Genomic DNA, 72,089 nt, shown 5'->3' on the forward strand with positions numbered 1-72,089 from the left:
AAGGGAGAGTGAGTGGACTTTGGCCGGTGGTTTTGAGACAGACAACGTTGGCAGGCAAAGGGAAGGGACGAGCCGGAGAGAATGACTTCGGCAGAGTTGGAGGGATTAATCGGGTCCGCGCGCAAGTTGCTGGGGTCGATTGTTCTCGGACGCGATGTGTTTTTAGTAACATTGTAACATTATACAGATTTAGGAATAGGTTTTACCCTTTCAACTGGCACAAAAACTGACACCTTTATTCAAGGCATCATGTTTGCAATAACCACAACACAAGCAGTCAAAATGCAAACAAAAAAGCCAACTCTGATAATAATATGCACTGTCCTTGAATTTGATTGGTCCACACCCGAGACAGCTTTTTTTAGAGCCTAGTCTCCATTGGTGTTGGACCAGAAGACACCAAAAGGCGTACAACTCAAAAACAGCGCACTATCAGAGTATTGAGGGCTCGGGGTGAGCATTTACATTATGAGACCTCCTTTGCCAGAAACAAGATATAGGAATAGGTTTTACCCTTTTAACTGGCCCAAAAACTGACACCTTTATTCAAGGCATCATGTTTGCAATAACCACAACACAAGCAGTCAAAATGCAAACAAAAAAGCCAACTCTGATAATAAAATTATACAGATTTGTCCGCTGCAACTAAAACAAGTTCTTTGCATCGGCACGAACCGCCGGCGCCACTTACAACTTAATGCGTTCAGATTAGGACAACATTAGCACTAATTGCCTGTCGCAAAGGCGGCGTACAATTCCAGGTCATCGCAAGCACGTGGGCTGGAAAAGGGTTCTGTGAGTTGATGCATATCCCCGGTTGACACTAGTGCGGCTCGAGTCAGCATTCGTTTTGGACTTCATTATCTGCGAATTAACTCCGCGACATGCATCAGCTAAACCCCATAGAGCACTGTCAACTTTAATAAGACGACACGGGTCACGATGTGCAACCACTGGCGTACAGCGCTGCCGTGCTTGTATTTTGCATTCACGTTGAAATATTCGGGCGAGAGCGGTGAGCCGTAGGATTAACGTCACTGACCAGCGTGGTGAAGTATGGTTAAGCGGCCCCCATGACTGTCGTAGCTAGAGTAAGCCTTCAAGTCAAAATCAGAACCTTTATTTATCCTGGAGAAATCCGATGAGCTATGAAGCATCATTTCACAGATGGTCGGTGAACTCGATAGGTGAACAACATCGGCCTGATTCGTGAATTGAGAAAACATTTTCTGACATTCAATGAATGTCTGATAGGGGCGGTGAGCATCATAACGCCGAAACAGTGGTGCAGGTTTATTGAATCCCACCCCATCGCCCGCCTCTGCCCTAGAGTCAATCAGCGGGTCGCGCGTGGTGGGGTAAAGTGTAGATACTTCCCAAAATAACTTTTCAGAAGGGGCTCTCCAGAGCCACCCTCTTCGTTGACGTCCTTCCACCGGCAGTGGCGCGATCGCGCAGGGCTGCACCTTCAGCTGTCTACGGCGGTAAAGTGCTGACGGTCTCCCGTCACCAAAACCTTCAGCTGTCTACGGCGGTAAAGTGCTGACGGTCTCCCATCACCAAAACCTTCAGCTGTCTACGGCGGTAAAGTGCTGACGGTCTCCCATCACCAAAACCTTCAGCTGTCTACGGTGGTAAAGTGCTGACGGTCTCCCATCACCAAAACCAAATGGCGGGGCATTTTCCAAGGCCGTTTCAACGCATTCCGCGGTAAATTTGTCATTAAAATGCGAAAACATTTTGGAACGGCCGACAGCAAAGGGGGGGGGGGTGTCTTTTCGGAACGATCGCTGGGACAGCGGGCGCCTCGCTCGCAGGAAGGGCGTCTGCGTTGGGCATTGTGTTTTTTTATTTTCTTCAGCGCATGCCGCGGGGTGTTGAGGAGGGGGGGGGCAAATGGCTTCGTTCAATAAGAGAAAAATTCCTAAGAGCGGCCGGTCTCCGAGGGCTATATGAGGGCCCGAAGGCTAATAGGAGGGAACGGCCTAAATATGTACCTCATTTTAACACGTAGGCTTTCGCGACCAATATTATTCATAATAAAGGTTTTTGGGTTAGATCGCGTTTATTTATAAATGTGTCGTAACCCTCCACCACCCGACACGGCCAATCAGCAAAGAAAAGTGTCACGTTGACAAAAGACAAATAATTCACTACTTCAGCCCACCGGTGTGTTGAAGAGTTAATCCACATTTACAGTTTGAGTACGACGTTTCGCTGGTAAATACTTCCAGCATCATCGGGCAATTCGCCAGAATGGTAAAGCCCTCGCTTGCTCCCGGTTTTATATAGAGCAGAAGAGTGACGTCATCACTTAACTCATCAGGTGCAGTGATTAGAGGCGGAGGGGGGGGTAATGTAATTATATAATCGATTAGTAATCAGTCATTGGTTATGATTAGTAATGAGTTGTAGATTAGTAATTCTTTAAATCAAAATGTAACGTGTATTATTTAATAATACGCTTCCAGGCCGCACTGAGCCGGTAGCTGTCAGAGCGATTGAAGTTATTCTTGTTCCTCTCAATTTCAATGGATTCTCTAATTAGTCTTTGCCAGTAATAATTAGTTTTACACACCACTGCAACATTGTCAAAATCAATTGAGTGTCCTTGTTGACAAGCATGTTCTGCCACTGCCGACAGTTGTGTTTGAGATAATTTAATATTTCTCTGATGTTCTTTTAGTCTTACGCTGATGTTACGTCCCGTCTGCCCAATGTAGCAGCTGCCACATGAACAATTAATCCGATATACACCTTCTGTTGATAGTTTAGGTAATGCGTCTTTAGTGCAAGATACTAGTTTTTGAATTTTGTGTACTGTACCAAATCTTACTGTAATGTTTTGCTTTTGCAAAACGCGGGCTAATTTGTCAGTTACTCCTGAGATATATGGAATTTTTATTGTTTTAACAATCTGGTCGCTTTCAGTAGTATTGCTTTGCGATCGTGATTTGGCATTCAGTGCTCTGTTAATTTGAGCATTATTGTAGCCATTCTGTCGTAGTGCGTCTTTAACGTGTTTAATCTCTCTCACTAGACTCTCACCATCTGACACTGTTTTCGCCCGATGCACGAGCGTCTTAATAAGAGAGGATTTTTGAGCTGGATGATGATGTGATTCTGCATTCAGATAGGCATCAGTGTGCGTTTGCTTTCTGTAAACGCTGTGTGTTATTTTACCGTTTAGGCCATGTCCAAGCAAAATATCTAGGAATGGGAGTGTATTATTCACCTCCATTTCCATGGTGAACTGGATGGCCGGGTTTTGTGCATTGAGATGATTTAGAAAATCATTAAGTGTATCTTTACCATGTGGCCAGACAACCAAAGTGTCATCCACATACCTAAACCAAAAGGATGGTTTTAATGTGCTCGAGGCAAGTGCTCTTATTTCAAAGTTTTCCATGTACAAATTTGCTATAGCAGGGGATAAAGGAGAACCCATTGCTGCTCCTTCCTTTTGTTTAAAGAAATCCCCTCTCCATAAGAAGTAAGTGTTATTTAAGCAATGGCCAGCAAGTTTCGGAATATCTTTTTGTAAACCGGTATTCTTTACTAGTGTATCAAGTAATTTAAGCGATTCGTCCACTGGAACCTTAGTGAATAGAGACATCACATCAAAGCTTACCAGAATATTATCAGGAGTAAGTTTAATATCTTTAATCACATTCACAAGATGTTCTGAATTTTTTATGAATGAAGATGTCTTACCGATGTAGGGCTGTATTTGTTTGGTTATATATTTTGCTAATTGATATGTGGCAGAGCCAATTGTACTGACTATGGGTCGTAATGGGATGCCGATTTTATGAATCTTTGGTAGCCCATAGAGTCTAGGTGGTTTTGAGGCCCTTGGCTTAATTAGGTATTGCTCATTTTTAGGGATTAATGAATTTGCAATTATTGCAGTGGTCTTACGTTCTAAAGTATTAGTTGGATCTCGTTTAATTTTAATGTAGGTACTTTCTACACAAAGCTAGCGAATTATTATTAATAGAGAGAATACAGCACAATAGGAGTGAATTATCTTACATTTCGGAATCGCTAAAGCAGTTACACTTAGATATAAGCAATAGTGTATCTATGCATTATTGGAATATAATCGATAACATAACACAACAATCGGCTGATAATGTGTTTAAACTAACAAAAACTAACCAAATTAATAAATTTTCTAGACTACATAATAAACAAATCCCTACTGAAAACCAAAAATGTAAAAACAAAACTGTACTGAACTTGACCAACACTGTATTAACCGGTGACATGGTCTCTATCCTTTCTAAAGGCCTTAACTTTGCCGTTACCCCACGCACAATTCCAGTGGATGAGATAATTGCTGAGGTAGAATCAGCAGTTAGACTCCTTCCACATAATGAGGCAGAGATGACTAGACATGAGGTTGCTAAAATAATTGAGAATAGCAAAGTTCCAAAAGTAAATATTAGCTCTAACGAGGCAAAAGCCTTAAGAGAGCTGCGTGTAAATAAGGATATCCAAATCCTAGCAGCTGATAAAGGCCGCACTACTGTACTGATGTCACGAGCCGATTATGATAATAAAATTAGAAATTTACTAGAGGAAAGTACCTACATTAAAATTAAACGAGATCCAACTAATACTTTAGAACGTAAGACCACTGCAATAATTGCAAATTCATTAATCCCTAAAAATGAGCAATACCTAATTAAGCCAAGGGCCTCAAAACCACCTAGACTCTATGGGCTACCAAAGATTCATAAAATCGGCATCCCATTACGACCCATAGTCAGTACAATTGGCTCTGCCACATATCAATTAGCAAAATATATAACCAAACAAATACAGCCCTACATCGGTAAGACATCTTCATTCATAAAAAATTCAGAACATCTTGTGAATGTGATTAAAGATATTAAACTTACTCCTGATGATATTCTGGTAAGCTTTGATGTGATGTCTCTATTCACTAAGGTTCCAGTGGACGAATCGCTTAAATTACTTGATACACTAGTAAAGAATACCGGTTTACAAAAAGATATTCCGAAACTTGCTGGCCATTGCTTAAATAACACTTACTTCTTATGGAGAGGGGATTTCTTTAAACAAAAGGAAGGAGCAGCAATGGGTTCTCCTTTATCCCCTGCTATAGCAAATTTGTACATGGAAAACTTTGAAATAAGAGCACTTGCCTCGAGCACATTAAAACCATCCTTTTGGTTTAGGTATGTGGATGACACTTTGGTTGTCTGGCCACATGGTAAAGATACACTTAATGATTTTCTAAATCATCTCAATGCACAAAACCCGGCCATCCAGTTCACCATGGAAATGGAGGTGAATAATACACTCCCATTCCTAGATATTTTGCTTGGACATGGCCTAAACGGTAAAATAACACACAGCGTTTACAGAAAGCAAACGCACACTGATGCCTATCTGAATGCAGAATCACATCATCATCCAGCTCAAAAATCCTCTCTTATTAAGACGCTCGTGCATCGGGCGAAAACAGTGTCAGATGGTGAGAGTCTAGTGAGAGAGATTAAACACGTTAAAGACGCACTACGACAGAATGGCTACAATAATGCTCAAATTAACAGAGCACTGAATGCCAAATCACGATCGCAAAGCAATACTACTGAAAGCGACCAGATTGTTAAAACAATAAAAATTCCATATATCTCAGGAGTAACTGACAAATTAGCCCGCGTTTTGCAAAAGCAAAACATTACAGTAAGATTTGGTACAGTACACAAAATTCAAAAACTAGTATCTTGCACTAAAGACGCATTACCTAAACTATCAACAGAAGGTGTATATCGGATTAATTGTTCATGTGGCAGCTGCTACATTGGGCAGACGGGACGTAACATCAGCGTAAGACTAAAAGAACATCAGAGAAATATTAAATTATCTCAAACACAACTGTCGGCAGTGGCAGAACATGCTTGTCAACAAGGACACTCAATTGATTTTGACAATGTTGCAGTGGTGTGTAAAACTAATTATTACTGGCAAAGACTAATTAGAGAATCCATTGAAATTGAGAGGAACAAGAATAACTTCAATCGCTCTGACAGCTACCGGCTCAGTGCGGCCTGGAAGCGTATTATTAAATAATACACGTTACATTTTGATTTAAAGAATTACTAATCTACAACTCATTACTAATCATAACCAATGACTGATTACTAATCGATTATATAATTACATTACCCCCCCCTCCGCCTCTAATCACTGCACCTGATGAGTTAAGTGATGACGTCACTCTTCTGCTCTATATAAAACCGGGAGCAAGCGAGGGCTTTACCATTCTGGCGAATTGCCCGATGATGCTGGAAGTATTTACCAGCGAAACGTCGTACTCAAACTGTAAATGTGGATTAACTCTTCAACACACCGGTGGGCTGAAGTAGTGAATTATTTGTCTTTTGTCAACGTGACACTTTTCTTTGCTGATTGGCCGTGTCGGGTGGTGGAGGGTTACGACACATTTATAAATAAACGCGATCTAACCCAAAAACCTTTATTATGAATGTACCTCATTGAAAAACAATAATTAAATGATGAAGGCATCAAACATATTTGTGCATTTACCTATGTAAATCTTGACTTAAAGCTTTCGTGACTGCAGGAATACATATTCTATGGGTCTTGTAGTAAAGCCACGTAGATATAATTTTTAAAAAAAATATATATAACGACGATTCGATTGCAACGTCGAGATATATTTAAAAAAAAAATTCTGTCCACGTGGCTTTACCGAAAGACCCATAAAATATACCTATGTAAATTTAACACATTTGTTCGATTCGAGGTAAATTTATCAAGTCACTCACTGCACTTATTTTTCTAGACTAAACCACATTTTCTCTCCTAGCTCTAAGCTGTGGCGAAGTCGTGAATGTTGTCATCGTCATTCAAAGACAAAAACACATCGATGGCCGCGCTACCATCGCCCAGCTGTTACTTCAACGTGGAACGGAGGGCCTCAAGGAGGAGGGCCCACAAAATATGAGGGCCTAGGGCCCTTATAGGCCTATATGGGTTAATCCGGCCATGAGTACATCCTGCAACTGTCTGCAGTTTCACTGCTGGATATTTTTTTCCGTCTGAGGACGACCGCTTGTGTTGCGATCGAAACGTCGTGATATATTATTTCTTATTTTATTTTTCTACCTTCGTGACTTTACCGAAAGAACCAAAGTGTATGGATTCCTGCAGTCACAAAGCTTCAAATCAAGATTAAAAACTTTTTTACTCTGAACAGGCTTTAAAAGTTGTTTCATCCGAGCCAACTTTCACGACAGCAAATGTACTTGATGTAATATGTATTCATGTTCGTGTACCGTTCTGAACTCCTTCTGTAATGTTGATGATATTTTTTTCTCTCTCATTTATATTCTGTCGTGTTCGCTCTGAATTATATTGGGTTCACGGTCGTACGTTGCTTTATTAGTTTTGCCTCTGTCACTTGGGTGACTCGCGTCATCGGTGCAGACGAGACTGCATCGTGCTCTCGCCTGGTTTAAACAAAATAAACGGCGAAAGATCGCGATCCCAACACGTGCATCGTTAAAACAATAATTTCGCGGACCACAATTAGCGCACCGATTGGACTTTGTTTGGAAGACTCACAAATGATGAATGGCAGTAATTCCAGCGCAAACAAAGACCGGACGTCACGATAGGTTCTAAGGTATGGCCCTGTCGGATGAGGATCACAGGATGATGGATGTGAAAGCCATTAGGTGAACGTTTATCAAAGTGGAAAAGATTGCTGAGAACCCGTGTGATTGGTTGGTGTCATCAGCGACTGTGGTCAATGGTTAACGAATCCCATCGTTTGGTTGGTTGCCAATTTGTACTTTCCTCCCCTCCCTCTCAATCGCGTCTATCAAGCGCGCCGCCACTTTGAGCTCAGCGTTTCATTCGCCGAGAAGCGGATTACTATCACTCGCCGCCCGTATCGAAAGGGCACTCTGTTGCTGTGGTTGATTTTCAGGAACTCCGCTAAATGTCGACCCAGAGGGGGTGATGCGCGCTGATGCCCCGGCGCACAATCTCACTCCTCCGTTTTGTCTCGCAGACATCAGCCTCGAAGGTCGTGGCGACAGCGACCAGCAGCTGATGATGAGCGCCGTCACCTTCCGGGGCCGGTGCCACTAACCACCGAGTAACTACCGAGTACCACCCAGTACCCCTCGGTTACCACCAGGTACCACAGAGTACCGCCGGGTAGCACCGGGTCACCACCAGGTATCCACCGAGTAACCCCAGGTAGCACCGGGTCACCACCGGGTCACCACCGGGGGTCCCACTGGGCCGGGGTCTCTGGAAGCTGCTGCACGGCGTGGAGCTGGACGGGGCCCCCACAGCCGTGGATAAGGAGAGCCGAGAGAGGTGGCCTGCTCACTGATGCTTTAGAGACGCCCAGCCTGCACCGTCGAGTTTCCTGGGTTCGAATCTGGGTAGTCGCCCACCTGTGAGTAAACTGGGTTCTCAGGATGGTTACTGATAACTGCAAAGACAAAGAGCCCCCGTATAGCCTTAACAGACTGTAGGGGCAAGTGCTGTTAGCGAGCAGCGCCTATGAAGGCCGGGACGGCACACGAGGGGGTGGGTGGCCAGGACCACGCCCGGCCGCCTTTGTCTCTCTAGTGGCGATGTTTACTTACACACCGCACCAGGTACTCATTTGAGGTTGAGTCGACCTAGGGATGGCCCAGGACCAGTTCACGTAATTTCCATTGGTGTTGGCTGTGAGAACATTGTCGCTCCCCACACTAATAACTGCACACACACACAAACCCGCTATCACATTAAATGTAGCTCTTCTGCTTGATTCGGGAAAAATCCAGCTCTGAGAGTGGATTAGTTTGGCGAGCCTACGTGAATAATGTTTATATTTAATAGGGCGCTTGGGAAAGGGCAGCACCTACTGATGTGGAGAGGTGTCCCCGGATGCTTGGAATTACACCGAGAGATAGAAAGAACACGCGGAGCAGAGAAACAAACGCGATTTAGAGACATCTAAAATATGTGACGTGGGTGTGGGCGTAACAGCGTCGCTTAAAATAAGTAATCCTTAAAAAAAAACACTTGTTATAAAACACGCTTTTATGACATGTACGAGTACTGGAAGAACTCCAGGACGTGGCCCCGAAGCTTGCCACAACGTAAGGGGACCGTGGCCAATTACAGCCAACGTCAGTTGAGCGTGGACAATTAGACCCAAGCCGAAACATAACATATAAAAAACGAATCTTTAAAAATATATGTTTGTATTTTTTATGATAGAATATAGTATTGTCATCAGTATGACATAAGTATACCAAGTTTGCAGTCGATACCACATTGGGAAGTGAGTTAAAATTGAGTTACAAGATTTGAGGATACATCAACGACAACAACAACGACAACAACAACAGACAGAGTGGGTTAAATGAAAGCGTGTAAAAAGACGATTGCCACATGGGCGAGACTGGTGACAGAATAGCAGCGAAAGGAGGGACGTGCCGAAGATAAAGGCTCGCCGTGGCGGTGGGGCGCTGTCATCAGCTCGCACGCAGGCGCTCGACGGAGTATGACACCGTGAGATGGCGAGGGATGGGAATGGTCTTCGTCCAGCAGTGGGCCCAGCACGGTTGCCTCTACGAATGACGATGCCAACGAAACCGTGTGTGGTTATCTAGTATTTCGAAAGGAATGCCTTCTTTCATGTATGTGTTGTTGTTCCCTGCCTTGTTAGCACTCAAAGGCATCATTCGGTCATTGCTCGGCTGTTCGTTTGTCCATTGTTTGGGCTGCCCGTGACAGACATGCCGTTTGCGCACTGCACAGACGTGGAGCGCTTGAGAGTGGTTACGTGTCAGTGCTATTGGGACAGTGCGTGGAGGATGGGGGGGGGCTGGGATGTGGTTCAGAAGGGGATGTGAAGGCTGGAAGATGAGAGCCGAGGATTCTTTCCCTCTTATATATTTATTTCTGACAAATGGGCCCCAGATGTTGTAAACAGGACTTCCATTTGCCTCTAATAAATGGTGGTTATATTCAGCCCAAAAGGTCGTATCGTGGCTAAGGACCCTCCGATATGCTTCGAGAACCCTTCTGCTCCAAGGACACTATCCATTTGCCTCGAGGACTCTTCTGGCCCACCAACCTCATCGCACCGCACTGTCAGAATGGCAGCGACAAGAAAAACATGAACTCAACACGTTGGTCAGTAACACTGTATGGTCTTAAACGGACGACGTTTCGGGCGATGGTCTTTCATAGCACATACACTGAGAAGCCAGAGAGAGAGATAGTTGGTGATTGCACTTTACACAAATGGGGCTTGATAATATAAACAAAAATACTGCCTGATGACAATTTTCTTAAGTGGCACGTGAACAGTTACCTATAAGTATCTGGAATAATAAATACACCCTTCACTCATAAAATATGTATTGCTACATAAGCTAATTTGCATTGACCTTTTAAAATGGTGTTTGCACATTGCAATAATCATTAGCATTATCTAATTAATGACTCGTTCATGGGTTGTCAGAATGGCTTTACGAATGGGTACATTATTATAATTTTAATTGCGTATATTTTTATTTTTATCAAAACAGCTTGAAAATGGGAAAAAAATTCATGGTTTGCCCGAAATTATGCTGAGAAAGGCAACTTGCCGCATTCGTCATTAACGCTGCCTTACAGTCAGCGCTTCACGTCTCAATGGACGTTTTTCCTTGTCACCTACAGACTGGTTGTTCTGAGATGTTTGTTACATGACGGGAGCATTGTCAGTTGTTGTTGTTATTGTTGTTGTTGTTATCGGAGTAGGCCTAGAGATGGAACCGTGTAAGGGTGGCACTCAGGCCTGCTGTATTTAGCGGTTTGACATTCCTCGAAGACACCGGTAGTAGAATCACGAACGGCATCAGAACGTCAACGGCCCGTTGCGCACACCTCCTTCATAGATGGAAAAGTAAAGACGCCAAGCCACAGTAGCGCGACTGCGGCCATCTAACGCAAACTATGGACCACATAGTAAGCATGTACGTTGAACTTCTTCCGCGCCGTACATAGCCAACCGTGCTCATCGAAGATGCAAGCGGTAGTAAGCTACAGCGGGAACAAAACCGCTGTAGTCTGTGCTTCCTCAACTTTCCCCCGATGAAGCCCACTTGCTTTGGCTGGCAGACCTCAACATGAGTTCCTGAACGTATTGCCGATTGCAGGAATAGAATACAGTCCACACTTATAAGAGGATGCCGAGAAGAGTGTCGATTTGGGCAATTTCATTTCCTCTAGAGCAGAGAGAGATAGAGGGGGGGGGGGGACAAAGAGATTGGAGATCACCGATTGTGCAGTGGTGCAATTGAGAAAACATTTTCAGAAAGTTGACAATAAACACTTGAATTCAGGTACCGCATCAGTAGTTCATGCGTCATATTTCAATGATAAAAAAAACTGTGCAGTGTAACTTTTCTTAAAACGTTGCAACATGTTCCGCTATTCTTAGGGTAAAGTGTCACCTCCCGACTACTGAGCCCTCTCTGCCCTGAAAAAGGTCATTGCCTAAAGCGTATCAGAGAATACATTTTCTGTTATAAGGCAGTGTTAATGATGAGTGTGGTACAATTTATACAGTCAATGAAATATGTGTGTGCGCTGTGCACACCACTGCCAATGCAGTCCCATTTTTTTTTTCAAAGTCAGAAAATAGGTAGGGCAGTCACCTAAATCAGGACCCGTGTGACCTTTGCGGAGGTCAAGACCTCAACTTTCATCGAGGGAGCTAGGGGGTGGGGGGGGGGGGGGCTGACAAGGACGCTGACGAGGTGCAGGTCAACCCATGGTTCTCGGCTCAGCGGGCTGTCGCTTTGGTGCGCTGTGGCTCGTGGTGGTGTAGAATTCTCTCTCCTCTTTCTGTCGTTCTCCCACTCATTCATTGTCACTTTTTTTTATTGGTTTCTGGGGTTAGAGGTGGGGGGGGAGGAATGCTCGGTGACCACCCCTGACCTCGTCACTCTGTTATCGCTGCTACCACGGTCGCTATTCCAATGAATTTCACACCGTGATTCCGTCGCCCACGTCAAGGACTCCGCTCGACCAGATCGACTGTTTCCTCTCAGCCCTGTTCAACTGCCCCATTGCGAGACGCGACATCATCTTACCCCTCGTCTCATTTCCCAAGTTGCTGTAAGCTCGCTCCTCAATTCAAGAAACCCTTTGGTTTCCATCTGCTCTGCTGTCATTGGTGCTCTCCGTCTCTGTAACTCCCTCCGATCGTCACTTATGCCGGGCTCCCATACCCTCGTTCAGCTCAACAAATGGAATAATCTGCTGCTTTAATGTTGGGCCTGTGCTCAGCAGCAGTGATTTTAAACAAGCATATAAAAAACCCATCATGCGTATGTATGGATTCTGTAACGTTTTTCAACGCGTTTTGATCATTGGAATAATTTCATCAGCATGAATATTTTAAGCTGCGTAATGGCATTGCATGGAATGACCCCATCGGGATCATTTCATGCAATGCCTATATGGGACACGTCAAGGTGAAAACCTTTAAGTTAATTTTTCGTGTGTCCTGGTTTTGGCCAAACCCTGTGATCAATTTGCCATTTTTTTCTAGGTTAAGTCCCTAATAACTAAACAATTATTAAAGAATTAAAGCTGTCTTGACTGCATAAATTACTCATTGTTTTTTTCGGTAAAGTCACGTATGTAGAAATACCACAAAATTATATTAAAACAAATCAATCACGACGTTTCGACCGCAACACAAGCGATCTTCATCAGGTGTAAAAAACAAATAGCGAGGGAGCATATATGGTGACATCAACGCAACACATAGAGAGCGTTAAACTGCAAGGAGGTAAATACAACAAGAAGATGAGAGACGAGAATTCAACAAACCTAAGAAAAAATTACGTGATGCAAAACCAGTCGGCCAACGACACAGACACTTGCCTGGCGGACCACGAATTTCAGAAGACTGCTAAATTTCGTGTTCATCCTCTGGGTTGAACATACTAGCATATACAGAGTGAACAAATACGCTGGTATGTTCAACCCAGAGGATGAACACGAAATTTAGCACTCTTCTGAAATTCGTGGTCCGCCAGGCAAGTGTCCAACTGTGTCGTTGGCCGACTGGTTTTGCATCACGTAATTTTTTCTTAGGTTTGTTGAATTCTCGTCTCTCATCTTCTTGTTGTATTTACCTCCGTGCAGTTTAACGCTCTCTATGTGTTGCGTTGATGTCACCCTATATGCTCCCTCGCTATTTGTTTTTTACACCTGATGAAGATCGCTTGTGTTGCGGTCGAAACGTCGTGATTGATTTGTTTTAATATAATTTTGTGGTATTTCTACATACGTGACTTTACCGAAAAAACAATGAGTAACTAAACTATTATATTTTTTTTACTAGGAAATGCCCACTGAGCTATACAGCTATTTTTCAAAGGCGACCTGGCTATCATAAATGATAGCTCAACGAAGTGGCTTATCATGTGGAAATTCATAGCAACTTAATACTCTAAACGCACGTTTCTAAATATGGAGGGGAAAAAACCGGAGGACCCGGAGAAAAATCCACGCGACCACGGGGAGAACATGCAAGCTCCAAATATACAGCAGGTGTCAGGGTCAGCATCGAACGCACAACCTCCTGCATACCAGGCGAGGTAGTTAACATCTCGCCACCGCGGCGGCCAATCGCAACACGAATCTACACGTGGCTTGGCGCTGGAACCGGGCTGGTCCCGCCGAGGAGCTCGTGTTCCCCCGTCTGACAGGTATCAGCGACGAGTGAAATTATTCCTTTGGAGAGCTGAAACATATATTTTTAGGGGAGGGGGGGGGGGGAGCTAAATTTGCGTCCAAAAATGAGAAAATGCTCAATTGCCCACTAGCTTGAGCGTGTGGTAGACTGACCACACGGGTTCACAGATTGAGTTATTCGACCACGTTCCTCTACCAGTGGTCGCCTTGGGCTCTCTCGCTCAATCTGGCTTCGAGAGGTTTCACTCTAATGGGTTGCCTCTGAATAATGCAAGGGGCTGAGCCCCGGTTGGCTACAGCCACCCACCGCCTATGCTCCCAGGCATCTTCCTGCTGCTGCACCTCCACGTCCCCTTGCTCTATTCTTAACACACACAGCAACACAACCAAATACAGTTACAGTTAACCAACCATAACCCATCTCGCTACGGTGCCGGGATATTAACTGCCTCTCCTGGCATACAGGTTGCACGTTCGATCCCGACCCTGAGTTTGTGTGTCTCTCTTCCCGTGGTCTCCGTGGATTTTTCACTCGGTACTCCGGTTTTTCCCTCCACATTTAGAATAAACATCACGCGTTTATAAATTCCCAAGTGATAAGTCACCCCGTTGAGCTATCATTTGTGGATATCATCGCTTCTGACAAAGAGCTTTATAGCTGAGTCGGCCTTACCTGGTAAAAAAAAAATAGTTGTAGTAAGTGGAATGCTCTGTGCGTCAGTAGGGATTGAGAAACTGAATGCTGAGGCTCGCTTCTAGGCTTGGCATGGCTGGGCCAGGCCTCTGTGAGGACCCATATCTCTTGGGCCAGCCGAGGTAGCAACAGTTCCTCAAAGGCCGTGCTGAAAAGAGACAAAGGAGGAGCTGTCATTTCATTTATCTTCCGCCCGCCCCCCCCCTCCCCCCCGTGTTATTCCAAACCATATTTGAACACTTTGTGATAAATGATGAGAGACTCATTATTCAGATGCTGTTCATCGTGTCGTGCCATGAATGAGGACACTAAACCTGCACAGTCCGTTTGTTGGAGAGCAGTCCATCAGTCCATCCCCTCCTATGGTACACAGCGGGCCTTTGGAAGGCGATATCACCTTGGCCTTTTTATCCACACGGTAAGGGGCTCACTCTCCCACGTGCGCTGCTCCAGAGGTGGTCGTTGCGTGGCATTCAAAGCCAACATTGTTTGATTTTCGCGACTGGAATTTTCCCGAAATTTAAGCACAAACATCAAATGTGTGTTCTTAAACAGAGTCATTGCTGACCGGGCAGATACCAACAACTCGCTGCATTTGAGAAGCCGCTTAAATCTCGGGTCATTTAAAAACTGAAATGCGATTCAGACTCTCAGTGTGTGCTGATTGGGGACCTGCTAACAAAACCCTCGTGTCTCCTGCATCAACGTGTGTGCTACCCCCTAGCCCCAGGAACACCGCGACAACCGCCCCCCTGATATTGCCGCGGGGTTAACCGAGGTGAACGCGCATCTCGGGATGTGGTGCCTGCTCCTTGCTGCGGTCACATTGGCTTTGCTATCCTTGCGCAAACCCCATCGTCAGCGCAGCGTGAGGAGGATGAGGATGATATTCGTCTGCCGTGCTGTTATTTTCCCCTCCAAATCCATCGAGGCGACACGCAGAGTTGTGGGAATTCCAAGAAGGTCATTTATCTAGCAGTGAGTAGGAAAGTGGAAAAGTGGGTTAGCGTCTTATATAGGATAGTTCACGCTGCGGGTCCTGCGTGACTGTGGATGTGAGGTACATTGCGCTCGGAAAGCACTGTTGCTTGCATTTGTTTGTCGGTAAATATCGAGCTGCCGGATGTTTGCCGCAAGTTTGGAGATGCCACTTTTATGCGTTTGGGGTTTAGCGCTCATCCACTTCACCCCGAGGAGGAAGCCGGCCCTAAGGCCTTACACAATCCGTGCGTTTTATTCCGTGCTCTTTTCTTTTTGTGGAATGTGTAGAACCTCCTCGTGACTGCAGGGCACATTTGTCACTGCATGAGGCCCTTGCAGTGACCGAAGTGGCTGAGAGTGCAAGCATTAGAATCACAGTGCTGTCAGGTCAAAACTATTCCCCTTAGTACTCGATTAACGCACCTATGATGCTTGAGAGGACAGATAAATGTATAATTTGCGGGCCGTTTTACAGTGTTAGTACTCATGTAGCCAGGGGCCACGTAAGGTGAAGTGGTTGGGACATAGCGCAGGGGTCAGCAAGGAAAATAACAAGAAGAGACGTTTTGTTTAATTCTGTGAAAAACTCAGTATTTCAATAGCCGCAATGCACGTCCTTGATAAATAAAGTCGTGAAACAGCCCATAACGAGCCACATGGTGCTCTGGGGCCGCAGGTTGCCGGCTCCTACCCATGGTAAACTGGACTTCCATGGTAAACTGGACTTCCATGGTGAACTGGATTTTCATTGTAAACTGGACTTCCATGGTGAACTGGACTCCCATGGTGAACTGGACTTTCATTGTAAACTGGACTCCCATGGTAAACTGGACTTCCATGGTGAACTGGACTCCCATGGTGAACTGGACTTTCATTGTAAACTGGACTCCCATGGTGAAACGGACTTCCATGGTGAACTGGACTCCCATGGTGAACTGAACTTTCATTGTAAACTGGACTCCCATGGTAAACTGGACTTCCATGGTGAACTGGACTCCCATGGTAAACTGGACTTTCATTGTAAACTGGACTCCCATGGTAAACTGGACTTTCATTGTAAACTGGACTCCCATGGTAAACTGGACTTCCATGGTGAACTGGACTCCCATGGTGAACTGAACTTTCATTGTAAACTGGAATCCCATGGTAAACTGGATTTCCATGGTGAACTGGACTCCCATGGTGAACTGAACTTTCGTTGTAAATTGGACTTTCATGCTAAACTGAACTTCCATGATAAACTGGACTTTCATGGTCAGCGGTCGGCAACCAAAATAACAAGAATGGACATTTTTTTAAATCGAATTCCGTGAGAAAAACCCTCAACATTTTAAGAGCCGCAAAGCAGTCACCTCAAAGAGCCACAGCGTTCGGCTCCAGAGCCGCAGGTTGCCGACCCGTGGCTTGGCTCGTCACGTGGGACGTGTTTGACTCAGTTGTATTTTAATATGGAGCAGTAAATTAGTAAACGTGGAAAGACGTGGCGTGGTGGTGGATAACCGCCTCTGCCATGGTAATCATTTTATTTGGTGTTCCTCCCAATGCCATTCGAGACCCCTTTGTGACCTCTCAGGGGGTTAATGATGAACATCTCTTTTGTCAGTCCTCCGCTGGATGAAGGCCTCCCCTTGCCTTGTAAGTCGTGGGGGTTGCTTAGCCATACTTCGCCGTGCTGGTCAGTACATGTTGGTGGGGAGTGTGCCCAGGACCAGTTCAGATATCACTCGCCGTTCAGGCTTATACCGCAGCGCGCTCACCACTGCAACCGCCACTCGATCCGCCACATCATCAACAATCAACCACAATCAATCCACTGCTGGATGAAGGCCTTCCGTCGGCAGCTGCCGTGCGGTGTCGTTATCCGCAGCGGCAGCTGCGTGCCAGCTGATTTGATCGCTCTGTCTCCCCCGCTTTGACGTCCTTTCGAAAGTGGTCGCGACAACATTTTTGACAGAGAGAGAAAGAGAAAAAAATCCGTTGCACGCTATTTATTAGAGGTGCGTAAAGTGTGAGATTATTTAACTACGCTAATGTAATGAAGCAACTGAGACAATTAAGGCTGGCTCAAGGTGGCCACGTGTGGTGCGTAGGTGCCTCAGTGATACATGGCCGAAACCTTGGTAATGGGTCTAGATGATGGCTTTTGAGTCCATCTGGGGTCACGCCGTGACCCCGAATAGAAATGCAGTGAAGCCAATACCTGCCCTCTGTCTTCGTGGTACAATAGCGAGTTGAGGAAGATGATGAACGGCTTGAGCTGAAATGTAATGAAATGCGGTCACGATGGATGTCGTGTCGTCAAATTACGAAATGTAAGTAAAAAAAAAACACACGTGCCAAATATCGAACATTGCGTCGTGGACAGCCAAAATAAGAAGGGGTTTTTCGTGTGAATGATTGGGTGGAGTGGTGGCTTAGTGGTAAGTGTACTGTATTTTGAGATCCATGTCCCGTTCATGGCTGACACCAGCCGTAAGTGATGTTTGAACCTTTTATTTTATTTTATTTATCTTGCTCTTCTGTTTAATGTGCACTGATGGTCACTGCATCGTGTGCTTCTGCGGCCGTCTGGAACGCTCTTCCTTCCGATATCAGGAAGCTATGCACTTTTAAATCTCAATTGAATGTGTTACGTTTGTTTTCCTTCCCCCGCATCTCCGATTAGCACGGTTGCCGACCTACGTACGTAGCGAAAGTTCAACAAACATTCATACAGCACACATACACTGATGCCTACTTTATTGAAGGCGATATTGGCAGATAAAATGAAGATTGATTGACTGATTGAACCCGGTCCAGCCCCCACCCTCTCTTGATGCAATGACCACTAATACTCCTTTGCAACGGCACTGACCGTACGAATCATATTCCCAAAAACTCCGTGTTCTGAGCAGGATATTGCCGGCCATCCTTCTTCACCCGACGGAATTGTAATTCGGCCTTTTTTTGTTTCGGAAGCGTCGTGAAGAGATTAGGCCCGCAGAGTGGCTCGCTTTGCCGAGTGCAATAATCCGGCCCACACTTAATTTCGCTCCGAGTAAGGTGGGTTGGGTTGGGGTTTTTCTAGAGCGGTTTTGCAATGTCTCGCACGCCACCTGAGTTCATTATCACTTACTTTCTCCAATACAATCAATTCGGTGCGGCGATTAACCGTCCGTCAAATCTGTCAAGTCCACCTATCTGTCAAATCTGTCAAGTCCACCTGTAAAATCTGGCAAGTCCACCTATCTGTCAAATCTGTCAAGTCCACCTGTCAAATCTGTCAAGTCCACCTGTCAAATCTGTCAAGTCCACCTATCTGTCAAATCTGTCAAGTCCACCTGTCAAATCTGTCAAGTCCACCTATTTGTCAAATATGTCCAGTCCACCTATCTATCAAATCTGTCAAGTCCACCTGTCTGTCAAATCTGTCAAGTCCACCTATCTGTCAAATCTGGCAAGTCCACCTATCTGTCAAATATGTCAAGTCCACCTATCTGTCAAATCTGGCAAGTCCACCTGGCAAATCTGTCAAGTCCACCTATCTGTCAAATCTGGAAAGTCCACCTATCTGTCAAATCTGTCTAGTCCACCTGTCAAATCTGGAAAGTTCACCTATCTGTCAAATCTGGAAAGTCCACCAATCTGTCAAATCTGTCAAGTCCACCTATCTGTCAAATCTGGCAAGTCCACCTATCTATCAAATCTGTCAAGTCCACCTGTCTGTCAAATCTGTCAAGTCCACCTATCTGTCAAATCTGGCAAGTCCACCTATCTGTCAAATATGTCAAGTCCACCTATCTGTCAAATCTGGCAAGTCCACCTGGCAAATCTGTCAAGTCCACCTATCTGTCAAATCTGGAAAGTCCACCTATCTGTCAAATCTGTCAAGTCCACCTGTCAAATCTGGAAAGTCCACCTATCTGTCAAATCTGTCAAGTCCACCTATCTGTCAAATCTGTCAAGTCCACCTATCTGTCAAATCTGTCAAGTCCACCTGTCAAATCTGGAAAGTCCACCTATCTGTCAAATCTGGCAAGTCCACCTATCTGTCAAATATGTCAAGTCCACCTATCTGTCAAATATGTCAAGTCCACCTATCTGTCAAATATGTCAAGTCCACCTATCTGTCAAATCTGTCAAGTACACCTATCTGTCAAATCTGTCAAGTCCACCTATCTGTCAAGTCCACCTATCTGTCAAATCTGTCAAGTCCACCTATCGACCACGGCCGTCAGTCATCGCGACCGGCGCCGGCGTCGCGTCTCTCTCGCACGCGGGCGCGCGCGCGAGAGAGACGGCGAGAGAGAAGGCGAGAGAGAAGGCGCGATCTGTCCGCAGGTGAAAAACAACTCCCGTCACCGTTCGTTCATTTGCCCCGTTAATTTAATCGGGATGATGGGTGAAGCTAAGGAGCTGCGGCGCAGCGGTTAGCGCACGGCTCACATCGGTGGCGAATGATATCAGAGCGCGCCTCTTGGGGCTTTCCCTCGGGTCGGTTCAGACTTAAATGGGTATCTTGGTGTGGTGCGTAAAAGCGTCCGCACCCGGGGGAGACAAAGGCGGCCAGGCATGGTGTTGGCATCGCTGCTCCATCGTGCACCATGCCAGCCTTACTAAGTTCTGGATAGCAGCACTTGCACCAACAGTCTATATGGCCACATGAGAGGTCTTTGTATGTACTATAGAGAATATGTGCATGTGTGTGTATGGAATGCCTTCATCAAGCAATGCATAGCTCATGGCTGATGATGTGTATGTGTATGCTGTATGTGTAGGACTAATAACAGCACAAATTTAAACCGTTCCTGCCTGGATCGACTTAGCCTTAAATGAGTGTTGTACCTAGTGGTGTGCGGGGGTTTGTAAGCATCAGCACTGGGGAGACAAAGGCGGCCGGCCGTGGTATCGGCCACCCACCCCCCTCGGGTGCCACCGTGCCGACGGCCTTCACATGTGTGCTCGCTAGCAGCGCATGCCCCAACAGTCTGTTTAAAGGCTGTGCCGGGGTGGGTGTTTGTACAGTGAGACAAAATCCCTCCTGAGATGTGTGCAAACCTGGTGGCCAACTACAAGAAACGTCTGACCTCTGTGATTGCCAACAAGGGTTTTGCCACCAAGTACTAAGTCATGTTTTGCAGAGGGGTCAAATACTTATTTCCCTCATTAAAATGCAAATCAATTTATAACATTTTTGACATGCGTTTTGCTGGATTTTTTTGCTGTTATTCTGTCTCTCACTGTTCAAATAAACCTACCATCATAATTATAGACTGATCATTTCTTTGTCAGTGGGCAAACGTACAAAATCAGCAGGGGATCAAATACTTTTTTTCCCTCACTTGTTGCAGCGAGGTTGTCATACGCGCACCGCGAGAGAGTGGAGCGAATGACGAGAAGACTCAGCAGCACCAGCAGCAGCCTAGGGAAGGCAATCGCGCGAGCTAAGTGCGATGGGAAGGGCGAAATGAACGGTTTGTTAACAAGACTGGAAGTGAACGCGAGGGAGAAGACGTGGGAACGGACCTTGGAGCAGCCGGGATAATGACGCGAGAGCGGAGGGGAAGCGCTCGTGATAGATGCCGCAAAGGGCTCAATGTCGACAAGCCCCACTGAGACGGGGGGGGGGGGGGTTAGGGGGAGGTGGTGTGGAGGAGGGATGAAGAAACGAATGAAGATAATCGCGTAAACAAACGTAAATACAGATATCCTTTTAGAGCAAGACACACACGTGAACGCAAGCGATCACCATAGCTGATATCGAACGGACGTCGCACTCGATTTGTGCGGGAGTAGTAGATGCGTTTAAAAAATAAAAAAGGGGCGCAACAAAGGGAAACCGCACGAGGCAGCTGCCTTCCGAGTAGCGCATACAGACCGCACGTGCTTTGCTGTACGCGTGTTGAACTTCTTTCGCTCCGTACGTAGCCAACCGTGCCTTATCGGAGTTACGGGGGAAGAACAACAAACGAAACGCAACAACAAGCAGTTCTCGAGAAATACGTTTGTCAATCTCGATGATGATGATGACGATTTAAAAGTGCTTCGCTCCAGAGGCTTCCTAATATCGGAAGGAAGAGCGCTCCAGACGGCCGCAGAAGCGCGTTTGAAAGCGCCCCACGCAGTCCAATGGCCAGCCAAAAGCCGCTGGTGGTGTGGGCACGGGTAAATGGTTGCGAGTATCGCACCAAGGTAACAATCGTGCGAGTTAGAATCCGTCGATCATTTGGGGACTTTATTTCACCGGGTGAGAACCTGCTAAGGCTCCGCGACTGTTCCGCATGGATTGTCTCGAGTCAACATGTGACGGGCAACACAACTCAGGACTCTATACAGGTGTACCGTGCAGAGCTTATCAACACGTAAGGAAAACTCAGTGGTACACGCGTTTCATCACCAACGTGAATGGACGAGTCAACATCCATATTTAAAAAAGCATATCGTGGCAGAAAATGCGAACAGAATGCACTCAAAAACATGCGTGGCTTTTGGTTCGTACACTGTTGGATGAGGGCGAGTTGTGGGAGTTGTTTGACCATACTTCGCCACGCCGTGATCAGTGCGGGTTGGTGAGGGCAGGCAGCGTGGAATTTGGAGCATAGTACCGTACAACACATGGTTTTGCTCTCTGCTCACAACGAATCCCTCTCATTGCTGTTGTAACTTGCTGACCCGCCCACACTGGACATCAGTGAAAAGGAGGTTCATAGCTCATCGGATTCCTCCAGTCAATCTAAAGATTCTGATTCTGAGCCTCAAGCACTTTGTGGTATTCACTGCAGTGGCCCATCCGTGAAATTATCTTGGCTCAAATCCCGCTTAGCTGCCAAGATCGGACACATTCTCGGCGATTTGATTCCGGTCGCGAGGGAAATTAAACGAGGTCGCAACTCCAAAGGGGGCATTTGCACTCAAAACACTTTCCGAGCAAAGTGTTCGCTGAAGGCCAACTGAGAGGGGCCCTGATTCCAAGGAACCCACCCCGGGCCCAATGAAGGCGTCAAAGTGGCATGGAAATTGGTCAATACGATCTCGGAATTTGCAATTCAATATTGTCACCGGCGTGTGAAAATGAGCCCCACCGGACGGCCGGTTATGTAAGGGGCCGTCCATAAATTACGTCACGCACCTAGGGGGGGAGGGGGGTCAGACATTTGTGACGATGTATGACGAGGGGGGGGGGTTTGAGAAATATGACGTCACATCAAAATGCGCAACTTTAAATAAATATAGACCACACGGTCTGCTTAATAAAATAGACTCTTTAATAAACAACATCAGAGTACGGCACCACATTAAATACGCACTACAATGACAATAGTTTAAAGAGATTTGAAGCATTTATATTGGGGGGGGGGGGGGTCTGACTTTTTTGTGACGCCGTGTGACGAGGGGGAGGGGGGGGGTCAAAAATCGTCCAAAATCGCATGACGTCATTTATGGACGGCCCCTAACGCGCGTGACGAGGACGTGGGAGGGGAGGGGTGCAAGTTGGTGGCGCAGCAGTGAAATGCAAAAGGAGGGCCCTGAACTCGATTCCCAAGGATGGCCCCAATATCGGTCGGCAGCGAGTGTAGTCGAATCACCCCCATGACAGACACACGGTGTGGTGGAGCCATTTGTCCAGCAGTGGATTAACAAAGCGCTACATATTCTTAGTTTTTTCGGTAAAGTCACGTTGAAGAGAAACAACAAAATAATAAAATATATATATAAAACAATAAAAAATTCTCACGACGTTTCGACCATAACTCAAACGGTCGTCTTCAGGTGTGTTGGTTCGCATAAATTTATTTTTAAACGGCGCATTTATTTATTTATAAAAAAACGTTAGCGCCACGCGCAACGATTTGGCAGTTTACCCAGGACTAGTCCATCTATATTCTGAATATTCTGAATATAGATGGACTAGTCCTGGGTAAACTACACGAGGGGGTGGGTGGCCAGCACCACGCCCGACCGCCTTTGTCTCCCTAGTCGCGATGTTTACACACCGCCACCAGGTACTCATTTTAGGTTGAGTCGACCTAGGGGAGGCCCAGGACCCGTTCAGATAATCGTCACTGGTGTTGACAGTGAGCGGGAATCGAACTCTGGTGGCCGGGTTCGCAGAGCGGCGCGCTAACCGCTACACCACCGCTCCCCCAGACACACACACACGTACACACACACACGTACACACAACAACAGCCGCCATTCGCCACTAAGTGGCGGTGACGTCACCACGACGCTTGTGCCAGGCCATGTGCACCTCGAGGCCACGTGAAGTGTCGAACGCACGCTGGCAGGAGGTCACGGGGCAGACCCAGGTGCCACAGGTCGACTGACTGAGATGACTTACTGATGCACCACCTGTGCCCCCTACTGTGCCAACTTGCTGTGCTTTAGCCACCCGGCGCTCCGCTTGTTGTGAGCGTCGCTCCTCCGCCCTCTGTTGTTGTTGGAGGGCGACTGCCACCAACTGCCCAGTAGCGTCCTTCACGAGCCTCCTCCACAGAGGCCGATCTTGACACCGCTGGTACCAGTCATCGGCAAGTCCACTCAGCTCCACGTCCTCCTGTACCACATCACTCCATCTCTTCTCTAGCCCGTGCCGCGCCCCTTTAGCCCCCTCTATCCGGCCGAACAAAAGCTGTTTAGGCATACGGTGGCTGGGCATGCGGGCTACATGACCCAGCCAACGCAGCCTTGCCTGCCGGAGGAGCTCACCGATGGGACATTGCCCCCACACACACAACACATTCACGCGTGTCGAAGCTACAGCGCGGATGTGCGAGTCATCGTGCTGAGCACATTTCATTTCGTTTCACTTGAAAGCTCTCTTACAAGTTGTACATCGCAGCCTTTTGTACAGCACCACATTCGAAACTCATTGACATTTTACGAGCTATGCCAGTGAGTTGAGTAATTTGTATACATTTTTTTAAGTTGTTTCCCCTCCCAACAATTCATGGTAATAATCATCATCACATCTCAGCTGAGGCTAAGACTCTGTTGAGGCAACATTCGGGGTGCCCGGGGAAATTTCGGTACCCAGAGAAAACCTTCGCATGCAAGGGTGGGGGGGGGGGGGGGGGGGGGGCATGGCATTGGGGGGGAGGGGGATACCACTCAAATATCTGCACAGATGGATTCAGGAATCCATTTCTGCACTGCTATGACTATGCCACCTCTTCGGCCAAAGACCTGGCAAAGCCCCCCGGTGGTCGTTCATCCCGCACCTCCCGATTATCGCGGTAGGCTACGTGCGGTGCGAAATAAGTTCAACGTGCGTACGTACCAGTGCAAAGCCAGGCTCAATCCGGCTTAGCTTCAAAGAGCCGACGAGAGGGTGCGCGTGACTGGTGAATTCGTCAGAGGCGAAAACGAAAACACGGCCTCGGCTGATAGAAAAAAGAAATGTGTACTTCTGCATCACGCCGATGATATGATGTATCAAGCTGGTGCACGCCCGCGATATTTTGAAGCGAGCGTTGCTGGAATCACGCCGAGATCAGCGAGACTCCCATGCCTGCTGGGCCGTGAGGTGGCCAGGATTCGGCGGTAGTACAGCAAGTGGGTGGATTCGGGGGGTGGATCTATGCGGGGCTGCACGAGCGTGTCTGCCACACGTGTTAATGCAGTCCCAAACGAGGCAGCTGCTGCACCGAGGCATTTAAATAGCTATTAAATCACGCCTCGGGTCACTTTGTACGTTTTCATTTAAATGCTATGCCGCTTTTTACGTTCATGCGTTTGCAGGCCTTCCCCTTGGATTTAGTAATTAAATTAATTTTAAAATGTGTTTGATAATTGTATTTTATTTGTCAATATCCTATGTGACATCATCTTCATAACGTCTCACTCACTGCCGGGTTCATGGGCAGGCCGCCCTTGAAAAAAAACCCAAAAATGATCGGTGGGGCCTTAAGGACCTGTCTTAATAATTGTTAGCCCCTCTCATGCGGAGTGGCGGTGGGGCCTGACCTATCTCAACAAGTGTTAGCCCCTCTTATGCGTAAGTGGGTTTTATCAATTCTAGATTTGAAGCTTTCGTGACTGCAAGGATCCATACTCTTTGGTTCTATTCGGTAAAGTCACCTTTACCGAATAGAACCAAAGAGTATGGGTTTTATCAGCTTCCTCCCGCACACAAAGCACACATCGCTGAAACTGGCCAGAAAATCTCAATTCGAAACTCCGAGCAATTAACCATGGGAAACTGGCGCATGGATCGAAAGGAATTCAATGGTCTCATGATTGGTAGTCGAAACGTGCCAGAGGGAGGAGTATCGTCTTGGGGACATCTTTCCTTACCCATAATCGCTTGGATATTAAGACATCTTAATGTAACAAGAACCTCTTGTAAAAAAAAAAAAGTCTTCAGACTCATTCAGATTTTCTTGAATAAATAAAGGATAAAAAAGGAAATCATTCTTCATAATAAAGGTTTTTGGGTTAGATCGCGTTATTTATAAATGTGTCGTAACCCTCCACCACCCGACACGGCTAAACAGTAAAAAATGTGTCACGTTTACAAAAGACAAATAATTCACTACTTTAGCCCATCGGTGTGTTGCAGAGTGAATCAACATCATTTAAAATTTTGAGTACGACGCCACACGTGCGGCACCTTTCTGGGATAAATCTGCCACTCAGAGCGCCATCATCACATACATACTCAAACATAAAAGTAGAAAATTCTATAAACTGAGAAAAAAATATAATCTATTGTTTAAAGTATAAAACATAAAAGCGAGTAGTGTCTGTGAGTTGGTTGGATGCAAGTGCAAAGAGATGTGTTGTTGTTGAGTTGTAACTCGCATGTAGTGATGTAGTCGAGTGTGCTGATTGCTTCGGGGAGGTTGGTCCAGAGGTGTGGTGCTGCAAACGAGAAAGATCTGTCCAACCACGTGGTTTGTGTGTTTGGTTGCTGCTGGTTAGAGGAGTGGTGTGGGTTGAGGAGCAAAGTGATCTGTTGTTTTGCTTTGATCTCTACGAGGTGTTTTATGTAAGGTGGAGCTTAGTTGTGTATTGCTTTGTATGTTAATAGGAGGATGATTTTGATGTCTATCCTGTATTTGATTGGTAACCGGTGTAAGTGCCTTTTGAATTTGTGGGATGATTTCTGGAGGTTGAAAATTATTGCAGCGGCTTTATTCTCGGATGATTTGAAGGCGTTGCAGCTGCGTTTGAGCTCTCAGATCTTTTTCGGAGGCGACCTGGCCACACATGATGACAGCTCATCGAAGTGGCTTCTAATATCATCATACGTGGGAATTTCTAGTCGCAGTCAAATAATCTAAAGGGATGTTGGTTATAAGTGTGGAAGCGGGCAAAACCGGAGAAGCCTGGAGAAAAATCCACGTGACCGACACGGGGAGAGAGAGAGAACACGAAAACACCAAATATACAACAGGCATCACCAGGGCCAGTATCGAACCGACGACCTGCTGTTTACCAGGCGAGGGAGACAGCATCTCACCACCTGAGTCATGTGCAACGATACATACATCGATCAATATCGAATCTAAAGGCTGACAATGCACGCATCCCAGTCAATGTTTTTGCGATGTACGCGTATTCAAACTCGACGCAAAGTGAATATATCTGACGTCACGTCTAGGTTCACACGGAGAGAACACAAACACTGCAAACGAGTCAGTAAAGGAGTCAAAACTAAATCGATCCTGCAATCGAATCGTGGTCCCTGCACTACGATAAATGTATCGACGAGTCGCAATGGCTCGCGAGGGAGGGGAGGTTGGGGTTTGCTCCGATAGACGCGTTCACGAATTAGGCGGAACGCACACCGACGGCAGCTCGGGGTCACCCCGAGGAGATGGAGCAATGGAATCAGCTCTCGTATTGCCACGCGCTAAGTGGGTTGTTACATCCCGGGGGGGGGGGGTGGGTTGGGATTCCCTTCATCATCCAGCGGTGGATTGATCAAGGCCGTTATCATTGGCCATTGGTTGGTGTCCAACACAGACTTAAAACCCCAATTATTGTTCGTTCTGCACCACCCCCTCTGCTCTCTCCCACGCCCGTCTTTCGCCCCCCCCCCCTTACCGCTCCCCCCTCCCCATCCTCCACTGCGACTTGGCCGAGTGACTCAAAAGCAAAATCTCAACTGCTCCCCCACCTCATTGCACATCCCAGACGCGAGCGCGTCTCTGCCTCTCCGCGCCGGGCTGACGTCCTTCATCATCATCGCCGCCGCCGTCGTCACCGGAGCGTGAAGCCGCGCAACGTCGCCTCGTGTCATTCAGCAGCGGCGGCAGTCACAGCGGGCGATGTTCCCGTTCGCGTCGGACTGATCCTCGCCGCTGTGATGCACGCGGGGGCAACGTGCGCGCCCGCGTAGCGCGACGCTCGTGTCGCTTGCAGGAATAGCGGGAAGGAGCAGCAGCAGCAGGAATATCGGGAGGACTAGCAGCAGCAGGCATAGCGGGAAGGAGCAGCAGCAGGAATAGCAACAGCAGCAACAGCAGCAGGAATAGCGGGAGGAGTAGCAGCAGCAACAGCAATAGCGGGAAGGATCAGTAACAGCAGGAATAGCGGGATAGAGCAGCAGAAGCAACAGGAATAGCAGCAGCAATAGCGGGAAGGAGCAGTAGCAACAGGAATAGCGGGATAGAGCAGCAGAAGCAACAGGAATAGCAGCAGCAGCAACAGCAGCAGCAGCAAACGAGGAAGGACGAGGAGGAGGAGACGCCGAGAACGACCATGCTGGTGTTCGAGAACACGGACGCGTCGTCCGCGGCGGGCGCCGGGCTGTTCGCCCTTCTGTGCGCGCTCGGCGTGGCGGGCAACACGGCCGTGGTGGCCGCCACGCTGTGCGGCACGGAGCGCAAGACCGTCACCGCCGTGCTCGTGTTCAACGTGGCCCTCATGGACGCCCTGGTGGCGCTCGCCGACCTGCCCAGGGCCGTGAGCATGGCCGCGGGCCAGTGGCCGTTCGGCAGCGTGCTGTGCAAGCTGCACGTGTCCGTGCGCTACCTGAACATGCTCGCGCGCGTCTACGTGCTGGTCATCATGAGCCTCGACCGCTACGTGGTGGCGCACCACCGCGCCTGCTCGCGAGCCGTGCGCAGCGGCGCGTTGGCGTGGGCACTGAGCGTCTTCGTGTGGTGAGTGTGTGTGTGGTGTGTGTGTGTCAGTGTGTGTGTGGTGAGTGTGTGTGTGGTGTGTGTGTGTGGTGTGTGTGTGGTGAGTGTGTGTGTCAGTGTGTGTGTGTGTGGTGTGTGTGTGTGGTGTGTGTGTGTCAGTGTGTGTGTGTCAGTGTGTGTGGGGTGTGTGAGTGGTATGTGTGTGGTGTGTGTGTGTGTCAGTGTGTGTGTGTGTGTGGTGTGTGTGTGTGGTGAGTGTGTGTGTGTGAGTGGTGTGTAAGTGGTGTGTGTGGTGTGTGTGTGTGTGGTGAGTGTGTGTGTGGTGTGTGTGTGTGTGTCAGTGTGTGTGGTGTGTGTGTGTTTGGTGAGTCTGTGTGGTGTGTGTGTGTGTTTGGTGAGTCTGTGTGGTGAGTGTGTGTGTGGTGTGTGTGTGTGTCAGTGTGTGTGTGGTGTGTTTGTGTGGTGTTTGTGTGAGTGTGTGTGTGGTGAGTGTGTGAGTGTGTACACTTGCACGGTGTGCATAGATGCTTGCTAACAGCACTTACCCCAACAGTCTGTTGAGGCTATACTGGGGGATCTTTGTCTTTGTGCACAAGGGGAGCGGTGGCGCAGCGGTTAGCGCTACGCTGCGCTACGAACCCGAAGACGACCCGAGTTCGATTCCCGCTCACGGCCAACACCAGTGATGATAATTATCTGAACCGGTTCTGGGCCTCCCCTAGGTCGTCTCAGCCTCAAATGAATACCTGGTGTTCTGCGTAAACATCGCCACTATGGAGACAAAGGCGGCCGGGCGTGGTGCTGGTCAACCACCCCCTCGTGTGCCGTGCCGGCCTTCATAGGTGCTCGCTAACACCACTTGGCCACACAGTCTGTTAAGGCTATACGGGGGATCTTTGTGTTTAAATATGCTTATACTGGGTTTCAACAGTATGTGGTACATGCGTATAAATGCGTGTTATACATATGCATTTGGACATATGTAGGACGGACCAGACTTCTGTATGTATTGTTAACCCTGTAGAGGCTTTCATCATCATCCATTGCGTTTGTGCTATCACCTCCGAACATCAATTATACACGCATCCAAACAAACCACACATAACGCTTGAGTAGCTTTTTAAATGAATTCACGTTGACAAAGGCTGCACCACATATGTTTAATATCGCTCGATACGTCCACAATTGCCCATAGACCTAATCGGTTGGAATGATCTCGTCAGACCTGGGACGCTAAGCCGGGGTGAGCCTGGCTAGTGCTTGGATAAGTGACTTGCCTGTCTCAAACGCGTTACTGGATGTCCGCGAGAGGGAGGGAAGATATCCGTCGCGGGCGAAATAGAGTGGGGGTTGGGCTTCATCCACAGTGGATTAACAAAGGGCTGTAAGGGCGTCGAATGCTGACATGCATTCTGCCATACAGCTCCATCAGTTAACAAGGAAACTTCGCGGCAAAGTGACACTCCTTGGCAAGGAGGAAGACAATTAGAATGTGATTGTGCTATCGGACAGCACGTACGTACGTTGAACTTCTTTCGCACCGCACGCAGCCAACGGTGCTAATCGGAGGTGCGGGGGAAAGGACAGCAAAATAAACACACAAAGCAGTTATACATAAATGAGTTTGTCAGTCTAAATGATTTAAAAGTGCATAGCTCCAGTGGCTTCCTAATATCGGAAGGGAGAGCGTTCCAGACGGCCGCAGAAGCGCTTCTCAAAAGCAGTGACCGCCTTATTTGTTTGATGGCCGAGCCAAACTCCGCTGATGCGATGATGAGCGGAGTTCGCGTGATGACGGTTCATGCTTCTCGACGAGACCAGCGATGTATCGTGGTTCATTTTGCGCCGAGCACTTTGTGTGTCACGAGTGCGACATTGCAATGTGCCCGTTCAGCAACCGGTAGGTAGCCGATGCAGCTCGGCGAGCTCTGGGCGGACACGGTCAGATCTTGCGGTGCCCGGCACGACCACGTGCCACTGAATGCTGCGCACGCTGCAACATGCGCACGTGGAATTGCCGCATTTCAGCTCAGGACCAGCAATGGACGTGGAGCACTGCCCAACAATTGATTAAAATTGTCGGGCTTTGACTTTCTGTTTTTTTTTGGTACCATGGGTGGCGTGACTGTCGTAAAGTGCATTAGAATGAATACATCGTAGCGCCGGCGGCAATCATGCTAACAACAACAACAAGTGATTTAGAGACAGCTCGGGACGCGGTGAAGTGTTGTAAACATGATGGTGATGCAGAGATTTGTGTCCCGGGTCGTGAGTCACCACAAAGCGGGCTACCTGTGCTCCGTGACCCCTTACAACCTCGCCGCCCACTCTGTTAAAAGCCTAAACAGATCAGCCGACGACGTTTCCTTTACTATTCACAGTATGACTATTGACTTCCCGTGCAAGAACAAACATTCTGTACGCAATCCATCGCGGCCTCTGGGAGTGAATACTTGAATTCACCAGCAATGATTGAAACGAGCCTGGCTCCGCTGATGAGACACCTGGGTGTCGAAATGGGTTCCTCTTTCAACGATGCCTGGATATGGGGGGGGGAGGGGGGTCGACCGACATAAACTAATTGCGAGTGTGTAGCGGCCACTAGTGGCTGCGGCAGTGACGCAACTCCAATACGCGCGCCCTAACGCGACTCGAAACCGACACAGAAACAAATAAACCACGACACTGTTCGTACGTGAGCGTTTAGCGATGCGTGATTGGCGAACTCAAAACATCGATTCCTAGTGGATGCATCCATTGATTTACGCCCGCGAGTGGGAGTCAGAACTGCTGCTGATGCAGGAGCCCAAACGGGGGCTGAGATTGGGAGACGGAGAGTTTATGCCCCGAATTAAAAAAAAACACCCCAACCACGAAACGTGTTTTCACTCGGGAATCGTCGACCGATGGAGGCCGGGTCTCGGAGAGTGGCGTGGGTTATCGGGTGTGCAGGCGGTGCAACTGCACACGTGGCTCATCGAGACCAGAGGGGCACCAGGCGCCGAGTTACGGCGTGGAGGTTGGATACCGGTACAGTCACGGCCCAATGTAATTGATACCCTGGTCACTGCTCCTCGCTCAAGAGACGCTGGGTTCACCCCCGTTCTTTGCGACTTCGGTTTGCGCGATTTCTCGCTATAACGTGCGGTTTGAACGCACCGTGTGTAGTGTGTGTATTGTGTGTGTAGTGTGTGTGTACTGTGTATAGTTTGTGTGTACTGTGTGTGTACTGTGTGTGTGTATTGTGTGTATATGTACTGTGTGTACCGTGTGTAGTGTGTATAGTGTGTGTACTGTGTATGTACTGTGTATATAGTGTGTGTTTACTGTGTATAGTGTGTGTGTACTGTGTGTGTAGTGTGTACTGTGTGTGTAGTGTGTGTATTGTGTGTATACTGTGTGTGTACTGTGTGTATAGTGTGTGTATTGTGTGTGTAGTGTGTACTGTGTGTGTACTGTGTGTATACTGTGTGTACTGTGTGTATAGTGTGTGTATTGTGTGTGTAGTGTGTACTGTATGTGTACTGTGTGTATACTGTGTGTACTGTTTATAGTTTGTGTGTACTGTGTGTGTACTGTGTGTGTGTACTGTGTGTATACTGTGTGTGTACTGTGTATAGTGTGTGTGTGTACTGTGTGTGTGCTGTGTATAGTTTGTGTGTACTGTGTGTGTGTACTGTGTGTATAGTGTCTTTACTGTGTATAGTGTGTGTGTACTGTGTGTAGTGTGTACTGTGTGTACTGTGTGTGTACTGTGTGTACTGTGTGTATACTGTGTGTGTACTGTGTGTACTGTGTGTATACTGTGTGTGTATAGTGTGTGTACTGTGTGTATACTGTGTGTACTGTGTATAGTGTGTGTACTGTGTGTATACTGTGTGTGTACTGTGTGTGTACGGTGTATAGTGTGTGTACTGTGTGTGTGCGTACTGTGTATAGTGTGTGTACTGTGTGTGTACTGTGTATGTGTACTGTGTACTGCGTGTGTACTGTGTGTGTGTACTGTGTGTGTGTGTGTACTATGCGTGTGTACTGTGTGTGTACTGTGTGTGTACTGTGTGTGTGTACTGTGTGTGTACTGTGTGTGTGTACTGTGTGTGTACTGTGTGTGTACTGTGTGTGTGTACTGTGTGTATAGTGTCTTTACTGTGTATAGTGTGTGTGTAGTGTGTACTGTGTGTACTGTGTGTGTACTGTGTATAGTGTGTGTACTGTGTGTGTACTGTGTATAGTGTGTGTACTGCGTGTATACTGTGTGTGTACTGTGTATAGTGTGTACTGTGTGTGTACTGTGTGTGTACTGTGTGTGTGTACTGTGTGTGTACTGTGTTTGTACTGTGTGTACTGTGTGTGTACTGTGTGTGTGTACTGTGTGTGTACTGTGTGTGTGTGTGTACTGTGTGTGTACTGTGTGTGTGTATACTGTGTGTGTACTGTGTGTGTACTGTGTGTGTGTACTGTGTGTGTACTGTGTGTGTGTACTGTGTGTGTACTGTGTGTGTACTGTGTGTGTGTACTGTGTGTGTGTGTACTGTGTGTGTGTACTGTGGGTGTACTGTGTGTGTGTACTGTGTGTGTACTGTGTGTTGTACTGTGTGTGTGTACTGTGTGTGTACTGTGTGTGTGTGTACTGTGTGTGTACTGTGTGTGTGTACTGTGTGTGTACTGTGTGTACTGTGTGTGTACTGTGTGTGTACTGTGTGTGTACTGTGTGTAGTGTGTGTGTACTGTGTGTGTACTGTGTGTGTGTGTACTGTGTGTGTACTGTGTGTACTGTGTGTACTGTGTGTGTACTGTGTGTGTGTACTGTGTGTGTACTGTGTGTGTGTGTACTGTGTGTGTACTGTGTGTGTACTGTAGCCGTCTCGTGCGGTTTCGCTCGGTTGTTCACCTTTTTTATACGACCACCGCATTAAGTGATGGAAACCTCCATTCTATCTTGACGGGTTATCCAGGTGAAATAATGAAACGAGCAAGAGATATATATTCTTGGTTCTTTCGGTAAAGCCACGTAGAAGGGAAACAATAAAATAATAAAAATATAAAATAATAAAAATAATAAATGAAATTTATTTTTTATTGTTTCCATTCTACGTGACTTTAAATCAAAAGAGTAAGATATAAACAAACAATTCCTAGCACCAGGGACTCATTCCGACCACGCCACGTCATCTTGCTGACAGTTTGACAGGACCGAAATATCTCGGGCGCCTGGTTCGACTGACAGCTCTTCGTAATGAGGCTTCCCAGACCACAAGCAGTTCGATGTTTGAGCTGCGAGTTCGCCAACGTTGTCATCATCGTCGCTGGTCAATCGTCATGAATCATCAACATCGTAGTTATCGTCATAATCGTTATTATCAATCATACACATCATGGTCGCTGGTCAATCGTCATGAATCATCAACATCGTAGTTATCTTGATTGAAAGCTTTCGTGACTGCGGGGATTCATATTGTTGGTTCTTTCGGTAAAGTCACGTAGATGGGAAACAATAAAATAATAAAAATATAAAACAATAAAATTCTCACGACGTTTCGACTGCAACACAAGCAATCATCATCAGGTGTGAAAACCTTCTACGTGACTTTACCGAAGGAACGAAGAATATCGTAATCATCGTCATAATCGTTATTATCAATCATACTCATCATCGTCGCTGGTCAATCGTCATGAATCATCAACATCGTAATTATCATCATAATCGTTATTATCAATCATACTCATCATCGTCGCTGGTCAATCGTCATGACTCATCAACATCGTAATTATCGTCATAATCGTTATTATCAATCATAATCATCATCGTCGTGAATGAACAGCGGCATACGTCGCCAAATAATTAAAATCACAATTATCATCAAATCATAATCAAAATTATCATTATCTGTATCAACAATCATTCATCATCATCATCATTATTATTATAAAGAAAAATTATTGTTATCACCATCTCCGATAACCCCCGCATCTCTGCCTCGTACGGTTGGCTACGTACGGTGCAAAAGAAATTCAACATAAACCACGAGGGATTAAATTCAACCAGAGCTGTCCAGGGCTGAGCTCTGGAAAATATCCCCCGAAACCCTTCTCCCTCCAAAAAAATATTAAATTAAAATCAAGTTCTGAACACCAAACTGCTAAAAGAAAAAAAGCCATTTTTTTTATTTCACCAGTTAAGGCCGACTGAGCTGCTATGTAGGAGCTCTTCTTCACAAGTGACGTGGAGCTATCACAAATGATAGCTCCACGAAGTGGCTGTGTGGAAATGTATAGCTGCCAAATACTCTAAAGGCGTGATGTTGTTGTTTCTAAACGTGGAGGGGGAAAACCCGGAGGGCCCGGAGAAAAATCCACGCGACCAAGGGAAGAGAGAGACACCGCAAACTCCAAATATACCGCAGCAGCCGTCAGGGTCTGGATCGAACCCACGACCTCCTGTCGAGGTAGTTAACATCTCGCATTGCACCGGCTTGTCCACTGGCGCTGACTAAATTGCGAGTGCAAGGATGTAGTCGACATGTAGAGATGACAACAACAACAACCGCCATTCGACACTAAGTGGCGGTGACGCCACCACGGCGCTTGTGCCAGGCTATCGAGATGACCGCGTATCCGTCTCCTCGTGCACAACTGGGCTCTCTCTGGCAAGGCAATTCCAAGAGGGGTGAGTGGGCGACAGCCTAAAGCGTGGGTACAACGTGTCTTTTCGTTGCCGTGCAATGCCCAGATATTGAAACCCGGACTCTCAAAGCTGGCTGCGACGATCGGGAGCACTCAACACACCGGGGTCTTAAGCGCGAGTGCATTTGAGCTCCTCATTTGACCTGTGATGCTATTGCTTATCGCTACGTGCGATGACCTGCAGGCGCATTGAGAGATGAATCGCTTTTAAATGGCTCAGCGAGGATTCCACCTGAGCAATTGGCCTCGCGAAAGAGACACGTCTGCGTGCGGAATGCCCAGACTTCATGGAAGCGCATGGTCCCAATATGAATCCCCCGTTGATGTTAAAACGCCGCGTTATGAATTCCACGTGCGATGAGCCACGTTCGCGAAAAAAAACCGCAGACGATAGAATCCGCGCCGAGATTTAGCGGCAGCGCGGACTTGACAATATTCAACAATATTCAACAACACACAGAGATGCTCATTCGCGGTGTTCACATGCAGACCACCGACTCACGCCGGTTGCGTCGCTCGCTCTCGAGAGGCCCCGTGCGACTGCTGAGTCGCCTGTCGCATGAACGGGCCAAGACGCGCCAGCGATACTGCACCCACTTCGGCTTCGCCACCCGGACCCCGACACGCCATCGGTTTGGAACTCCACGACACGGACGAGATCGCCGCGGTCGATCGATGGAGGGGAGGTTTCGAAGGGTGGCGTGGGATATCGGCCGTGCAGACGGTGCAGCTACACACGTGGCTCATCGGGACAGAGGGGCCCCCAGGCGCCGAGTTACGGGGTTTGAGGTTGGATACCGGAACAGGATGGGCCCGATTGGCACCCTGGTCACCCTCGGGGCCGTCGTCGCACGCGCGACTGTCCCCGTCGACTTCACATCGCTCCTTGTTGGACTCCACGCGCTTAGCCATCAACATTGCGAGTGAACCCCCCCCGCCCCCGATGAAGCTTGCAGAACTGGATTGATAGTTCAAAAGAACTCACGAACAAACGCCACCTTGCTTTGAAAGAGGCAGCGCAGAAGATCCCCCTGGGTTTTGATCTTCCACGAAGCTCATGGTCCACCCTGGACCGCACCCCCTGCACGAACCATGGCAGACGCGCAAATGGGAAATTGTAAAACTCTCCAGGAGCGTGCGACTGTGGCCACCCAGAACAAAGTTTCACGACGCAACGCCCCGATCCACAAATACGAAGGCGATATCACAGCGACACACTCCGCTACTCCTGAAAGCTGTGGTTGTCTGGCTCGAACGCCCGAGTGTGAGATTCCAGTTGTTGCTCTGCATGCATCTACATCAGCAGCCATAGGATAGGAGATGAAGTCTCCGTTAACTTCGCGATGCCGCGCCTCTGGTGGTGATGACGAAAAGCTCAAATTAACTGCACGTGCTGCCAGTTTGTCGAATCAGACCATCAACTCAAAGAGTTGATGGAATTCCGAGATTAACTCACACATAGCGTGCATCTATAAGAGAGTTTTTTTGGGTTAGATCGCGTAAATATATAAATGTGTCGATAAACCCGCCACCACCCGACACAGCCAACTAGTAAGGGTTGTCACGTAAACAGAAACGTGCCAATTCGTCACTAGTACAGCACACCGGTGTGTTGGAGAGCCAAGCCACAACATTTACAATCTGAGTACGACGTTTCGACAGTAATTACAACTAGCTTCATCAGGCGACAGCCAGATTTGTGGAGAAGTCCACCTGTTTCGTTCCTTAGATAGAGAGGCGTAGATTTGTGGAGAATAGCGTGCATGTATGTATAACTTCTTTCGCGACGTACGTAGCCAACCGTGCTTAATCGGAGGTTCATGCGTGTATGTATGTGTGAAATGGTTGACTTATTACACAAATACGCCACATTATAGACAAATTAGGAGAGTAAGTGTAATGACCTAAATTTACCCCAAGCCATATGAGCCTAAACGGCTATTTATAAACTAGCTTTTTTGCCCAAGGACGGGTGTATATTACAGCAAATCTGAAATATTCAACCCCCCTCCAATAATCATGAGATGAACATTTTTTCTATTGGATCTTGACTTAAAGCTTTCGTGACTGCATGAATACATTTTCTATGGGTCTTTCGGTAAAGCCACGTAGATAGAAAAATAAATATCTCGACGTTTCGATGGCAACACAAGCAATCGTCTCACCTGAAGACGATTGCTTGTGTTGCGATCGAAACATCGTTATATATTTTTTTATCTATATGTATTCCTGCAGTCACGAAAGCTTTAAGTCAAGATTCAATAGAAAAATTTTCATCTCATGATTATTGGGGGGGCGGGGGGGTGGGGTTGCCCCACGTGGAGTGACGTCACCCCCTCATGGTTATTGGGGAGGGGTACGGCATGTGGAATGACGTCACCCGCTCATGGTTATTATGGAGGGGTGCGGCATGTGGAGTGACGTCACCCCCTCATTGTTATTGTGGAGGGGTGCGGCATGTGGAGTGACGTCACCCGCTCATGATTATTAATGAGGGGAGGGGTGCGGCATGTGGAGTGCGCGACCTTCTTGTGCGTTAGTGTAAATTTCCACGCGGGCATGAATATTAATGAAGGGGGGGGGGGGGGGCTCTTTTTCAGTGACGTCACGCACGGATGTATCACTGCTGCGTTGATTTATTTTTTACCGTCACTTTCTGTAAAGAAACGTCATATTTGAAGCGACTTTGCGTAATCAATTATTTAATTCCTCTGCGTTCGTGTAAAAATCCACCCACTCATGAATATTAATGAGGGGGGTGGGCCTCATATGGAGGGACGTCACGCAGGGGGGGTGGGCCTCATGTGGAGTGACGTCACGCGCGGGACGGACAGACATTTCTGGGTGATTTCAGTCGGTAATAAACAACGGTCTCCGATTGGAGGAAAGAGGCCTCCACCGTGATTGGTCGGGAGGCAGACTTTTCAAGGGATTGTAGAATAAGGGGCTTGAACGGGAAAACAGAAAGGGTCCGTTAAAGGGATTAGGACGGGGATCGGCTTGAGGTAAAAACAAGGACGTGAATGTTCGAGAAAGGGGGCTGAGGGAGATATAAGGGAAGAGAGCACGAGGAGTGGAGAGTTTCGGAATAATTATGCCAGCTTGGGGTAGCTTGTTGTGTAATCATAGCAGGGTTCTTCATGGTGTACTAATAAAAGTGGATCTTCTCATATTCTTGTCGTCGGAGTCATGACATATATATGATGAACTTATTTCACACCCGCGCGCATCGGAGGTTGCGGGCATCGGGGGTTGCGACCGCAACAGGGGGTTTTGTCCTACCGGAAGGAAGCGATGGCGGGATGCAGTGGCACCGGCTGCCTCAATTAACCTTGACCACGTCGCGATCTTGACCTTGGATTCTCCTGCTTGACTCGTAACACCCCCCCCCCGACCCCGTCTAGAGACGAGCGCGTGTTCCCCCGGTGTCACGATTTGCGAGCGGCGCGCACCGTTATGTTCATCGGACACGGTTTAGGGGACGTTTTGCGGCCAATTATGCGGAGCATTCGTGGGGTCGTGTCGGCTCGCTCGGGGGTTTGCGTGCGCGCGGGGAAGAGGAGGAGGCTCTGTGCGCGGATAGGGACACGTTCGCTCGCAAGCCCACCCCTGCCTTCATCATATCATTATTCTGCATTAGATGTCTTCGCATTCAGACGGCGCGTGCGAGGACAGGGCTCTGGATATTACCTGGCGGTTGCTGATGGATGAGATGCGGTCGCATGCGTATCCATTGACGCCGTCTCGTCTGTCGAGTGCGTAGACGTTTCGCGTGCATGAATATTGAATTTCTTTCGCACCGTACTTAGCGAACCGTGCTAAATACGCAGACGCCGCCACCAAAGACAAAGATCCACCATATAGCCCGAATAGACTGTTGGGGCAAGTGCTGTTAGCAAGCACCTATTAAGGCCGATACGGCACACGAGGGGGTGGGTGACCAGCACCACGCCCGGCCGCCTTTGTCTCCCCAGTGGTGATGTTTTATACACCACAGCACGGTACTTATTTGAGGCCGAGTCGACCTAGGGGAGTTCCATGACTGATTCAGATGTATCGTAGCTGGTTGCTGGCCGCGCGCTGGAATCGAACTCGGGTTGTCAGGTTCGTAGCACGGCGCGCTAACCGCTGCACCACCGCTCGCCACCACCGGTGTGGCGGTGGCGATCCCATCTAGGGGACCCGTAAACGTCTCCTGTCCGTATTCGCTTCATCGAGGGGGGCCACACACAACAACAACAACAACATCCGCCAAAGCCGCGAGAGCATCGGCCGCACTTCGCTGTCAGGAGCGCGGTGCCGCGCATTTCGAGGGGGGCACAGCTCCCCCCCTCCCCCCCTCCCCCCCGCGCTTGGGCTCATTACGGGAGACGCGGCGTGCAAAGCGGAGGGATAAATGATGCCTGGGGAAAAGCCAGGGGCGCTTCGCTCCACACGCGACTGCGGGTCGGGGAAAAGAGAGCGAGAGGGGTGGTGAGAGGAGCGATTGTCACGGTAAGGGAGGGGGGGGGCATGGGGGGTCGGTGCAATTCCCTCATCAAATAAAACCCGCAAAAGCCTGCCGTGGATAAGGGAGCCTCAGTTGTGTTCGGGGATTCCTGGGCTTTATCCTGGAACCCCTTGGTCTCACGGACGTGTGCGTTGATCGCATTGCGGGTACAGCACAATGTTGGGTTTAAAAAAATAATAATCTTTAAAGATATATAAATAGACAGATCTGGCAGGGATGCGTTTCAGATTTCAAGTTTGCGCTATTGGCCACCCGCCGGCTTGGCCTGAACTCGCGTGTGCTACTTAGCTCATCGAGGTCCTTGCAGCTTGCTTCAAATGCTCAACGACGAACACGGCGAGGAGCTGTGGGTTTATTTGAGCACAGTCGGGGGGCACCGAATCTCGTTTAGATTGAAGAAACGAAGGTAGTCAGCTGGATCTGAGGTCAGAGGGCTCGGTTGGCACAGCACTGAGATACCCTCCTGGGTTTGAATCCAGGCAGCGGCCTGTGACTCAGTCGACATCTCTCTCAAGCAACGCGAGTTGATGGTTTTCAGCTCGGTCACACCATGACTGCACTACAAGAACCCCCACGACATTAAATGTGGTTCTAGATTTGAAGCTTTCGTGACTGCAAGGATCCGAAGAACCAAAGAGTATTAAATGTGGTTCTGCACTTCATGTGGCCAAACTTTTTTTGTGTTTTAACTGAGAATCAATATATCGATGTCACTGTGGTGCGACATTCATCGCAAGATGGAGCAGCGTTGCCCTCTTATCAGAGGTGGCTCTGTGATATCCGCTTCCGCGGGCCATGCTCAGCGCCGGACGCAGCTATAGTGCGGGACCTGTAGCATATCTTATAAAGGGCCCCTAAATAAAATGAAAAAAACACATACATATTAAAACACATACATTTATACCGTAAAGTTACTTTTCCATTTTCTATACAGCCAGATAATACGACAAATCGCTAACCTTAAACACTCAGTCGTTCAGAAGATTTGAAGGCGGTATAGTACTATAGTAACAGAGCAAGTGCAGAATCACTGAATCACTGGAAGGATGTTATTAACCAGGTAAAGCCTTAACTGGTTGTGGTTGTTTCCATCATTCCCGCCGGGTACTAGTCTATTTTTCCGAGTTACTTTCCCCTCGTGTCCCACAATCAGCTTCCCACTTCTAGCTACGCCTACTCCCCGCCCAGCTTAATTTCTTCTCTCCCTAGCGCTCACGCAGCCCCCCTTCCCCTGCCCCCCCTCTCCCCCCCCCCTTACCTATATAACCTCTTGCCACGGCAGCTCTAACGCCTACTTCAGCATTTTTCTTGCTGTGGTTGTTCCACCTGATGAAGGTTGCTTGTGTTGCGATCGAAACGTCGCGATTTGTTTTGATTTCATTTCTACCTGCGTGACTTTACCGAGAGAGCCAAAGAGTACGGGAATCGATAGCTTGACAGCATTTAGCGTGGGGCCTTTTTAAGTGCAGGGCCTCGTAGCAAGCGCAGCTACTTGTGCTAGGAGGATAATCCGGCACTCGCCATGCTCTTGACCCGATGCTTCTTCTCCGCCTTTGATCTGTTTTACCCTCCGCTGAGCACTTTCGAGCCCGCTCGCCACGAAATGCCCTCTACGCTCAAGCTGAGCAGTTCGTGCGGTGCGCAGTTCCGCTTGCAAGAAAGTAAAAGGGTAGAAATTAATTCCTTTTTAAATTACACCCCGTGCCTTGATTAACGCCCCGATTCGTAACGCGCGCGGAGGTGGGGGGGTGTGATATTTCTAATCCTGGTTGTTAATTGATAACTGAAACAACGCAACAAATTTAGCCTCGGCTCTTCTGCTCGGAAACACGCCGCACGTGTTGGCGACGCGCAAAGAGGTGCCACCAAATGCACGCGAGTCTCATTGTGAATCCCGTAATGAGTTCATCGCTCTCGACGGCATAATAGGAGTGGGATGATGGCGGCTGCGATTATTGGGATACTGCAGACGCGAGGGGTAATCGTGCGAGCGCCAGCGCATGTCTCCTATAATATTCCCGAAACGTTTTGACCACCCCCAGAGACGGCTCCACACAATTCGTCGTATCATCATCACCATCATCCTTAGCCGTGATCTATCCACTGCTGAATGAAAGTCCCCCCAATGTTGTTGCCGTCACGCGCGGCCAATTAACAACGTTGCCGCTTCATCGGCATCGCCGGTGCCGATCTGGCATCAAAGATGAGATGACGAAAACGTCACTGTGGATCGCAATATGATGTCGCCGTTGTTACTTTGTAAATCGTTAGGCGATGCGGTTGATAATTTCAGAGGACGCTGTGCATTTCGAGATTTGTACCTGTGGCACAATCCGCCAGCAGTCTCTGCGTGAACCATCGCATTTGCAACAGATTTGGACGAACAATTACAGGTTTATGAAGACGCTAGGGGTGTAACTGAAACATCGATCCTTCAATCAATAACAATTATTTTAACTCACAGTACACCATCGAACTGTGCGTGAGAGAATCAATGTTTTTGATTTATATATGTTGTATGTAATGGGTTCACGTGACCTCCGCCAGCCACTCGAAGCCAAATGCATTCACTTTGCAACCTTAAATAAGGCAAAAATATACGACACGTTCCTGCAATGGCAGAAGGGTCGGCAAACGTGGACAAAAATAATCACGTCAAGATGCCTGATCAGAGAACACACGCGCAAGTTAAAGACATGGCACGACTCTTAAGAAAAGTAATTGGGCAGAACACGCCCCTAGGAGGGCCGTTGTTTGATGATGATGGATACAATTTTTTTTTATTTCACCAGGTAAGGCCCACTGAGCTATACAACTTTTTTTTCAGAAGCGACCTGGCCACAAATGACAGCTCAGCGAAGTGGCTTATCACGTGTGGGAATTTATAACAACCAGATACTCTGAGCGCGTGATGCTGATTCTTAATGTGGAGAGAAAACCCCAGAGGACCCGGAGACAAATCCACGCGACCACGAGGAGAACAATGGCAGTGAAGGGAAGGAACGCGTCCGGAGAGAGACGGAGCGGCTCGTGCCCCAGGTGCTTCAGGTGCAGCAGCGTGACAGTTCGCAGCGGCTTGTGTAGGTCTCCATCCAGCAGTGGATTCAGCAGCTCTCAGGAAGCCTCAGCAGCTCTTAGGAAAATCCTGCCTCAGCAGCTCTCCCGCTATATTTTTTCACCTGATGACGATTGCTTGTGTAGCGATCGAAACGTCGTGATATATGTATTTATTTATTTCTATCTACGTGGCTTTACCGAAAGACCCAAAGAATATGACGATGATGACCAACTTGACATTTAGGAACTTTAAAAGTCCACGTGGCACTCGCGTCTAGTTGTACTTCCTAAGCTGTGATCACGTTCCTGTGAAAGATGTAGCATTGTCAGTTTGTGGGCTTCCCACTTCTGGCCACTGCTAACGTGGATATCCCTTACATTACCATGCCCCCGCCATAGCAATATGGAATTTCCATAACTGGTCCGGTGCTGTGAAATTGGAGACGACTCCCATGTTCATTATTGAACAGGACGTGACTTTGACTTGTATTTTGCTATCAGCAACCACTCGCTTGCACAAGCGTGTGCGTCCGTGCTTTCATGAGCACCTACTTTCTTACCACGTGTTTCACTCCTGGGTGTCCCTTTAAATAGTAAAAAAAAGTCTTGCACCGAGTTGGCACCGCCGAGACCTCTGGTTCAAACGTGGGCTCCAGGCACCGGTAATTAAGCCAGTGTACAAAATATATTGATGAAATAATAGGGTTGTTCCCCTTTTTTCTTGCAACAAAACTGAAACCTTTTAACAAGGATTCATGTCTGCATTAACCACAATACCTGCAGTCAAAATGCAAACAAAAAAACATACTATGATAATATATGCATTGTCCTTGAAACTGATTGGTCCACACCAAGGGACGGCTTTCTTTTGAGCCTCGACCCAATTGGTGCTCGACCATCTGTTTGCATTTTGACTGCAGGTATTGTGGTTAATGCAGACATGAATCCTTGTAAAAAGGTTTCAGTTTTGTTGCCAGAAAAAAAGGGGAAAAAACCCCTATTATTACATTTTGGTACTGGCAAAGGAGGTCTAATGATATATTGATGACTTGACGCGTTCGTCAATAACAAAACCGCTGTGTGCGGCCTTAAAAGGAAAAGTATTATAATAGGTGACATTTCAGGCATCGGCCCCATGTGCTCTGAAGAAGGCAATTGCCCAAAACATCACCGATTATAGCCTTTTCATTTTAAGGCCACAGTGGTTCTTTTTTACGAGTCTGCAGAGTTGTTCGTTATTTGTGCTCGTGCGCCACTGCTAACACAGCCGCAGCAAAACATTTATTTCAATAAACATTGGTTTCCCATTATTTTTTAAGTTACCTTTTAATAAAAACATGTTTTGCCAAGTAAGGCCCACTGAGCTCTATACAGTGAGGAAAAAAAAGTATTTGATCCCCTGCTGATTTTGTACGTTTGCCCACTGACAAAGAAATGATCAGTCTATAATTTTAATGGTAGGTTTATTTCAACAGTGAGAGACAGAATAACAATTTTTAAAAAGCCAGAAAAACGCATGTCAAAAATGTTATAATTGATTTGCATTTTAATGAGGGAAATAAGTATTTGACCCCCTCTCAATCAGAAAGATTTCTGGCTCCCAGGTGTCTTTTATACAGGTAACGAGCTGAGATTAGGAGTACTCTTAAAGGGAGTGCTCCTAATCTCAGCTTGTTATCTGTATAAAAGACACCTGTCCACAGAAGCAATCAATCAATCAGATTCCAAACTCTCTACCATGGCCAAGATCAAAGAGCTCTCCAAGGATGTCAGGGACAAAATTGTAGACCTACCCAAGGCTGGAATGGGCTACGAGACCATTGCCAAGCAGCTTGGTGAGAAGGTGACAACAGTTGGAGCGATTATTCGCTGAGATTATTCCTGAGATGTGTGCAAACCTGGTGGCCAACTACAAGAAACGTCTGACCTCTGTGATTGCCAACAAGGGTTTTGCCACCAAGTACTAAGTCATGTTTTGCAGAGGGGTCAAATACTCATTTCCCTCATTAAAATGCAAATCAATTCATGAAATTTTTGACATGCGTTTTTCTGGATTTTGTTGTTGTTATTCTGTCTCCCACTGTTCAAATAAACCTACCATTAACATTATAGACTGATCATTTCTTTGTCAGTGGGCAAACGTACAAAATCAGCAGGGCATCAAATACTCTTTTTTCCCTCACTGTAGCTATTTTTTTCAGAAGCGACCTGGCTATCACAAATGAAAAGCCCAGCGAAGTGGCTCATCATGTGGACATTTATAGCAGCCAAATACTTTAAACACGTGATGTTTATTCTAAATGCAGAGGGGAAAACCGGCGGACCCGGAGTAAAATCCACGCGACCACGCGAAGCGAGACACGCAAACTCCAAATATACAGGCACCATGGTCGGGATCGACCCCACGACCTGTATACCAGGCGAGGTAGTTAACATCTCGCCCTTGTAACAATGTAATTGTTCCTCCATTGAACCGCCAGAGAACACACATTCACTTCTCTTTCTGCTTCTTCCCAAGCAATGCTCCGCTTTGGAATTCCCATTACTGTTACAGTAAAAATATTGTTATTACTGTAACAGTAATAACAATAACAACCTCGCTCAATTCAAGACGCACATTACACTCTCATCGAGCATAGCTATAATCGTGCTGGTTGTTGCTGGCCGCTTGACGCCTTTGGGCCTCGTGCTGAGCAACTGTGTTCGTAAGAGAACTAGTCGGCCCCACCAGCGAACATCAGTACCCTCCTTGATTCTTCGTACCCAGACGGAATGAGAATGTCCTAGGGTTTAGGGGGTTTGCATGAAGGATATAAGCTGTTTTGTCTTGGGACACAACCAGAATGCAAGCAGACTGTACGAGAGGGTAAAAGCGATTCTGAAATAACGTGATCATCTGTTCCAAAGTTAAGCTTGGATTACGCTGTCCCATAACAAGAATTACAAGAACACACACTTATGCGCAACAAAAGAGATCACGTTGTTACGAAATATTAAGAGCACAAATATACGGAAGAGGGAACAAAAAAATCCCAGAATATTTTAATTGTGTAAAGAGCAAAGAATATATTTATACATTCCTGGGGGGACCGTATATACTCGTCTGACAATGGGTTTGGAAGCGTAGTGTGGTGATCAGGGCCGTCCATAGGGGAATAGAGGGGGGGCGGGGCGACTCACACGGTGTGGGCCCCCCCTGATGCCTTCAAATACATCGGAAGTATTACATCAGACATCGTGACGTCGAATCGCGCCCCCCCCCCCCCAAGCACGGGGCCCGGAGCGGTCGCCCCGATTCGCCGTGTACCCTCGCGACCGCTCTGCTGGTGAAGGTCACCAATGACATCACAAACCCCCTCGCCACGATAGCAGGGCGCCACGGTACCTGTCAGACGGGGAACACGAGCTCCTCGGCGGGAGCAGCCCGGTTCCAGCGCCAAGCCACGTGTAGATTCGTGTTGCGATTGGCCGCCACGGTGGCGAGATGTTAACTACCTCGCCTGGTATACAAGTAATCCATGGGTTCGATCCCGACCCTGACGCCTGTTTATATTTGGAGTTTGCACGTTCTCCCCGTGGTCGCGTCGATTTTTCTCCGGGTCCTCCGGGTTTTCCCTCCACATTTAGAATCGACACGCGTTTAGAGTATTTGGCTGCTATAAATTTGCACGTGATAAGCCACTTCGTTGGGCTATCATTTGTGATAGCCAGGTCGCTTCTGACGAAGAGCTCTATAGCTCAGCCGGACCTTGCCCTGGTAAAATACAATTAAAATATATCATGGGACCTCCTTTGCCAGTACCAAAATATGATAATAGGTTTTTCCCCTTTTTCTGGCAACAAAACAGCTGTGTTAAGATGTTAAAACACCAAACTGTCTGCATCAACCACAATGCTTTTGGTCAGAATGTACGCCTTTTGGCGTCCTCTGGTCTAATACCGTTTGAGACGAGGCTCAAAAGAAAGCTGTCTCTGGTGTGGCCCAATCAGTTTCAAACATAATGCATATATTATCAGAGTATGTTTTTTTGGCATTCTGATCACAAGCATTGTGGTTAATGCACACATGATTCCTTGTAAAAGGTTTCAGTTTTCTGTTTTAACATTTTAACACAGCTGTTTTGTTGCCAGAAAAAAGGGGAAAAACCCATTATCATAATTAAAATAGTTTAGCATAGTACATTCCATTCTTCACTTCCTCGGCAATATCCCCCGCACTTAAGGAGTAAAACGACATATAGGTTGTACCCTTTTAATTGGCACAAAAACTGTCACTATTAGTGATATCACTATTAGTGATAGTGCACTGTTTTTTAGTTGTATGCCTTTTGGCGTCTTCTGGTCCAACACCAGTGGAGACTAGGCTCTAAAGAAAGCCGTCTCGGGTGTGGACCAATCAAATTCAAGGACAGTGCATATTATTATCAGAGTTGTCTCTTTTGTTTGCATTTTGACTGCTTGTGTTGTGGTTATTGCAAACATGATGCCTTGAATAAAGGTGTCAGTTTTTGTGCCAGTTAAAAGGGTAAAACCTATTCCTATATCTTGTTACTGGCAAAGGAGGTCTCATAATGTAAATAAGAGTAAAACGGCGAGCGTCTTTGACAGCAGCAGGCTGTGCGGGTAAATTCGCTCCGGCGTCCGCAGCGCGGGTGAAAGAGAGGTCACCTCGAGCGCGCTCTCTCACCTCCACCACGTGGCGATCGTTTTGGAACGGACGCCGATTCGACGAGTGAAATAAAAATAAAAAAAATAACTCGGCACACTCGTCAATAACACTGTGGCTTTAAAAGAAAATAGAAAAAATTTGGCAACGTTTCGTGCAATGGCCCTTATTCATAGCACACGATAATATTTGTTTTAAATTAATGCTGCCAATGACCGTCCGGCATGGCGTGGGCTTGTTGCGGCCTCAGTGAGGCCACGGTATTCTTCTTGATGAGTGTGTTGAGTTTTGTTATTTGCGGCTTGTGCACCACTGCCAGTGCCACCAAATAATGTCCCAAAATTTAAATAAATTTTGCGAAAGGGCACAACGCACGCAGAAAGACTCGTCTCGATGACCCCTTGGCTCCCTTTGAATTGACAAAACCTCAATTGATTAACAACACATCTTGGCACGGGAACCTACAAGAAGAGCTGTTATGTGGTGATGCACTTTCTGCTTGGGCAGTGGTGCGCAAGCAGCGTGAATGAATATTAATAATAAAAACTCAACAACACTGTCGCCCTAAGATGAAAACATAAGAGATATATCACAGGTGACGTTTTAGGCGAAGGCCTTTCTGTTTCGTACATACAATTGAAAGGGGTTTTTATTCGCCATGAAAGTTCGCACAGACAAGGAATTTACTTTGGCAGGAAGGTGCAAACATTCAACCTATAGTAAACTTAAATCTAAAATAAGTGGTATACAAGTCTAAACTATACTAAAGGTACAAAGTCTAACTAACACTAAGGGGCTAAAGTATGTAAAATTTTGAATAAATATTGAATATAAAGTAGATATAAGATACAATCTAAAAATAAAAAATATACAAATAGGGTAACAGTGTAAATATGGCAAGTTGTAATTTGGTAGCTAAAATGTTAAAATGTAAGCCCTTGGCCTTGTTGAAGAGGCCAGCAGCGGAGGGGAAGAAACTGTTTTTGTGGCGTGAGGTTTTGGTCCTGATGGACCGCAGCCTTCTGCCGGAGGGGAGAAGCTGGAACAGAGAGTGTCCAGGGTGGGAGGAATCGGCCACAATCTTCCTCGCTCGCCTCATGGTCCTCGAGGTGTGCAGGTCCTCGAGGGTTGGTAGATTGCAGGCAATCACCTTCTCAGCAGTGTGGATGATACGCTGCAGTCTGCTCTTGTCCTTGGCATAACCAGACGGTTATGGAGGTGAGGATGGATTCAATGATTGCTGTATAGAAGTGCACCATCATTGTCTTTGGCAGGTTGAATTTCTTCAGCTGCCATAGGAAGTACATCCTCTGTTGAGCTCTCTTGGTGAGGGAGCTGATGTTCAGTTCCCACTTGAGGTCCCGGGAGAGAATAGTGGCCAGGAAGTGGAAGGACTCTACAGTTTTGACTGGGGAGTCGCACAGGGTGATGGGGGTGAGTGGGGCTGTATTCTTCCTGAAGTCCACAACCATCTCAACTGTCTTTAGAGCATTTAGCTCTAAGTTGTTCTGGCTACACCATGTCACCAGGTTGTCAGCTACCGACCGATAGTCAGACTCATCCCCACCAGAGATCAGCTCAATGAGGGTGGTGTCATCCACCAACTTCAAGAGTTTGACGGACAGTTGATTGGAGGTGCAGCTGTTGGTGTACAGGGAGAAGAGCAGTGGAGAAAGGACGCAGCCCTGAGGAGTTCCGGTGCTGATGGACCTGGAGTCAGAGACTTGTGTTCCCAGCTTAACACACTGCTTCCTGTCAGACAGGAAGTCTGTGATCCACCTGCAGGTGGAGTCGGGCAGGTTCAGCTGGAAGAACTTGTCCTGAAGCAGGGCAGGGATGATGGTGTTGAAGGCAGAGCTGAAGTCCACAAACAGGATCCTGGCGTAGGATGCTGGGGAGTCCAGATGCTGTAGGGTGAAGTGGAGGGCCATGTTAACTGCGTCGTCCACAGACCTGTTGGCTCTGTAGGCAAACTGAAGGGGGTCCAGGAGAGGGTCTGTGATGGCTTTGAGGTGTGCCAGAACCAGGCGCTCAAAAGACTTCATTACCACAGAGGTAAGGGCGACTGGTCTATAATCATTTAGTCCTGTTGGCCTTAGCTTTTTGGGCACAGGGATGATGGTGGAGGACTTGAGACAGGCTGGTACATGGCATGTCTCCAGGGAGGTGTTAAAGATGTTGGTGAACACCGGAGACAGCTGGTCAGCGCAGTGCCTGAGGGTGGCTGGAGAGTCCAGCCCATTTGATTTGCGTGGGTTCTGCCTCTTGAAAAGTCTATTAACTTCTCCCTCGTTAACAGAGAGAGTCATCTCTGCAGTATGGGCGGGGGATGGGGCCTCTTGGGTGGGAAGGGGTAGTTCAGGACAGTCCAATTGTCTTTCAAATCTGCAGTAGAACTCGTTCGGGTCGTTGGCCAGGCGGGAGTCGTTAGTGGTGTGGGGGGCTCTGGGCTTGTAGTTGGTGATCTGCCTGAGCCCTCTCCAGACAGAAGCAAAGTCGTTAGCAGAGAACTGGTGTTTTAGTCTCTCTGAGTACAGTCGTTTAGCCTCTCTCACCGCCTTGCTAAACCTGTTCTTCGACTCCTTGAATCTGTCTCTATGCCCATTCCTAAACGCTTCCTTCTCCTCCAACCTCAACCTTCTGAGCTTTGATGAGAACCTGGGCTTGTTGTTGTTGAAGTTCACCCTGATACGTGTTGGAATACAGCAGTCCTCACAGAAGCTGATGTACGACGTCACAGCCTTTGAGTTCATCCAGACTATTGGTAGCAGTCGTGAACATATCCCAGTCAGTACGGTCCAAGCACGCCCGCAAATCCTCCACAGCCTCACTGGTCAACTGTTTAGATGTCCTCACAGCAGGTTTACAGAGCTTTAGTTTCTGCCTGTATGCAGGAATCAGGTGGACCATGGCATGGTCAGAGTGTCCCAGTGCTGCTCGGGGGATGGCGTGGTAGACTCTACTGACTGTAGTGTAGCAGTGATCCAGAGTGTTCCCTTCTCTGGTAGGGCATTTAATGAATTGTATGTATTTGGGGAGTTCGTGGCTGAGATTACCTTTGTTAAAGTCGCCAAGTACGATAACCAGCGAATCTGGATTTGCTCGCTCCACACTCAGAATCTGGTCGGCGAGCATGCGTTGGGCCTCTTTAACCTGAGGACCCGGCGGCAAGTAAACATCAAACAAAATCAGCGACGCGAACTCGCGAGGCGAGTAGAAAGGTTTACAGTTTATAAGAAAATGATTCAAGGAGCGGAGAACAATGTTGGAGAATCACTGTGACATCTACACACCAGCCACTGTTAATGTTAAAACAAATACCACCGCCTTTCGTCTTGCCGGAGAGTGCTATGTCACGATCCGATCTTACAAGATGGAATCCTGCCAGTTGTAGCGCAGTGTCCGGAATCAAATCACACAGCCATGTCTCCGTGAAGCACAAAACAGAAGATGAAAGAAAGTCTCTGTTTTTCACCATCAGTAGCTGAAGTTCGTCCATTTTGTTAGACAGTGAACGTACGTTGGAGAGGGTAAAGCTCGGAAGCACTGTTCGGATCCCGCGTCTGCGTAGCCGTACTAGAGCCCCCGACCGTTTACCCCTTGGGCGGCGTTTCGCTGCTTGAGCAAAGCCTAGCGCGGCTTTGACTAGAATGCCCACTAATTCTGCCGCTGGAAGCAGAAAAGTGGGAAATAAATCCACAGAAGTTGTTTCCCTGATGTTTAAAAGTTCGTCTCTTGTTAGGGAACTCCGAAAATCTTGGCAAAACACTGCATTAACAGACAAAACCGGACAAAACAGGGTGCACCGACCGGCCGAGGCTGCCATCATCGGCGCCACCCAGCGGCGATGGACAATTAGACAGTGTGCAAAGTGTCGTGCCCAACATTAGTGATCCAGATTGTTTCTGTTTACCAGTTTTTAAAAAGGCATAGTGAATAATCGCTATTAATCAAACGAATTTACTGTGAAATACAATCGCTTATAGCAAAAAATTACAATAATTTAATGTTGCCGGCACATTGCATTGCAGATCCACCGAGCGGTGCGATTCCCCGGCCCAAAATCCACCTGGCAGACAATGCCCGTTGCGCTGAATTGAGATAAAATGATTCCGCGAAAGGCAATAATTAGTCACGACTGTGTCTGGTTAACGAGTGTCGTGTCGTCCATATGCCGATTGGCACGAGCAGCGTGCCGCATACGTGATGCATGCCCCGTTTACCCAGGGGGCCAATTGCGTGGGCTTAAAACATTTCCGAGGCGTGCACAATCTCTAAACGATTGACACAACTGCATACAAACACAAGGCGTGAGAGGCCCGATCATTTGCGCCGCTTGGCTGGTGAAAGCGTAGCTTGGGGGAGGTGGTGATAGTGGTGGCGGGGTCGTGATTGACCAATCTTCCCTTGTTTAACTGCTCTAAATTAAGCGATGTGATACCAGAAGGTGACTCAGCATGTGCTGAGCTGCTACTGCCCAAATCCACAGTTAAACATACGGATTTCAGCCGGCCGTGTTTAAATCGGCTTCACAAGTCTAGCGGGTTAAACAAAAACAAATCTTTATATATGTTTTTTTATCAGGTAAGGCCCACTGAGCTCCATAACTCTTTCTGTCTGAAGCGACCTGGCTATCACAAATGCAAGCTCAACGAAGTGGCTTATCACGTGGAAATAATATAGCAGCCAAATACCCCTTAAAGGCATGTTTGTAAATGTGGAGGGAAACACCGGAGGACCCGAAGAAAAATCCAGACCGCCACGGGGAGAGCATGCAGACCCCAAATATACACGAGGGTCATAATAAAGATCGTTGGGTAAGATCTCGAAAGTATAAATGTGTTGTAACCCTCCACCACCCGACACAGCCAATTAGTAAGGGATTTGTCACGTGAACAAAACGCCAGTTAGTTACTACTTCAGCCCATCGGTGTGTCGGAGAGTAATTCCACAACATTTACAATCTGAGTAGTACGACGTTTCGCTGGTAATTGCATCCAGCATCATCGGGCGATTTGCCAGAATAGTGAAGTCCTCCACCTGCTTCCAGTCTTAAATAGTGCAGCAGGACGACGTCATCACTGAACCCAATACTTACGCGATCCAACCCAAAAACCTTTATTATGAATAATATTGGTCGCGAAAGCCTACGTGTTAGACTATACGGCAGGTGTCGGGGTCGGGATCGGGATCGAACCCACGACCTCCTGCATACCGGGCGAGGCAGACAACAGCTCGCCGTGCCGAATACTTGGACATCTGTGAGAAAAATATCGCCGGAGCTCATCGGATTCCTCCTGCTGCTGCAGTCTAAATAAAGATTCTCATTCTGTAAGAGAGGCCATCTCCAACCAGGCCCAGAACACGAAACTGCATCTGCGGTGAAGAGCCGCTGCTGATGCTTCCTCGCTCATCGGCTCCAGCGTCGTCCGCCAGAGGAGACACGCACAGCTGATGATGCTGCTGCTGATGATGATTTAAGCACCGATCATAGGCGGAGTGTGACTTCTGTATTTGGCCGGAAGCGCATGGGGTTCACTGCGTGCCTCCAATCAGGAATCGCGGGTGCATATCATAATTTAATGAATGTGCTACATGGTAAGCTACTGAAAATAAATTAATAAAGGTGTCACGTTTTAGCGGGGCATTGCCCCCCCCCCCCGTGCAAACTCTGCCCATGGCACTGATACTGACTGTGCACGTGGGGGAGTAGGGGGGTGGGGGAGTAGTGGGGTGGGGGCGTAGTGGGGGAGTAGGGGGGGCACACGCGGCTGTTATCGAGCCGACTGAGCCGGCCGAAACAACGGAACAAAAAAAACCACAAACGAATGAGCGCTTTGAGAATCAACAAAACCAACAGCGGGTTCCGCTAAAAGCCCACAGCGGCGCGTGCGGCAAAGTGTGGCTCGCCCACGTGGTTCTTCTCCCCCCCCCCCGCAACCTCCGATGACGACGGTCGGATGGGTGGCCACGTATGGTGCGAAAGAAGCTCAACGCACGTGCTTACTGTGCACAGGAGAACAAACAACAACAACAGAAAGTGTTCAGTGCCGCGCGATATCTCTCACGCAAGCGGCGTTCCGACGGGGACAGAGGGGAGCCGCACTCGTTCCGCACGTCGGGACCCTCGTGGTCTCGCGAATCGGAGATTGGCGCCGTCGCAATAAGTTGGGGACAGAGGGGAGCCGATGCACAGCAGGCGTCCGATAAGGATGGCGAGCAGGTCCCCCTGGGCGTCCGAGAGGCATTTTCCCCAATTGTGGTTTAACCTCGCCACCGACGGCTCTGCCCGTGATAGAAATCCCGCGTGGATCGACAATGTGGGGGGGGGGGGGGTGCTGGGAGGGGGGTGCTGGGTGGGGAGCTGGGGGGGGATGCTGGGGGGGTGCTGTGGGGGGAGCTGGGGGGGGGGAAGCTGGGGTGGCGTCATCGTCTTGGCGAGGAGGTGCAGCAGCAGTAGCAGCAGTCCTCCAACGCGCCGTGACATTTTTGTTGTGAGGTTGGCAGAGCTGACGACGAGACACCGGTGTTGTGTTAAGCGGGTCCAGTCGAACACTCATTGTACACGTAGGTTCTCGAAATGGATACCAAAAAAACCACGTTACATAAACTATATATATAAAGTATCGGCCCAGATACATTCAAATGAAATAAGAATTAAGTGCTTTTAGAACGGGGTTGACATCTTATTCGATTGGTTGTTGCTGTGATGATATGACACCTATGTGTAACACGCCGGGGGGGGTGGGGGGGGTCAGGTGATTCCCACTTCCCGGATCTCGCCCTGAAGGTGCCTGACGCAGTGTCGACCTAAGTCGCTACATTCGGTGGTGAGAACCGCACTTCGACTTTGCGGTGAGCCGAAAGAATGACACATTTTGATTTAAAGCTTTCGTGACTGCAGGGATTCATATTCTTGGTTCATTCGGTAAAGTCACGTAGAAGGGAAACAATAAAATAATAAAAATCTAAAACAATAAAATAATACAAATATAAAACAATATTGTTTTATATTTTTATTATTTTATCGTTTCCCTTCTACGTGACTTTACCGAAAGAACCAAGAATATAATGACAAATTTGTACTTTTTCGGACGTCTTTGGGACCCGATGTTTTTTTTGCCGGTATCAGGATGATGAATAACTCAAGCCGAGCTATTAGATGCCTTCATATTTGCATTGCCCTTGTACTGTTTGCCTTCCGGCGTCGTTCCCTGGTCTAACACCGGCGTGGCGAGACAAGGCCCTCAAAGGAGGCTGTAGCTCTGGTGTAGGTCAATTAGTTTCAAGGACAATGCGTGCATTATTATCACAAGCACGTGTGGTCAATGCAGACGCGATGCTTTGCAATAGGCGTCTATTTGGTGAGTCAATTTTGAACACGGGGGCTTTCGCGACCAATGTTATCCATAATAGAGGGTTTTTTATTGTTGGGTTAGATCGCGTGACTATAACTGTGTCGTTAAACCTGCCACCACCCAACATAGCCAATTAGTAAGGGTTTCTCACGTAAACAACGCGTGCCAATTCGTTACTAGTTCATCACATTTATCCCTCTATTTAAGACCGAAACAGGAGGATTTCTCGACAACTCCGGCTGTCGCCTGACGATGTTGGTTGTCGTACTCGAATTGTAAATGTTGTGGGTTTACTCTCCAACACACCGGCGTGCTGACCTAGTAACCAAATTGCAAGTTCTGTTCACGTGACAAAAGCCTTATCAGTTGGCTGCGTCGGGTGGTGGTGAGTTTAACGACACATATTTACGCGATATAAACCAAAGAAAGCTCCCTCTGTCATGTCTATTTGGTGTTTGAACATCTAATCATTGGAAAGATGTTCTAAATAAAACCAAACATTAAATTAATTTTCAATGGTATAGTATATTTATTCAAGTAGTGGTATCCCAAACTTTCACAGTAGTACATCATTTTATGCTAATTCCTTTGTCAAGGCACCTTAATTACTCTCCCACACAGCTTAAAGGACGCGACCTGGGCTTGGCTGTCTTCACTCCAACGCTGTCCTCTGGACAATCCGGTCCCTTCACCTGATAAAGGCCACTTGTGTTGTGGCCGAAACGTCGTGATTTTTGTTGTTTTATTTTTTACCTACGTGACTTTACCGAATAGAACCAAAGAGTATAAACATCTCAACTGTTTGCGGATGGACGGCCAAGGGTCTCGCGACAGGAATCGGACCAGGTCGTCTTCGTGGCATTACCCAACAGTGGCCGACAGGCGCAGTCGACGAGAGAAACTGCTGTGTGCTTGGGTCGCCGTGAGACAAATATCCACACGGGAGTGAGGGGGGGGGGGGGCGGGGACTTTTAAAAAGTACATAAAATAGCTATTATTCCTCACAAACTTTGCTTTTGTGACCAGGACTTTAAGTGCACGAATTACACAAATGCACACCACGTTTTCACATTGAAAATAGGTACATTTCAAAATATCAATGTCCTGGTCACAAAAGCAAAGTTTGCGGGGAATAATAGCCATTTTCTGTACTTATGAGGCATCAGCGATTAGGAAATAACACTTACATCCCACAGTGTGATGTATCTACTTGAGATTTTTGTCACAACGATGATTTATCGTTGGTGCTATGCTTGATGGTGATTCTCAGAAGTCTCAGGATTGATTGCCTCAGCTCATGAAGACAAAAAAGGCGCCCTCACAACTCTCTCTCTCAAGCACCCTGAAAAATGGGCAGGTCCATGGCTCAAGCTCCTTCCATCCCATCCAATGCCATCCCCCTTTGACACCGCGAGGCAGACCTCGGCCAGGATGGTTGAGATCGTTTCTCCATTGCATTCGCCAACTTCGGTTTTGCCAGCGTATTCACCGTTGCCACGATGACAACGGTACCCAACGCGCCCTCTCGCCACCCCCCCCCAACCCCCGCAGGATTCTCGCGTTCATCCTCACGACGCCCGTCCTGCTCATGGCAACGGCACGACCGCAGTCGGGGGGCCGAGCCGGCGTCAGCCCCGCGGGCCGCTCGTCCCCGTGGCCTGCGGCGGCGGCGGCGGCGGCGGCGGGAGAGGCGGCGGGAGAGGCCGGCCTCCCGCACGCCGCCGCCGCGCCGGCTCTCCGGCCGGGGCCCGCGGCTGGCGTCGTCGGGCCGGCCGTGTGCGCCCTTGACTTCCCCAAGCCCGCGTGGTGGTGGGCCGAGGTGTGGCGCTGGGCCACGCTGGGCGTGGGCTGCGCGATCCCGCTGGCGACGCTGCTCGGCTGCTACGCGGCGTCGGCGCTGCGCACGTGCGCGTCGCTGCGGCCGTGCGCGCTCGCCCACCGCGGCGGGGGCCAGCGACGGCGCCGACGCCGCCCGCGCATCTGGTGCCGCGCCACACGCTTCGTGCTCTCCGTGCTGGGGGTCTACCTCGCCTGCTGGGCTCCCACATTCGGGATGCTCCTCGCGGGGCTCGCGGAGACGTCGCGGCACGGCGGTGCCGCCGGCGCTCCGGGCGGCACCGCCGAGGCGCCGTTCCTCGAGGGGCCGGGGTCCTTCGGCGGCGGCGGCGGTTCCGGGCCGTCCTCGTCGTGGCGCTGCGTCGCCCTCCTCGCGGCCGCGGCCAACGGCTGCATCAACCCGCTGCTCTACGCCTGCTACGACCGGCGATTCCGCCAGGAGATTGGGCGCGCGTTGGCCGCGTGCCGCTGGCGGGGGGCCGCGTCCCGCAAGCGTCTCGCCGCGGAGCCGGGCGAGGAGAACCCGGCGCGCGGCGGGGACGAGGCCGCGGCCTGCAGCAACCGCCGCTGACGAGGCGGGCGAGGCGGGCGAGGCGGGCGAGGCGACGCGTCTCGGGGAAACGAAACGGGAGGATGGAGCCAGACGAGCGAGTCGCGCCGGAGAAGCCGGAGCCGGTCAGGACGCTTTGAGGTCGTGGCGTAAGCGCAGTGGAGAATGAAGATGTGGAGGATGAGGGGGGGGGGCATCGAAGGAGGAGGAGGGGGGAGGAGGAGGGAGATAAAGATGAGGTGTAGAAGCGAGCAGCTCCGTGGGTGAGCATTGATCGCAGGGCGCGCTCGTTGACGCACGCGTAGACCGTACGGTTTATCTGAGCGCAGCACGCTTTGTAATTGCTGTGAAAAACAGCAACATCGTTTATCTCAAACAGAGACCGACATTAACATTCCAGTGTTGTAAGGCAAAAGGGAAGATGTAAAAAAAGCTTTGTATTTTTATACACTTTTTTTTGCGATACAAAGCATCCGAATGTTTGCGTCACATAAATGAGCCAAACAGGCACTTGGGCATCGCGGTACAAAATAAAATATAGGATAGCCATTCACCAACAATTTCACTAACGGCTCTTGATGAGTACTGATGAAGACCAATTTCCCAAAACATTGACAGTTTATTTATTCTTTCCTCCCCGTGCGTTAATCTTTGGGGGTGACCAGGTCCGGAGGGCACTCCGTGATGAGACCACAGAGCAGAGTCACTGACAGAGAGCGGAAGAGTCGTTTTGCGTGAGTCGTGGCGTGAGCTCTCGGTGCCTGTGTGTGAGCCTGGCCTTGACCCCGACCCTGACCTCGGCCCTGACCTCGCCGATGAAGCCGAAGTTGGAGCCGGCATCTCGCTGGGAAATCCAGACCCTGGAAGGCTTAGTGTCACCTGTCACAGCGCGACACATCAAGCCAAAGCCGGTTAAGCCGTGCCCCCCTCCAAATCCCACTCCCCCCCCACCACCCCCCTCCCACGGCACAGCAGTAGCGATTATATAACGCGCACAACCCGGGAGAATGTGTGCCCCCCAATGAACAATCCCCCCCCCTCTCACCCCCCATCGCCCCCCGATACACCCGCCCACTCCAATTTAGAGGCAGCTTCATGGGGCCACTGGGGAGGTTCTCTGTGGCCAACGCCGTTGATGCCACGGCACCTTGGCCTTCGCTTCCTCGCACAGTCGACGGCTCGCCTCCGAGCTCTGTCACATCGTGTGGCCTCGTCCACACGATGTGGAGTTTCACGTTGAGGTCGTGGGTGTGATTATCTCCAGTGCACCCTCCCACACGAAGTGGCCTTCCCGCTTCGTGCCCTACCCTTGCTCACTTGGTGATGGGATTTTTTCCCACTGCCGCAACGGCGGCGTCCTCATTAAAGACAGCCAGAGGCATGGCCATGCAGGCGCTCCGCGTGCACGCAGGGTATTCCATGAGCTGTGCGCCGTGCTGCGTTTCTGTGGGGGGGGGGGAGGGTTTATAAAAAAAACAAGTTCAATAGGCCGGTTGCTACTTTTCGGAGACCAATTTGTTAGCAGCAACATGACAGAGTGTTCCTACCACACGGTCACCCCCTATTAGAGGCGCACTCTCCTCGGTCCGGCAGTCCACGAACTTTCCAATGCCAGGACCGGTTCAGATAATCGTCACTGGTGTTGACCGTGAGCGGGAATCGAACCCGGGTAGCCAGGTTCGTAGCGCAGCGCAGTCAACCGCTACAACAACCGCTCCCCACGTTGTTCCTACACGTATCCCCGCCAACCCACACCCACAACTGCTGATATGAGCATAGTTCACGATTACCCGTCATCATGAATTATTTTGCTTCCTTCGAGAATATTTCAGGCCGAAATTGAAGCGTCATCTGACCAACCAGCGCTTTCGCCATAACAAATGCCCCGTGTCCCTATCGCGGACAGTCACAAACCTTCTGTAAACGTCACAAGGATTCGAAGAAGGTGCCCACCAACGTTGCACACATTTCGTCATCCTTTTATAATTTCGATTTGCTCTCGAAACCTTTAATCGGGACAGAAATTGACGGGGGCAGCTCGTCGCTGTCCTAACGCACGCTCGTGCAAGGTCGCCACTATCGTTCATCGCGTGATACATCTACCGCCCTAGCACGAGCAGCACCAAAAACAAGACATTCCACGTGCTCACCATGCAGTGCCGTGTTCCGTTCACGACGCAACTTACTGTCCATGCCGAAACTGCGTGACCACGGGTTATGCAAATTGTTCGAAGTCTCTCCACGGATTTAATCGACGCGGTGTTCGCCTCTGCCCATCTGCTGCACGATGCCGATGGTCGGAGCGCGTGCCCCGGGCTATGTTTACTGCTATTTGAGTGCCGTGGCGCAATAGGGGGTTGGATGGCGTGGGGGGAGGGGGGGTCCCACTCTGTGCCAGCGCATTCGCCGAGATGTCAGAGGCCAGGTGGCTGGCAGGAAGGCGTGTGCGCTGATGGCGTTCCGATCGGTGGCACGTAAAAGCATACTAGGCAATAGGGTTACGTTGTTTTGTTTTTAAACGAAACTATTTTCTTAAGCAGGTAAAGCCTACTGAGCTATTGACTCTTTATTTTTCGGCGACTTGGCCACGCGTGGTGATTTCAGTTTCATTTCAGTTTCATTTATTTGGTATAGCCCTGTGAGCCATTCGGCTCTTGAATCGGGTGCAACCGCAACAAACAAAAAACAAAAACATCTTAAAGTGACTATGTGACTGTGCAAACAGAAAATCCAGGAAAAAACAGCAAAATATTCCTGAAAAAGCACCGTACACCAACGCTGTGTGCAAACACCAACGCTGTGTGCTCATCGAAGTGGCTCGTATCACACGTGAACGTTGACAGTGGCGGACTAATAAATATAATCTGAACGCGCGTTGTTTCTAAATGTGGAGGGCAAAGACCGTAAGGAACCCACAGAACAATGCACACGCCCACGGGGAGAGATCGCACACACTTTAAATAATTTATACAGGCATCGGTCAGTGTCAGGATCGAACCCACGACTTCCTCCTGGGCGCGAGTGACACGCCTCGGTAACCTCGGGCTTTTACATTGCGGGTGGGTGGAGGAAGCAGTTGGCAACGGCGAAACGAATGGAAAGTGAAAGGGCGTCGTTTAAATGAATGGATTTTTTCAGAAAAATATTAGCGAACAAAAAAATTACTACTTCTAGATGACTAAGCACAATTTTTTAATGCCTTATATATTTAAAAAAATGTGAAAACCGTGCTGCTTATAAAACGGGCACTTGCAATTAGATTTTAATTGGCTCATATGCGTAAATAAAGTGGCTCCACCAGGATATTCCCAAGCATTGCCTCAAAGCAAACAGGTGTACTGCAGAAACAAATGAACTCCTGCCTAGAGGAACCTCCATCTGTTTATTAGCTTTACCTCGTGGTTTTAATGCGAACATGCCTCTCCAGCACCCACAGTTTTATTAAAATTATCTTTATTGACATCGTGCCATGAAGGTAAAGTATCCAATTTCAACTCTCGTATGACCGAGCATTCACCCGTTATTTAGACAATGGCCTGTCGAAGTAGCTATCACGTAAGTACTTTTCACATTCCTTCAAGTGACATATTTTCCACACCGAGGGATGCGGCACTTCCCTGCATGCCCTGCTTTCGAAGTCTCGCGGTCGCGTGGCATTCATTTTATTTCCAATTCTCAGAGAAGGATTTTTTTTCTTCCTCAAATTAAGCCAAAACAAAAATCAGATTTAATATGAATAGGCGTTTTGTTTGTGCAATCTTTGGTGATCCGGCTGAGGCAATTCACTTGTGACACTGAACCGTTTTTAATCACGAGGAGGCTGCCCAGATTTCAGCAGTACCGCTTGTATGTACGTGTGTTTCATTTTTTTCGCACAGAACGTAGTCAACCGTGCTAGTCGGAGGCGCGGGGGAAGGACGACAACACTGAACGCAACGACAAGCAGTTACATCATGGAACAAGCAGTTCTCGATAAATACGTTTTCAATCCAGATTTTAAAGTACATAGCTCCACTGGCTTCCTAATATCGGCAGAAAGAGCGTTCCAGACGGCCGCTTCAGGGTCTCTGACCTCCGAGCCACCCGGCCGCCGATTTGACGTCACTTGCTCACGATAAAAAAAAAATACCGCCGCTGACTCGGCCACGCACGGGGCCTGAATGAGTGGTCAGTGTGCGACCGCATGGTGAGAGTGGCGGGGTAACTTTCTTTCTGTTAGCTTGTTTCCCTCGTCTGTGCACACGTCTGCGAATGGGTTAAGGTAAATAAGTGAAACAGTAATAAATAGCGGCGGCAACAAACAAGTGACAACCCAAATTGATCGGTGACTGGGGAATTGACGACGACAGACAATCCCCGTTAAATAGATGCCGATAGTGGCCCGATTAGCGATGCAGTCGGTCGGTGTGAATCTCCAGGCCACACTTACCTGGCCCAAAGCCAATGGAATGGAATTTAGTCCACAATAAAAAAGGGGGGGGGGGGGGGGAGGGGTGGGCAAATATCGCACACGGCGGTGTGTGGGGAGCGGTGGTGCAGCGGTTAGCGCGCTGCGCTACGAACCCTGCCACCCGAGTTCGATTCGCACTCACGGCCACCAACACTGGTGACGATCATTTAAACCGGTCCTGGGCCTCCCCTAGGTTGGCTCAGCCTTAAATGAGTACCTGGTGTGGTGTGTAAACATCAGTACTGGGGAGACAAAGGCGGCCGGGCGTGGTGCTGGCCACCCACCCCCTTCGTGCGCCGTGCCGGCCTTCATAGGTGTTACGCGCTAACAGCACTTGCCCCAACAGTGTGTTAAGGCTACATGGGGCATCTTTGTCTTTGTTCCCTCGCCGGTCCATTGTGTATGCGTGGAGGTACGCTCGCAGCGTACCGGTATCGATTCTACGAAAGCCTTTGTTTGTCCTACTCCTCTTGAGATTGAGTATTCTCCGGACACGTTGGTTTTCTCTTCACATGCACAACGCTCGTCGTTAAAGAGCAACTGGGATCTCACGTCTAAATGCAGGACCCTCCTTCATAAAATAACGGAAGCCAAGTCATGACGCTGGGTGAGGCTTTTCTGATTAAATGGACATTGTTCCGATTATTACTTTTGTAAGCTTTTATAAAAAAAAAACACAAGATGATTGCACTGAGTCAGCATCGCTGAGAATCCTGGGTTTGAATCTGGGAGTCAGCCAACTGAGATTGTAACTGGGTTCTAAAGTGTCGCGAGTTGATGGTTTCTGCCAATCACCAATGACTGCTTAAATAACCTCTCGCTCTTCATGTACGATGTCCTTTCTCAAAGACGTTGACGATCGCGGTTTTCCTTTTATTCAGCTCTGTTCATGATATTACTCGAAAAACGTTGCATGAGATGCTTTCCGCTGTAACCAATTGTTCAAATATATTGTGCACTGATTGTTTGCTGTGTTCCCCGGATTCCTGTGGCACCTATAGTTTCCCCAGTCAAGGCATGAAATTCAGTCTCTTATTTTCTCATTACATGTCCAAGACATCGAACTTGTCTTTCGCTAATAATTGTTTTTTTTAGATTCTTGTTGTACCCTGGCTGCTGTCCATAAAATGTTTGTTTCCCATATGGAAACAAAACCCATCACATTAAAAATGACTTAAAAATTTAACTTAAAAAAATCTAATTCCACCTCTGAGAATTTAAATATCACCGTCATGCAATAAACATCAAATTTCATAGCAGTGTGTGGGATTAGTGCACCCCCTGTTGTGCAAATATAAAAAATGGCACGCAAACAGTTTTTCAGAAAGTCCGTCGTTTGTGTTTATATTTATTGCGCAGCCATTTTCTGAATTCACGTGGGTGGCGTTGCTCTCTGCGAGATTTCCAAAATGGATTTCTTTATCTCGCGATATGATGGCCAAGATTTGTCAGAAATAATATTTGGAATTGTATTTATTGTTATTAAATAGAAGATAAACAAGTTGGACAGTGCTGTGACCAAATCCTCCCATAGTACGCTCTGGGAAATAATGTGAAGAATCTACAGTCTGTAAATTATATAACAAAGTGAAGTGAGTGTATGATGGCCTAACGATGTGCATGTTACAGTTTACTCCCTGCTTTGTACGTTAATAAAAAAAAAAACAATGAGGTGTCTTTTTTATATTGTTCTTCTGAAAAGATTGTTTTGTGAGACCATTTTTAATAAGAATAAAACACACAAAAACTTATTTAAGTAAATAAATTGCGGAACAAAATCTCTTGTGTTTGTGCATTTTTCCTGTCACCCTTGTTTCAATCGTCATAAACGCGTCACGACGATGCTGCCACAGTGGTGTAATGGTTCGTTCACTGCACTTGAAATCCAGAGGTTGTCGATTTCGATACCGTCTCTCCGTTGACGCAATGGGGCAGTTTCTCAAACCCCCCCCCCCCCCCCCCCACTGGCCTCTGTTCACCCAACAGAATAATAAACGGGGTCACCAGTTAGTCGATCACCAGGTCACCGTATGTGGTGGTATGGGTCGTGTGGGTACTCCCACCTTTTCCCAAGACGCCTGACCAGCGCAAAAGGGGTCCATCAAATAACTCCTTTGGAGGGTCTATCCAGAGCTCTTGTCTCGTGGAGCCCCTTCTGCCAGCAGTGGTGACATTAAGCAATTGCAGGGCTGTGCCTTCACCTTGTAACTCATTAAAAAGACAAAGAGCCCCCATATACTCTTTGGTTCTTGCGGTAAAGTCACGTAGGTAGAAAAATACAATAAATACAAATATATCACGACGTTTCGATCGCAACACAAAACTAATCTAGCAGTGGATTAGTGTGGATTAGAGTGGATTAGAGTGTTCTTCCTGGTTCAGCAGTTCTACTGCTGGATTATTTTTTTCCGCCTGAGGACGACCGCTTGTGTTGCGATCGAAACTTCGTGATATATTTTATTTAATTTTTCTCCCTACCGTGACCTTACCGAAAGAACCAAAGAGTATGGATTCCTGCAGTCACGAAAGCTTCAACTCAAGATCCCCCATATAGCCTTAACAGACTGTTGGGGGCAAATGCTGTTGGCGAGCACCTATGAAGGCCGGCACGGCACACGAGGGGGTGGGTGGCCAACAACACCCCGACCGCCTTTGTCTCCCTAGAGGCTGAGTCGACCTAGGGGAGGCCCATAACCGGTTCAGATAATTGTCATTGGTGTTGGCCGTGAGCAGGAATCGAACCAGGGTCGCTGGCTTCGTAGCGCAGCGCAATTACCGCTACACCACCGCGTAACTCATTATGCACTGCTGCACAGCTCTATGGAGAGTCTACACGGTGTTGGATTTCCCCCTGAAAGTTGTCGATGGACGAATCCCGCTTATAACATCGGCAAACATAGGGGCCATCCATTGAGTACGTGCGCATGGAGGGGGGTGGTTAACCCAAATGCGTGCGCTAGCGAATGGGGGGTCTACTGACAATGTGCGTACGCATAGGAAACGGGGGGGCAGGGTGGGGTGAAACCTCGATAATAATTTGTCTACATTGGCCGTCAAATAAGTTAGATAGTGCGGCGGTGGACTATCTCTTTGCTTAAACACGTTAATATTATTAATCCTTGATCGTTTCTGCTTGGATTAAATATCGGCCTTTCTATATGATTCTGGGGGGGGGGGGGGGGGGGGGTGTAAAAAGTACGCGTGCGTACAGGGCGGGGAGGGAGGGGTCAAGTTTTGCCAGATTTTTGCGTACCTACTCAATGGATGGTCCCATATCAGAAATGTGATAATTAACGGGGCTTGACTCTGCTGACGATACCCGGCAATATCCAAATCTGTCTGGAGTTTCCCTTCTTACAACAAATGCCTTGATGATACAGTGATCCAGAACTCCCAGCAAGCGGGAACGATGGGACTAATTTATGAATCGGAAAGATGGGCGTTTGTTAATTAGCTTTGGATAGGAGGGTCAGGTTACAAGTTGTGCTCCCTCGACAGCCGTCTCGGCCCCAATGTTCTACATGATTTGGGTCGCCATGGCGACTTGCCTGCCCATCTTCAGCACGTATCTTCTCTCGCTCGCCGCCTATCAAGGAAACATGTCTGACCTAATCTTATGAGGAGGAGGATGATGATGATGGCCACGATTTTGGTGTATTGAAAGTGTAACACTATAGAAAATATGGTAATCTCGTAAAAAATGGCCTAAAATTGTATGTAGAACGTGGCATGTCGAACATTCAGAAACTGGCAAAGATTTGAACAAATAATGTGTTTCTTTGCCATAAAATCTGAATGTTATATCTAATTTGACTTAAATATGTATTTTCATTATTCAAATTAGCTACATTTGTTCAAATGTCGGCCCAAGATGTATTCATCTCACAAACACATGCAACAATTAAATGGCCTCAGTTCATTATTGGATACAAGAAAATATTAAAACACAGCCTAACAAATTGAATTGAAAGTATTTTAGCTAGACATAATTTAATGATTACGATCTTCTCACATCAGTTGGATACCGGTGGTCAACAAATGTCCACAAGTGCCCGGGTATCGCCTAGGAGGACTTCCAGTGGCCAGTGGTGGGACTGCACAAGTGCCCGGGTATCGCCTAGGAGGACTTCCAGTGGTGGGACTGCACAAGTGTCCGGGTATCGCCTAGGAGGACTTCCAGTGGTGGGACTGCATGGAAAAAAAATTCCTCCCACGTGGCGTTTAGAACGACTTCGTCAAGTGAGAGATGCGCAGCTGTCTACGTGCATATCTGAAACAATTCCAATGGAATTTGTATTTAACCTCTCTCCTCCACGGCCTCTTCAATTCCTTCACCTCCAAAACTAAAACTAAACTATTTTCTATTTTATTTTACCAGCTCAGGCTCACTGACTACATGGCTCTTTTTCAGAAGCTATCTGGCACAAATAATGGCTGCAACGAAGTGGCGTGTCGTGTGGGAATTTATAGCAGCCAAATACTCTAAACGCATGTTTATAAATGCGGAGGGAAACCCCAGACGACCCGGAGAAAAATCCACGCGACCACGGGAAGAATATAGAAGCGTCAGGGTCGGGATCAAACCCACGATCTCCTCCTGTATATCAGGCGAAGTAGTTCACATCTCACCACCGTGGCGCCAAACTCCAGATGGTCCAGAATGCCATCACCAAACTTATTGTCACTTCCACCAGGAAATGAGGCCACATCACCACAACTTTCCAATCCCTCCGTTGGCTCCCAATCCAGTCGATTATCAACTTCAAATCTGCCTTCGCTGCTTTCAAGACTCACAGCTGCCTCCCCTCTCAGCAGCCATCTCACTCCTCCCCCTCTCCACACCCGCTTATCAAATCCAGCATCCATGGCCTCATGTCAAATAACTTTCAAGTAAATCTTAATTGTGCCGAAAGTACAGTAAAGTACAAAAATTAATCTTCTTGGTTCTTTCGGTAAAGTCACGTAGAATGAGAATAAAACAATTAAACAAAATAAGACAATAAAATTCTCACGACGTTTCGGCCACAACACAAGTAGCCTTCTTCAGGTGAAGGAACAGAACTGTCGGGACGACAGCGCTCCAATGAACACTGCTAAGATTCGCAGCGTCTTTTAGGCTCGGTGGGAGAAGTAAAGCGCCTTGACAAAGGAGTTTACATATCAAACAGGATAATTTAGCATTGAAATAGCTGTGTTAGTGTTGGATCAGTAGGGTGCTAAAGTCAGAAATTAGCATGTAACTGGGGGATTAGCATGATGTTAATGTGAGGGATTAGCATGTGACTGGTCACGGAAATAGCTATGTTAAAGTCAAAGTTTACATATCAACAGAAGCATTTAGTATATGGACGCTAAAGGACTGCAACTACCCAGCTATCATACAGTAAACCGATGTGAAAAAAAACTAAGTATAAACTACATCAATATAATAAATGTGCTCAATATATTCTTCAATAAGTTGAGCTATAAACATAAAGTAACTGGGTATACACTACACTATATAATGAATACCATAAGTAAAATAATAATAAAAAACTAAAATATAAACTACATCAATATTATCAATAAACTCTATACTCTCCAATCAGCTGAGCGCTTCAATGAACGCTGCTAAGATTCGCAGCGTCTTTTAGGCTAGGTGGGAGAGGTAAAGCGCCTTGACAAAGGAGTTTACATATCAAACATGAGAATTTAGCATATCAAACAGGAGAATTTAGCATGGCAATTTAGCATGGTTCTTGCTTAGTAACCATTGGAAAGATGTTTTAAACCATTTCGGTTCTTAATTAAATGTATTTTACGGTGACCTTCAGACCACAGCCCTTTCGCTGGCATTGCCTCTTAATACCTCTCACACCACGGTTAATGGTATGGTTTATAACATGGAGTATAACAGCGCATCGTGGCTGTTTCTCCCCCCTCCTCCGTTCCAAGCATAGATGGACTCGTCCGTCTGAACAAAGATCGTCACTGTCCGTGGTGCTAACGTTGAAAAGAAAAAACCGCCACCCATTTTTTCGCCATATGGCATTGTAATGTATAACGACTTATTGTTAGTAGCTCAGCTGATTGGAGAGTATATAGAGTTTATTGATAACATTGATGTAGTTTATATTTTAGTTTTTTATTAGTTTACTATATGGTATTCATTATATGGTGTAGTGTATACCCAGTTACTTTATGTTTATAGCTCAACTTATTGAAGAATATATTGAGAACATTTATTATATTGATGTAGTTTATACTTAGTTTTTTTCACATCGGTTTACTGTATGATAGTTGGGTAGTTGCAGTCCTTTAGCGTTCATATACTAAATGCCTCTGTTGATATGTAAACTTTGACTTTAACATAGCTATTTCCGTGACCAGTCACATGCTAATCCCTCACATTAACATCATGCTAATCTCCCAGTTACATGCTAATTTCTGACTTTAACACCCTGCTGATCCAACACTTTAACACAGCTATTTCAATGCTAAAGTCTCCTGTTTGATATGTAAACACCTTTGTCAAGGCGCTTTACTTCTCCCACCTAGCTTAAAAGACGCTGCGAATCTTAGCAGCGTTCATTGAAGCGCTGTCGTCCCGACAATTCTGTTCCTTCACTTGAAGAAGGCTACTTGTGTTGTGGCCGAAACGTCGTGAGTATTTTATTGTCTTATTTTGTTTTATTGTTTTATTCTCATTCTACGTGACTTTACCGAAAGAACCAAGAAGATGAATCCTTGCAGTCACGAAAGCTTTAAATCGATACAAAATTTTAATTTGTATTTGAAAGCTATGGTAAACTAAGACAGGTTCCACTCGCTTTGTGGATTAAGTTCGTGCGATTTTTGCGTGTAAGTGGCGAACCTATTTCTAACCAAAATTCCCGATATAGTATGCGGTTTAAACTTACGCATGCGCGCCTATGCTGTCGGACGCGAGACACCCGCTGTTTATGATGTGCGCTACTCGGCAGACCCGCATGAAAAGACGCGTCCCCACGGCAGGCTGCTACCAACACATAATCATGTCCAGTGTGCCACAGAGTGTTCCGGGCTCAGAGTGGCCTCTTCGGCCATCTGCGCTCTCACCGTACCCCAGGCTCATCCCAGTGATGCGTGACACGGTCATCATCAACCTTTGATGGACCAACAAACAAGGAACTCGGCAGACGGCCAACTCCAAAAAATGTCGCTTTGTGCGGCCTGTTGTTGGAACGCATTTACCACATATATAGACAAACTTTAAATAAAAGAGAGCTTCATAGCTCATCGGATTTCTCCAGTCTCACAAAGATTCTCATTCCGCATAAAGCGAGGCAAACCTGTACTGTCATATCGCCATTTAAAAACTTAATTTCGTCTTGTGAAAAATGATAACGTATCGTGATCACGCCGCTGAAATATAATTTGTGTTACGGAGTGCCAACATCATGTGAATGAAAATATTATTTTAAAGGACACTTAATCTATTATTTAATCTGACAGATGATCACTTTTAAAACAAGAAATCCACACGATGGGCCCCGTTGATTTGGCTCACGCCAACAAAATCAACTCTATAAAGGACGGGAAAAGGCCATCGGAACGAGAGTGCAGTCTGGAAAACCATACGTTTCTAACAATACACAGAAATGTGTAAAAACCACATGGCCCCAGTGCATAAGCAACAAACCATCAAAATTTTTTGTTGCATTGGGGACCTCTGGTCTTTGATGACCATCAACATGTGACCAACTAAAAAGACGAAGGGACCACAATGCATGGTCCGTCCGCTTATTACACACATTTGCATTCCGTTTGAAACGTATGGTTTCCCTGCGTGCACTATTACGCTGTTATGTTGGTGTTATCTCGCCATTTACAGATTTGAAAAGAGATTAACTTCGTCGCCAACACTCCGATGGCCATCTAATTCGAGTGACAATTTTCACGTCACGCATCATCCCGACTCGATGTGCTCCCCGTATGTTTGCCGTGTAATTGCGCGCGACCCCGTGCGCGACCCCGTGACGGAATGGAAATGAGGGTGCAGTGACCGACAAATGCATTTACACGACATGTCTATAATCAACATGAAGCCCCGAGTCGCCCCTCCCGAAACTCCTCCACCGGTGATGCAGGGACCGAGTGTTCCGGTTGGTGAAATTGCAGTGGGGTGCACGGGCTGGTGGGGATCCCCACGCACTGGGGATATGAAGAGATGGGAATTGGTGGAGGGGGGGCAGGGGAATTGGAGAGCGCCCCCCCCCCCCACACACACACACTTAATTTCATGCACCAGGGCCCAAGCCCACATGCGACGTTCCTGGGTTTCCGCTGTGCTTTCCAGATGCTCATGTGAAGAAGGTTAAAGTCAGCATTCCTCCACATTGTGATCCATAGCGATTAGGTATGTAACGATGCACAATTTAAACAATCAAAATGAATTAATATTTGCTAACGAGACATTCATGGAATCATTGATTTGGAAATCAACGATTTAGTATTATGCCAATGATGTGCTCTTAGGCTAATGAAGTGGCAAAAATGCCTCATAATATGGAACAAAGGAGAATCCAAAACGGAGCAGTAACGAAAATAAATTTAATAGAACCACCATTTCTGAGTCACAATTCACTGAATCGCTTAAACGAATCATCTCATGCCAAATCAGCAACGATACAAACGTATACGCAAAAACCCTTGGCTACCATATCCGTATAGTAATCTAAAAACATGACCATCAACGCCAAGCAAATTTTTGAGAGCTTAACCCGTTACAGAAAGGCGGGAAGACTTTTTTTTTAAATAAATGAATCAGCATAACATTTATTGTGATGAAAAAAATTGCAAAACCAAATGGAATTGTAATCCACGAGATAAAAACCGTGCACACGTGTAACTTAGAAACCGGCCATCGTTTGCAGCAGAAGTCCTTGGGTGGCCAATGAAGCCACACAAGGCACTGATTAATTGAGTGAATTAGCGGTTCACACACTTCTAAAGTAATAAAATACTTAAATATCACTGGGATGTGTATAAATTATAAATATCTCAGCCTAGAAAGATATTGCTGTCACTAATACAGCCAAACCCGAGGATTGTCTGCACCCTCCGATGAGCACGGTTGGCTATGTACGGTGCAAAAGAAGTTCAACATACGGTATACACAGATAGCAGGATGTTCATCATTCACGAGTTCACCAAAAACATCTCAGAAGCACTTGTTTTCTCACCTTTTATCTGTAGCCCCCACCTGGGCAGTGACATGGCCTTGCATGGCACGTTCACCGCTTGTTGCGGAGGGCCACAGACTCCAGCAAGATGCTGAATCCTGCGGCGTGTAACATTAACCATAAAAACACAAGCCCGTCTGCCGCACAATGGACGTCAAAGATCCAGTGACCTCATTCACAAGAGGAGACCACTGTGTTGCTGGCATTATGGTTACAATATTTTTAATTACCCGTGGAAATTTGGCAGGACCCTCCTGAGAAAACGTCGAGTAAGGCTGGGTAAAGAGGCATAATACAGGGTGCTTCAAAAAAATGTTAACACTTCCGAGAATTTGCGACAATACCACAAGAAATGTGCTGCTGCCTCCAGGCTCTGGAGACCGCCTGGGGAAGATTCCAGACACCTGTTGAAAATGATGGCGAACTGACTTTTTGAAGCTATCAGCATTCATTTCCTATCATGTTACAGCGTATTGTCCGTTCTTTTTCCGTTAAAAACGACAGTCCCATATAAGTCAACGTTTTTTGAAGCAACCTGTATATATCTTCTGCTGAATGAGCCACCCCCCAACATTCATTACCTGCGATGCCGCAATCCATCTCGCTCTTGTGTATGAGTCGATCTCATTGCTCCATTTTGGCAGTGGACTTCCTCCCCCTCCGCTGTGGGGGCACTTCCGTAGCCAGTCTCATCAACCATCACACGGCCACAGCAATGTTTCCCACCCAATGCCGCTTTTCTCAAGTGAACATGATGGTGCGAATGTGCGTTTGTTCCGGTCTATGCATTTCTATTCCAAGCATATCTTTAGATTTTTTTACGTCACGTTTTGTCAAAGCTGCATGTTTATGATCCATGGTTATATGCACTAATTGAAAACCTTATTTAGGCACATTGGTGTGTTGCTTTTCATTCTTAAATGTAATCTTACAAATGCACACAATCTTGTTCCTGCTCCACATTGATCCCAGTCTACCGTCATGTTGCATTATATATACTTTACGTACACTTTGTTCTTTGTTGCTGTGGTGTTCCTCTGCGAAATATTTCCTATTGAGTGAACTCGTTATACACAGGTTTTTTTTGGGTTAGATCGCGTATAAACATATAAATGTCGTTAAAACCCACCACCACCCGACACAGCCAACTAGTAAGGGTTGTCATGTAAACAGAGTGCGCCAATTCCTCACTAGTACAGCACCACCGCTGTGTTGGAGAGCCAAGCCACATTTACAATCCGAGTACGACGTTTGACCAGT

At 47.6% G+C, this 72,089-nt stretch overlaps 1 protein-coding gene across 1 annotated transcript; it reads left to right on the forward strand.

Moving 5' to 3' along the window:
• The first annotated feature begins 26,684 nt into the window (after positions 1–26,684).
• On the forward strand, positions 26,685–57,197 carry LOC116941782 (neuropeptides B/W receptor type 1-like). The gene is made up of 2 exons (XM_032953154.2): positions 26,685–28,536; positions 56,342–57,197. Exons 1-2 carry the CDS (start codon positions 28,133–28,135, stop codon positions 57,195–57,197), a joined length of 1,260 nt encoding a protein of 419 aa, XP_032809045.2. The 5' UTR covers positions 26,685–28,132.
• Positions 57,198–72,089: the final 14,892 nt, after the last annotated feature.

The sequence above is a fragment of the Petromyzon marinus genome, chromosome 12 (assembly GCF_048934315.1).
Source record: "Petromyzon marinus isolate PM22_M1 ecotype Great Lakes invasive population chromosome 12, UKy_Petmar_22M1.pri1.0, whole genome shotgun sequence".
Taxonomy (NCBI): domain Eukaryota; kingdom Metazoa; phylum Chordata; class Hyperoartia; order Petromyzontiformes; family Petromyzontidae; genus Petromyzon; species Petromyzon marinus.

Bases quoted from the DNA above. Each gene is read 5' to 3' on its own strand.
- LOC116941782 (XM_032953154.2), top strand. From the start codon at position 28,133: ATGCTGGTGTTCGAGAACACGGACGCGTCGTCCGCGGCGGGCGCCGGG. The intron at 28,537-56,341 runs GTGAGTGTGTGT...CAACCCCCGCAG, and splicing joins GCACTGAGCGTCTTCGTGTG to GATTCTCGCGTTCATCCTCA.